At 43.7% G+C, this 72,089-nt stretch overlaps 3 non-coding genes across 3 annotated transcripts; 1 reads left to right on the top strand and 2 right to left on the bottom strand.

Annotated features, from left to right (window-relative positions):
• Positions 1 to 33,447: 33,447 nt before the first annotated feature.
• Positions 33,448 to 33,521, bottom strand: Trnas-cga (transfer RNA serine (anticodon CGA)). Its single transcript has one exon. It is a non-coding gene; the product is annotated as a tRNA-Ser (tRNA).
• A 77-nt stretch (positions 33,522 to 33,598) lies between these two features.
• On the top strand, positions 33,599 to 33,672 carry Trnat-cgu (transfer RNA threonine (anticodon CGU)). Its single transcript has one exon. It is a non-coding gene; the product is annotated as a tRNA-Thr (tRNA).
• A 110-nt stretch (positions 33,673 to 33,782) lies between these two features.
• On the bottom strand, positions 33,783 to 33,866 carry Trnas-gga (transfer RNA serine (anticodon GGA)). The gene is given in 2 exon segments: positions 33,783 to 33,817; positions 33,827 to 33,866. It is a non-coding gene; the product is annotated as a tRNA-Ser (tRNA).
• Between the last annotated feature and the right edge of the window lie 38,223 nt (positions 33,867 to 72,089).

Here is a 72,089-nt window from a genome sequence, read left to right as displayed (position 1 = left end):
AGCCACCTGACGGTGTGTGGCGGAGGGTACCTTGAGTACCTCTATCGGTTCTCCCTTCTATTCCAGTCTCGAATTGTTCGTGGAAAAAAGGATTGTCGGTATGCTTCTGTGTGGGCTCTAATCTCTCTGATTTTATCCTCATGGTCTCTTCGCGAGATATACGTAGGAGGGAGCAATATACTGCTTGACTCTTCGGTGAAGGTATGTTCTCGAAACTTTGACAAAATCCCGTACCGAGCTACTGAGCGTCTCTCCTGCAGAGTCTTCCACTGGAGTTTATCTATCATCTCCGTAACGCTTTCGCGATTACTGAATGATCCTGTAACGAAGCGCGCTGCTCTCCGTTGGATCTTCTCTATATCTTCTATCAACCCTATCTGGTACGGATCCCACACTGCTGAGCAGTATTCAAGCAGTGGGCGAACGAGCGTACTGTAACCTACTTCCTTTGTTTTCGGATTGCATTTCCTTAGGATTCTTCCAATGAATCTCAGTCTGGCATCTGCTTTACCGACGATCAACATTATATGATCATTCCATTTTAAATCACTCCTAATGCGTACTCCCAGATAATTTATGGTATTAACTGCTTCCAGTTGCTGACCTGCTATTTTGTAGCTAAATGATAAAGGATCTATCTTTCTGTGTACTCGCAGCACATTACACTTGTCTACATTGAGATTCAATTGCCATTCCCTGCACCATGCGTCAATTCGCTGCAGCTCCTCCTGCATTTCAGTACAATATTTCATTGTTACAACCTCTCGATACAGCACAGCATCATCTGCAAAAAGCCTCAGTGAACTTCCGATGTCATCCACCAGGTCATTTATGTATATTGTGAATAGCAACGGTCCTATGTCACTCCCCTGCGGCACACCTGAAATCACTCTTACTTCGGAGGACTTCTCTCCATTGAGAATGACATGCTGCGTCCTGTTATCTAGGAACTCCTCAATCCAATATCAACGGAAGAAACCATTACTGCAGTCAAAGATGAATTCTGAGAAGAACTGTGTCTGCAAGACTTGTACAGTTATTTCTGGACCAAAAAATTCACATACCTTTGCTGAGGCATGACGAGCTAATAATACAGCAATGTTCAAGTGTTGAATCAACCAGTTTTGTCGTAAACCCAAGATGTTTCCGCCGGGAAATCGCCACATTTCTATCCATGAAATAAATTTCTATCGGAGAAACATGGGAGGATACCAGTACGTCACAAATTTGCGGTTAATCATCAAAGTGAAAGTGCTGGGCAGAAAAATACGAACCCGAAACTCTTTGATCAGATGTCATAAGAGAAGAGCTTATCCACTAAGTACAATAATAAATCATCCAAAAGGTGTAAATGTAAACAAATAAAGAAAAATACAGAAAATGACTACGTAAATGAATTGGGAGCAAATGATTCTTAACACTAACTTAGTGGTCTAACTGTGCACGTTTTATTGTATGTAGGGTTTCACATGGCAGATGTGATGACCCCTAAGGACTTCTTGGATTTCAATGTTTCGAGTTCCGCCGTGTTTGAATGAGCTATATTACGACCTCGAGCAGGTCCGATATAGATTGGGTAAAATTTGTCGCATAGATACTTCCGCTTACTCTATATTCAGAAGCTTTTGAAGAGGTGTTGCCGAGCTCTCCTGTCCCATGCGTCCTTTCTCTTCGCACCTGCCACCCGCAGACGTTCGAGAGCCAGTTCTACATTATATTTACGTTGTTTCCGGGTTCGAGGTGGAAAGTCAGTTACCTCGCGAATCGGGTCATTGGGCTGCCTATATCTTCGCACTGCCAATGGTGCCGCTGTAGTGACTTCATGTGGCAGCTCATTCACGATGTGCTGTAAATCATATAAAAAGATAACCCAGGTGGCGTTCCCTTTCGCGCAATAGATTCGGCAGAGATTCCAGAGGCATTTCGTTGCTCTACCCGCCGGCGACGATTGGGGATGCCTTATGGATGCTTAGATCGGTCTTACCCTGTGCCGTTTCAACGTGGCCTTCCATTTGTTTGAGCTAAACTGGGGTCCATTATCGAAGATGATTCTGTCCACATGTCCTGCTTGTGACAGAAAGTTTTGCAAAAATCTTTGCTCACACTTTGCGCGGTGGCTTTCTTCAGTGCCGTCAGTGTGACGCATTTAGACGTTAGCTCCACAACTACTATATAGCAGTACTCCCTACTCGTCTGTGGGAGAGGTCCCATGAGATCCGTTGTGGCCATATGCGAATTGCCTAATCTTTGTTTCTGCCCGGTCTTTGACTCACCCCATCAAGACTGACAGAGGTGAGTCTTTCTCCTGTTCTCTCCCGATATCTTTCAAGCTCGCGGTCGCATAAATTTGCAATGCTACATTTTTATGTGGCATAGACTGAAGTGTTCCTCCTGCAGTGGAGTCCCACTATTTCTCTCCAATCCTATAGGTGATCACGACAGCGCCACAGCGATGATATTGTCTTCCCCAGATATGTGAGTGATTGTAAAATCAAATTCTTGTAGTGCGAAAACCCATCTTGTCAGTCTTTTATTGCAGAGTTTTGCTGTGAGAAGAAACTCTAACGTCTCGTGGTTGATGTAACTCTCGTTTTTCGACCATACAGGAAGAATCTGAATTTCTCGAAGCCACAGACGATCGCCAGTGCTTCCAACTCAGTGACTGAGTAAGTTTTTTCGCATTTTCTCAGGGCTCGGCTTTCGAAAGCTATGGTGTTGTGTACCGCATTACCACCTTCTTTGTACCTCTGGAAGACCATAACCCACAGACCAAAATAGGAGCTTTCCGTGATCATACAAAATTCCTCTTCTAGATTGGAATGAGACAGTATTGGCGCATTGACGAGTGCGTTTTTGAATTTTTCATCCTCACCCGCGTCGTCCCACGCCCATGTAGAATTCTTTCTAATGAGTTGGCAAAGCCGTGGTGTTGTCAACTGTTTTATGTATATAACCCTCTTGCAGAAATTCACAATACCATAAAACCCACGGAGTTGTTTTCTGTTGCTGGAATTGGAAATTTAGTTGTTGCTTCTATTTTTTCTGGACCCGACGAGATTCCCTCTGCCGTAATGATGTGGTCTAGGAATCTGACTTTGGATGTCCGGATACATGATTTGGTAATATTTGCAGTAACACCACACTGTCTGAAAGTACGGAAGATTTCCCCTGACGTCGTGTTGTGTTGCCTCCACGTCGGCTCTGCAATCAGTACATCGTCCACATAGGCCATTATAATAAATTTCAATATGTTCCTGTACTTAGTGCGATAAAAGAGGAATTTCTCAAGCGATTTGGGGATATATCACACTTATCCCAAGCTTTTGAATCGTTCTCGAGACAATTTGCTGTTTCTGTAGATGATATTCATCCCAGTTTGCAAATGAAATTAATAGATCTGCACTGTAGATTCTACAGCATAATTCTCGTCTGAGAGACAAGTTCCTTTTGGCAAGACGTGTAATAGATTTTTATCACGACTTTCCACGGCAATAGTTTCCTCGTCTCCATCGTGAAGTCGTGAAGATAATGTCAATGTCTGGCTCGACATACGTTTGTGAGAGACTTTTTCTGTTATGAAAACTAATAAGTCTCGGTTAAGAGCAAACATCAGTAATGAATATTTACGTAACTGTTTATGTTTGTCTGTATGTAGAAATTTTGTTCCAGACATTAAATGTATTGTAAACTCCACCTGTGATAATTAAATAAAACGTATCGTAGGTAATAGGTACTCTTTCAAACCACGATTTCTTTCAAGCACTCCTACTAACCTTATTCCTTCATTCAATAAAACAGGCCAGGAAACAAAACGCATTACAGAGGAAGAAGCGGAGAGACGGTATGGTGGGGAGTGGAGAGAAGCGGGTGGCCAGCTTGCCCCTGTGTGCACGCACAACACCTGTTAACTGCACACGTGCAAGTGCATCGCACACGTGCTGGATACCTGCCCGCCCCTGAGTCATAGCTGGTGATCCTTGGCTTAATAGTAGCACCAAGAATTCTGTCTAGTCCCCTAATGAAAGCAGCAGAAGAGACACTCAGATCAAATGGTAACCGTTTGAATTGGTAGCATTTACCGAACGCAAGAAATGCCGTGTATTTCCGGCAGCCAGGCCGGAGGGTTATTTGCCATAAATTTAATCTTAAATCGATCGTGGAGAAAACAGTGACTCCACGGATACTTTGTAGCAGCTCTTCTAGTCCTTCTGGTTGATCCGTTTTCGGTTCAATTGTCGTGCTCATTTGGCGCGAATCTACCACCAAGCGAATCTTTCTGTCTTCTTTCTCAACCACAGTGATTGGAATACTGTACGTGGAGGTCGCTGGTTCGATAATATCATGATCCAGAATTTTCTTAATCACCAAGTTGACTTTCTCCCTGTATACCAGTGGTGTCATGTACGGAGGTACAAAAAATTTGATGTGGTCCCGTACCTGAAACGAATATTCGAAATTTCTAATTGCACCTGTCTTTGGCAAGAATACATCTGCGTTCTCTCTTAAAAGCCTCTCCAAATGCTCCTTGTCGCGCATTAGGATATTGTCCAGGTTGCTCAACATGCAATCTGTTGCATTGTGCAATTCTTTCTTAGTTTGTGTTACCTCCTGCGCTGTCGGTCTACTTTCGTATCGACATGATGGTCCTACTGCTCCTTCCACATTGGTAGTGCAGCTCAGGTTTAAACACTCCACGGGGATCCGTGCTCGTATTGCACGATCCGCAAATGATAATCTGGCCACGTCCTCTTTCTGAAGGATTAGTTCGCCTTTTCCTACATCCAGAACGGCCTCCTGTTTCTTTGATAAGTCCATCCTAAACACTATCTCGACAGACAGAGCAAGGACGACCAGGAAGTTTGTCTCCAGCGTATGTCTTTGGCAGTTAACCACCAATCGAGTCTGAAACTGCCCCTTCGTGTGCTTTCCCGTCAAGGCACCTTTTATTCTTGTTTTAGTGATTTTGAGCGCAGGCGGTGGGTGTTTTTCAATGCATCTATTTTGTGCACTCTCTGATATGGCTGTAATATGGCTCCCACTGCCGATAGTTCAAAAATGGTGCAAATGGCTCTGAGCACTATGGGACTTAACATCTATGGTCATCAGTCCCCTAGAACTTAGAACTACTTAAACCTAACTAACCTAAGGACAGCACACAACACCCAGCCATCACGAGGCAGAGAAAATCCCTGACCCCGCCGGGAATCGAGCCCGGGAACCCGGGCGTGGGAAGCGAGAACGCTACCGCACGACCACGAGATGCGGGCAATGACTATTGTATCATTAAATTTTCCAATGAGCAGTTACTGGTACCTCAATGGTGGTTTCGTCTAGCAGTGACCCATTATACCCTTATCATTATCACTACATGGTTGGTCCAGGTAACGGTTTCTGTTCACAGGTGTCTCGAAAAAATGTACCAGACTGCGGCACTCCGATGCTTCGTAATCCTTCCCTAATGTAATCTCCTGTTTAATGCGTTCTTGGGTGTCCTGTGACCAGTAGGTATTTAGGAAAGCCTCTCTGAATTCTCTGAAACTGCGGCAATTTGCTGCAACGCAGAGCATGTGCTCTGCTCTTGAAACGTCCAGGGGTCCACAGATAAATTCCAATTTCTATACTAGTGGCCATGACTCGGGTAGTACCCTATCATACTGCGATATACATGACTTGGGATGAAATGAATTGTGGTTCTCTTTGTAAACGTGAAAAATTTGAACTGAGAGAGAGTGTTTTAAGTCAAAATATTCGTAATTTTGTACCCCTGGACTTTCTCTAAGTTCTGGCGCGCGTGCGTCCGAGATTTCATGGCCGACCAATCCCTGAATGCTGTTGTACCCTCGTTTCGTGTCATCAGAATCATCTAGCAATGTTTCCGCACGCCTGAGACGCGTGCAATTGTGGTCCGGCTCAGTACTTTTTGTGCTAAGCGCCACTGACTGCACGCGCTCGGCCGAGCGTCATACTCCGTTAAGTGGGCGCTCCTGCCGTTTATCGTCCTGAGCCGTGGATGTGGCTCCAGGCTGGGCTGCAAGACTTTGTGTTTGACATTCTGGTGACTAGCGAACTCACGGAGATGTGCTGTTGCTTCTGGCTGAATTTCTACGCTAGCGACCCGTTCGCGCATTTGTCTCATCTCATCCGTCAGCTCATTCTGCTATGTAGTGAGACGTGTATTTGCTCGTCTTTGATTTCTAACATTTCCTCCTGTGTATTTTCAACTATTTTCTGTCCCTGTTTTTAAGATCAGAAATAGCCTCACTTCGACCTTCGATAGCGCTGCCTCATCTCACGCAATTTGGATAGTTTTCCGCGCATCTCGTGCTACTTATCAGGCTGTCCTAGCCTCACGTCTGGAATCTACCGCTACTTCTCGCTCTCGTCTGACGTTTTCCTAACGTCTTCAACATCTGCTTTTACACTCTTATCCGGCCGTTGTGGCTGAGCGGTTCTAGGCGCTTCAGTCCGGAACTGCGCTGCTGTTACGGTCGCAGGTTCGAATCCTGCTTCCGGCATGGATGTGCGTGATGTCCTTAGGTTAGTTAGGTTTAAGTAGTTCTAGGTCTAGGGGACTGATGACCTCAGATGTTAATTCCCATAGTGCTTAGAGCCATTTGAACCATTTTTACACTCTTAACTTCATTCCTGACCTGACCAATAACAGAGGAAAGTCCACTGGACCTGACGGGATACCAATTCGATTCTACACAGAGTACGCGAAAGAACTTGCCCCCCTTCTAACAGCCGTGTACCGCAAGTCTCTAGAGGAACAGAAGGTTCCAAATGATTGGAAAAGAGCACAGGTAGTCCCAGTCTTCAAGAAGGGTCGTCGAGTAGATGCGCAAAACTATAGACCTATCTCTCTGACGTCGATCTGTTGTAGAATTTTAGAACATGTCTTTTGCTCGAGTATCATGTCGTTTTTGGAAACTCAGAATCTACTATGTAGGAATCAACATGGATTCCGGAAACAGCGATCGTGTGAGACCCAACTCGCTCTATTTGTTCATGAGACCCAGAAAATATTAGATACAGGCTCCCAGGTAGATGCTATTTTTCTTGACTTCCGGAAGGCGTTCGATACAGTTCCGCACTGTCGCCTGATAAACAAAGTAAGAGCCTACGGAATATCAGACCAGCTGTGTGGCTGGATTGAAGAGTTTTTAGCAAACAGAACACAGCATGTTGTTCTCAATGGAGAGACATCTACAGACGTTAAAGTAACCTCTGGCGTGCCGCAGGGGAGTGTTGTGGGACCATTGCTTTTCACAATATATATAAATGACCTAGTAGATAGTGTCGGAAGTTCCATGCGGCTTTTCGCGGATGATGCTGTAGTATACAGAGAAGTTGCAGCATTAGAAAATTGTAGCGAAATGCAGGAAGATCTGCAGCGGATAGGCACTTGGTGCAGGGAGTGGCAACTGACCCTTAACATAGACAAATGTAATGTATTGCGAATACATAGAAAGAAGGATCCTTTATTGTATGATTATATGATAGCGGAACAAACACTGGTAGCAGTTACTTCTGTAAAATATCTGGGAGTATGCGTGCGGAACGATTTGAAGTGGAATGATCATATAAAATTAATTGTTGGTAAGGCGGGTACCAGGTTGAGATTCATTGGGAGAGTCCTTAGAAAATGTAGTCCATCAACAAAGGAGGTGGCTTACAAAACACTCGTTCGACCTATACTTGAGTATTGCTCATCAGTGTGGGATCCGTACCAGATCGGGTTGACGGAGGAGATAGAGAAGATCCAGAGAAGAGCGGCGCGTTTCGTCACAGGGTTATTTGGTAACCGTGATAGCGTTACGGAGATGTTTAACAAACTCAAGTGGCAGACTCTGCAAGAGAGGCGCTCTGCATCGCGGTGTAGCTTGCTCGCCAGGTTTCGAGAGGGTGTGTTTCTGGATGAGGTATCGAATATATTGCTTCCCCCTACTTATACCTCCCGAGGAGATCACGAATGTAAAATTAGAGAGATTAGAGCGCGCACAGAGGCTTTCAGACAGTCGTTCTTCCCGCGAACCATACGCGATTGGAACAGGAAAGGGAGATAATGACAGTGGCACGTAAAGTGCCCTCCGCCACACACCGTTGGGTGGCTTGCGGAGTATAAATGTAGATGTAGATGTAGATCTACGTTTCCGTCAAACTCATCAGCCCTCCTTGGAATTTCTCTAATTTGTTTCATTACTTCGTCCTGTCGCTTTTCCACCTTGACTTGTCTCTCCTGAATGTCCCTAGTCTCATTAATGAAGGTCTTCTGTCTTTGGTCTTCTTCCTCCCGTCTCTTTTCTTCCTTTTCCTTCCTCAGTTTTTCCTTCTCTTGCCATCTCTTCTCTACCTCTTGCATAAATTTAATGATCGATTCTAAGTGTGCACTTCCAGTAACGTATCCAGTACTAGATGCTCGCGACTCAACTGCTCTATGGCGCATTGCACGTGAAATCGGGCTGTTACTTTCCCTGACTGTACTTCTTTCCGTATTTACAGAAACTACGAGACCTGCTACCTCGGAATCGTTTTCACATTCACTTCCTGAGTGAACTGAAACGTCATCATCGGAGTATTCAGCATCTGACATTTGTGCTCCGTTTGCAGAGTGATTTAAATGATCTTGTTCCGCCGTCCTATCTTTTTCTGCATCAGTGACTGGCTCGTGCTCCATTTTGGACGACATTAGGGCGCTGCCTTTCTCACCTATACACACGAGGTTTGCTTCTTGTAAGCATTCAAATTAATGTTATTTCCGTAAGTTTCTGACACTAATGCGTCACGCGCCACAACGCTTCTCTGACGTTCTTTCAAATAATGCACACATTTATGCCTAAGCCCACGAAACAAAACTTACTCTGAAATCTACTACACGCCCCATAAAAAAATAACTCCACAAAAGCTTACTGAACGCTGTTAACAACGGCGCAGCATCAGACAAGAAATGATGTATAAAACACTGACAAGACATAATGAGAAACAAAAATAGATGACACAGACAATACATATACTGAAATAAAATGACTACAACATACCACAGATAACTGAGACATAACGCATTGCACCAAAACTGGGTCTAAGTGTTCTCAGTGGACCATAGTCTCCCTTTGAAAAAAAGAAAAGAGGAACACGCAAGATAACGCACTAACTACCTCACGAAAGTGACATGAATCGGGATCCGGCCGAGGGTCGCCAGTTTGCAAGCGGACGCTTGTTTTAATCATAAATATATGTCCAATTCATGCTAAATGTTAGTATCTTTACGTAAAAAAAGTATTATCTTCTCAGCAATTATCAAATCGAGAGCTACACCCTTAATTTTTATGTATGAGATTAATGAATTTACTAATTGGAATTTTGTTGCCTATGTCTGCGGTCACTTTCAGAACTCTAATTAATCATCCGATTAACTAATTTAATACAATTTAATTTTGAAATGCTGGTGTATCCATGTGTCACCACAATAAAATTATAACAGTGAATGGTTGGAGGAGTATCAATGAGACCAATGGCGTATTTAAATCTATAAAAATAATGACAAGTTTTTATGCTTATCCATTACGGATATTTTAGAACCGTGACTGTATATTAATGTAAATAAGTTATACACAACTGCAACCAGTCACTTTTTTCAATAATAGTGCTTTATTACATTAACCGGTTTTCGAACCCTTTCAGCTTCATCTTCAGATGATTTCGGGAGGATCCGGGAAGTTACATCATTACTGGTAGTAGCATAATGCTGGGTGCTGGTTTGCGACAGTATAGGCGGCTTTTTTCGTATCTGTGTGCCTCCATTTTGATGTCCAGAACACTTTCACACGAACTATATTAGTTCACACTTTAACAGTGACACTTTACCAGCATCCAGCATGCGCTTTACAACTGTTGCTTATAACAAAGATCTTGACAGAGAGATATGGCATGAGCCTACATTGTACAGAGATGTAATTTGTTGTTCTTTACATGTATTAAAGTCGATATAAGGGCAAGTTTTGTTATCTGAATGGCGATAACATGAGAGCACTGCCTGTAACATACGAGTAGAAATAACATTTCAGATCACCTGAAATTTGTTCTTGTATTAATTTGTTATTATTTTATCTAGTGCTCTCATGTTATCGCCATTCTGATAACAAAACTTGCCCTTATATCGACTTTAATACATGTAAAGAACAACAAATTACATCTCTGTACAAAGTAGGCTCATGCCATATCTCTCTGTCAAGATCTTTGTTATAAGCAACAGTTGTAAAGCGCATGCTGGATGCTGGTAAAGTGTCACTGTTAAAGTGTGAACTAATATAGTTCGTGTGAAAGTGTTCTGGACATCAAAATGGAGGCACACAGATACGAAAAAAGCCGCCTATACTGTCGCAAACCAGCACCCAGCATTATGCTACTACCAGTAATGATGTAATTTCCCGGATCCTCCCGAAATCATCTGAAGATGAACCTGAAAGGGTTCGAAAACCGGTTAATGTAATAATGCATTATTATTGAAAAAAGTGACTGATTGCAGTTGTGTATAACTTATTTACATGACAAGTTTTTGTACGTACTTTTATAACCACATTCGAGCTGATAAATCTTACAAAATATGACAAAAATAAATCAGAAAAAGGGATGGTGTTTGTTTGGCAAAGCAGTCATAGGGGTCGAAACTATACACATTATCCTCTGAATTAATCTCTCTTACAACGGAATCTGACTTTGTTTAAATGAATCCACTGCGAAGCCCTATTTTATTATAATGGAATCAATTACGACCAATTGCACCACAAACTATGGTTCACGGAGAACAGGAACCTGTGAATATCACTTAACAAACCTACGCTGGTGAAGCAATACCTTGATTCAGGCGGCAGCAGAAAACGGCACACTGTGATCGATGAGCGGCGCGCTGCTGCAGCTGTATTGTTCTGACGCGTCCACGAAAACTACGCGGACAGGCATTCTGGTTATTAAAGAGCGGGAAACTTCCCTATCTGAGGCCAGAAATCCCAGCAGATTTCAATGTGAGGTGCACCTGTTCGCTCGTCTCGCCACCCAATTTGACTCACAGGCACGACTGCGCGTGCTGGAATTGTCAAACGCCAGACGGCCGACTAAGGACGAATAAGTTCACTCTCGTGACACACTATATGTCCGAGATGATACGCAGTTCCGCTGTCGGCAGAGCTGGAAACTGCCGCTGACTCTTAGTCCACCCCAAGTCGCAGGCCACAAGTCTTACCCACAAGTGAAACATCTGAAGTTCTCCACCAGGGTAGGACCAGAAAACGAAAAATGCAAAGAATCACAGTCACTTTCCACCAAGCCCCGGTAAGGGAGCCGAATTATATGCAGAAAAATCCTCCGCGTTATGCAAATCAATCGAACTATCCTCTACTCATTGACGCTCCCTTCTTGACTGTTCCACTGGCCTGGTAGCCAATCCAGACACAGCACCTGGCTTCCCAAACGGGAGGAGCAAGCCTTTCCTTTGCATATCCTGAGAGAAGCCAATCAGCGACTCAGAATATCTCTTATCTGAAAAATTATATTTTAGACTAGGGATCGTCGTTCTCACGGTAATTATGGCCATTGTTCGGCAAAAAGCGTCTACCTAGACGGGACCACAGTCCCTCATTTATGAAGAGATGGAATCTTTCCAGGCCAACCATTTCCAGCTTCTGAAAGAAGGCTGTTAAACTCCCAAACAACGTGCCCATGGTTCAAATGATTCAAATGGCTCTGGGCACTATGGGACCTAACATCTGAGGTCATCAGTCCCCTAGAACTTAGAACTACCTAAACCTAACTAACCTAAGGACATCACACATATCCATGCCAAGGGCAGGATTCGAACCTGCGACCGTAGCGGTCGCGCGGTTCCACAGTGTAGCGCCTAGAAGCGCTTGGCAGCCGGCACGTGCCCATGAAATATATGTTGCCATTCGCTAAAAGAGCCTGGCGACTTCCTGGCGTGAGGGGAGTTACAGTCTTGCATCCACTAAACATGTGCACCAGCCACTCTGTTCGTGTCGTCCCAGCCTCTCACATGAGAATGCTTGTAATTTTATTACTGTCACGCCGTTTGCGCCAAAGCTCAGATTACAGCAGTCTATTTTTAATGGTTTCCTTCGGCCAGTTTCCGCCAACTGCCCGCCTTTGCTAAGGTCTGTGACCTGGCCCAGGTAAAAGGTTTGCGAACCGGCGCCCTCCTGCTCCTACCCTAAGAGGGAACGGTGGAGTGCGACGGCCTGAAGTCCCTCTGCACTTACAATTCACAGAGCGCTGCCTCCCCGAATCCCTCGCATAGCCTGGTCGCTGGTCAAAGCATTTATGGTCCACATCCATCTTTGTCCCTGTTCCCTACTACCTCCACTACGGCTCCTCGGGTACAAATTCTTTACAGGCTACACATGCAGCTATATGAACATTCTGCCCACAATTTCCTTAAGTAAAAAAGTTCATAAGCCACCCATACCAAATGTAGTATTGGAGAACACAGAGATCTGGACCTAAAATATGGATATTACTGTGATCGACAGTGTAATTAAAGAGGAAGAGTGGCGTGCCACCTCTCAACTGCATTGCCTTACATATATGTTTTCCTTCGCTATACGCAATATGCTTTGTTGTTTTTAGCTCCTCTACCTTCCTTTCTTCAGTGTAGACACTGCAATTCCTAATGCAGCCGAAGTGACTCCCAGAGGAGTTACCACTCTTCGGAGAAGATGATTAAGTGACTCCTTCGAGGGCGGCGTTAACACAGTTGCCGCAAGTGGCTTCTCCCTTAAAAGCTAGAGTATTGTTTCCAAAGCAACGGCATTTAAAATAATACATTGGGGTGCGTACGTAAACTTGCCTTGATATGCTCTGGAAGCAATGAGCTACTGAACGTAAGAATAAAGGCATTGATTTCACCGGTTCACTATCTAACCTTTCCATCATACTCGTATTTTGCACATCAGTCGCTCCCTCTTGGTTATTCTTTATGATATCTATAATACCTCTACGTGGCACAACACCTTTCGTATAGCTTAAGATATTGTGTACCTCTGATTCGTTGGAATATTCCTAGAGGTATTTAGCTGCTTGAAGTTTTATTGCTTGTTGTGACCAAGATGTTTCAACCAACAGTCTCCTATTGTTAATCGCTTTATACATTTCAACGTGCCGGCACCCTCCGGTCTACACCCATTTGAATATAGAAAGGTAAGACTATCTCAAAACGCCCATATTTTTGTAAGTATTAAAAATAGATTCAAGCTAGCAGAATGTGTCCTTTTGCTGTAAACTGAAGTAATTTGAACAGTTACTGTTTCAGGAGGACTGATTACACGAGCCCTCTTGTAGGGAAGCGTGTTGATATCCACCAGCAGCACATCCAATGAGGTGCGAGTTGATTATGAAAAGTTCGAGATTCTGTTTCAGTCCTAAGAGCAGCTGGGGAAATAAGGTTCCACCCAGAGCGCTGCTAATCTGGGTAAGCCTTATGCAACTGATATGCGGCAGGTTCTTCAGAGGTTGTCTGCTCACGACTATTCTACCACAAGAGCACAAGAGATATGCACCATCCTCGTCATACCAGGTGATCAAGCCAACATTACTGTTTCCTGTGAAACACAACACTATACTGCTGCGCTGCATTATGGTTGCTGAAGCATGTACACACCTTACAGTTACAGAGGATTGGCGGTGCTCATTAGTTTCCATCTTACGAAACCTGTGTTTCCCAACCCCGTACCCAGAAACTAAATCTGAGCTCCCTGAGGTGCTCCCCGTTTAGGACAACGCTGGCGATTACGTGTGGCTTCATCGAAAACACCAGGGATACGGCGAGCATTGCCCACTGGTAGTATGTCTTCCCCTTCGGAATGTATGCTTCTTCTTCTCAGGTATGGGCAAAGCTCTATTGTCTACTGAGCCAGCAAAAATCAACAACTGTTTCAGGTCTCTTCCTTCATGTTGGTATTCGTACTGATGTGTCAGTTATTGCTGAACAACTCACGACACCTACTTTGTACCACTGTCAGCTTCTTGTACTTACGCAGATCTCTTCGTTCAAAAAAATGTTCAAATGTGTGTGAAATCACACGGGACTTAACTGCTAAGGTCATCAGTCTCTACGTTTACACACAACTTAACCTAAATTATCCTAAGGACAAACACACACACCCATGCCCGAGGGAGGACTCGAACCGCCGCCGGGACCAGCCTCACAGTCCATGACCGCAGCGCCTAGACCGCTCGGCTAATCCCGCGCGGCAGATCTCTTCGTATCACACTGTTCTACACAGTAGTAACGAAGCCCTGCTCATTTCAGACTAGACTACTGCTCCCATGTTTATGACACAACAGTATCTTTCGCTTTGAAATTATTTGACAAATTATATCATCATGTAGTAAGACTAGCCACTAGCACCATCTGGACTACTCCCTCAGACAGACTCATTGCTGAAGTAGAGAGCTTACCTCGTCAATTGCGACAGTACCAACTGTCACTCACTAACGCAATCACCGTAATATTTCCTAGTTATCCAACTTATCGAATTCTTTTCTCATACAATGGGTGTCAACCCTCTGAAATTCATATCCAGTGGGTTTTCCAGTTGGAAGGTACCTTGAGACTCTCTGCTAAGACAGCCTACCTCTCTTAGACTGCCGGCCGGAGTGGCCGAGGGGTTCTAGGCGCTACAGTCTGGAACCGCGCGACCGCTACTGTCGCAGGTTCGAACCCTGCCTGGAGTATGGATGTGTGTGATGTCCTTTTAGGTTTAAGTAGTTCTCAGTTCTAGGGGACTGATGACCTTAGAAGTTAAGTCCCATAGTGCTCAGAGCCATTTGAATCTCTTAGACTGTGTTCCCGTGTACTCCACTGCACTTTTCCTTTGTTAGTACCGAGACCACTAATTAGGATCGATATATTTCAAAGAACTTAGGTTACAGGCACCTCCACGTCCTTTCGCCTACTGTTCCTCTAAATTCAGAGTATCAGGATACTATCGTGATTTGCAATGACAGCTCTAAAACCATGGATAGAATGGGATATACTTTTACATCATCCAACAGTCAGGATCGCCAACGGCCTTACCGCAGTGGTAACACCGGTTCCCATCAGATCACCGAAGTTCTCGCTGTCGGGCTAGGCTAGCACTTAGACGGGTGACCATCAGGTCTGCCGAACGCTGTTGGCAAGCGGGGCTCACTCAGCCTTTATGAGGCAAACTGAGAAGCTACTTGATTGAGAAATAGTGGCTCCGGTCTCTTAAACTGACATATGGCCGGGAGAGCGGTGAGCTGACCACATGCCCCTACATATCCACATCCGGTGACGCCTGTGGGTGAGGGTGACACGGCGGCCGGTCGGTACGGTTGGGCCTTGCAAGGCCTGTTCGGGCGGAGAGAGAGAAAGAGAGAACAGTTAGGACCAAAATTAGTTGTTGCGGACATGTAGTGTTTTTGCGGAGGAGCTGATAGCCATTAACAGAGTCCTAAGTTTTATTAAACAGACCTCTCTCGACCGCGTTTTAACGTTTAGTGACTCAAAGAGCAGTCTCCAGGTTGATCAACGATGTTACCCTTGTAACCCTGTGATATTAGACGTCCATGGTATGCTCTCTAACCTTACTCGTACTACCTGTTCAGTTGTCTTTCTCTATGTCCCAGGTCATGTGGGTATACCAGGAACGAAACAGCAGACAGTTTGGCTAGAGAAGTGATTACTCACTCAACATTCACTTCGATGGTTCCAGGTACGCATTTACTGATTTATATAAGGCATCTACTAACTTGAAGATGGAACAACATGTGATGGTCTTATACCTCCTTCAATAAATTGCGCGCTAGAAGGAAACCGTACCCGTACCCGTAGTCTAGGGCCGTACCCATGGTCTAGGGGTAGCGTCTTTGATTCATAATCAAAACGTCTTCGCTCCCGGGTTCGATCCCCGCCACTGCCCAAATTTTGATAAATAATCAGCATTGGCGGCCAAAGACTTCCGGTATAAGAAGTCAGCCTCATTCTGCCAACGGCCTTGTCAAAGAGGGCGGAGGAGCGGATAGAGGTTCAGGGCACTCTCTTGTCCTAGGGGTGGGATATTGCCCCTAAAGGCGGAAGAATCAGCAATGATCAACGACATGAGGATGCAGAAGGCAATGGAAACCACTGCATTAAAGTCAGGTAACGTGTATCCACAGGAGATGTGGCCTGTATTTGAAGAAGAATACGTCAAGCAAATAATTGAGGACGTAGGTTGCAAGGGCTACTCTGAGATGAAGAGGTTAGCACAGGAAAGGAATTCGTGGCGGGCCGCATCAAACCAGTCAGTAGACTGATGACCCAAAAAAAAAAAAAAAAAAAAGAAAAAGGAAACAATGGCTACTTGGCGGTCCTGCTTTCGATCCTCCCGGAAGGAATCCACCGTCTCATCGACCATATCCGATAACCCATTGTTTTACCTTACGTAATGAGTTACCTTACAGACAGCTGCTCACATCCTGGTGAAATGCCCCCCCACCTCCTCCCCCCTTCTGGCACTCAAAGCCAGGCATGGTCTTCCAGATTATTTGCGCCTAATTTTGGCGGGAGACATCCGGACAGTGAAATTGTTTCTTCATGTACACTGAGAAAGTGGTTTTCATGGCCAGATCTAGTCTTTAACCTGTTTCCAGGCAGGGTCAAGGTGATTCCCACTGCGTGGTTGGCCCGTGGAGCACTTGAAAGTCTGTCAGCTGCCCTCGTCATCCATCTTTTACTCTGTTTATAATTACCTTTAGATATGGTTAGCATTTTTTTGACATGCACACTATTCCACATTATATAGCTGCCCTTCATGTAGGACTGTGATGGAGGTAAGTCTTTTAAGGATATCTTATTCTTCATAGCTGCAGATGACGAAAGAACAGTAGAACATAGAAAATTGAAAAAGGCTATCTAAATTCAAGGAAAATAAATAAAAACTTAGGTTTGCTGATAACGTTGTGCTTTTGTTAGTTTGGTGAAGAACTTGAAAGGTAACTTGAATGGAATGAATTGTGCCTTAAGAAGGATTTAAAAAGATACACAGCAATAAAACTGAATCAACAATGACGGACTGCAGTCGAATCAAGTCAAATAATACTGGAAGAATCACACTGGCAATGATACGATAACATTAGTTTACGACCTTTTACTAATTTCATCGATGTGGCCGTGCGGTTCTAGGCCCTTCAGTCTGGAACCGCGTGACCGCTACGGTCGCAGGTTCGAATCCTGCCTCGGGCATGGATGTGTGTGATGTCCTTAGGTTAGTTAGGTTTAAGTAGTTCTAAGTTCTAGGGGACTGATGACCTTAGAAGTTAAGTCCCATAGTGCTCAGAGCCATTTGAACCAACTAATTTCATAGGAAATTGACTGACGATGGTAGAAGTAAAGAGCACAATAAATGGAACAAAATTCCTCTGTAATATGAAATATTTCACGTGACATATGAATTTAAGTGTTAGGAGGTAGTTTGAAAATACATTTGACTAGAGTGTGGTAGTTTATGGAAGTAAAATGAGGGTAATCATTAACACAGAGGAGAACAGCAGTTTCAAAATGGCTCAAATGGCTCTGAGCACTATGGGACTTATCTGTGGTCATCAGTCCCCTAGAACTTTAGAACTACTTAAACCTAACTAACCTAAGGACATCACACACATCCATGCCCGAGGCAGGATTCGAACCTGCGACCGCAGCGGTCACACGGTTCCAGACTGAAGCGCCTAGAACCGCACGGCCACACCGGCCGGCTACAGCAGTGTAATAATACAGAATAATGCTGAAGACTGAACGGGTAGATCGGGTAACGATGAAGAGATACTGAATCGAATCTGGGAGAAAAGATCTCAGCGGTGTTACTTGATAAAAAGAATGGATAGTTTGAATTTACACATCTTCAGGTGTCAAAGAATAGTTAATTTGGCAGAGGAGGGTATAAAGTCTAGCTGAATAAATAAGCTAATGTCTGTTAGGTGAGTAACCGGTGATAGCAGTTACACTGCGATCACACGCAAGCCTCGTATTTGCTAGGTTGAGTAAGTAACAGGAATAATTTGCGAAACAGAGCAAAACCGTAATTAGATGCAATATCGTCGGCAGCTAGTATAACACAATCTTAATAGCAATCCACACGAAGTCCAGGTAACTGCTGGACCATGGGGTTATTAGCAGTAATAACGCGTGGCAAAACAGCACTGTGTAATACGAAGAGACGAGTGTCATTGTATTACCGCTCGGCCGGCTATATGACCGCGCTTCGACCGTTAGCTGCACGTACGGATATGATGATAGAGCTGCTCGTATTGCGGTTGGACGCCAGATCGGTGGGCCAGCGGTTTGACAATATCTCTGCCACCCTCGGTCGTATCTGTGTTGGAGTACGGCGTAGATAGTAATGAGGGAAGTATAAGAGTAAAAACTATAGTGTCAGACCTTGGCTTGGGTACAGTAAATAAGTTCAAATGCACGTACGTTTTAGTAGTTATGTACAGATGAGGATGCTTGCAAAGGATAGATTAGCATGGAGAGCTACATCAAACAAGTCTTTTGACTAAGGACTATGAACCTTACGTACTTTTTCCCTTATCAAATGCACAGTAACTTAATCCTGCCTCTTTTTAACTGTTACGCTTCGAATAGCCAGGTGTGTCCGTCTGCGTGACCTCGACGCGCGACCTTGACTTTTGCGAGCGTTTCGTAAGTTCTATGCGCAAAACAAGCTGTAGTATTTAGTTTCACTGTTCTTAATAGCTCTTTGGGATTAGAACTCTTTATGAAACTGGAAAGTCACTTTAGTGATAGCAAATTTGACAATTTATGACTGTGTTTTTACCTCTACAGAAACGATTATTCAAGGCTATCGTTTAAATTGTCGAAATGGTTGGGTGGACATGGGGTTCGGTTCTTCCCACAGAAAATGCATTTACAACACACTTCACTGTACCGTCTAGCATTCACCAAACAAACTATGCTTGTATGAAGCGACAAGATAAGATCAGCAGCAAACTCACGTTAGTATTTCCATCTAAAATAAATTCTAAGTATAAAATATATCAGTCACTAGTCCTGGTGGAACAGATTCCGTTTATAACTTTCGTAATGTACTGAAACATTTAAATGAAATCATTTATTTTTTTATTTCAAAGTCAATTGTAGAACAAGTTGGATGCAAGCAAGATTTTTACCAGGTAGGTTTCTAGTTGTCACGTTTCAAAAAACTAACATGAAATAATAATTAAAATTGATTAAGCATGAACTTGAAATACAACAAAACGAATTTAACCATTGTAAGTTGAAAGGAAACCATCCAAAATATAATTCCTCATTTTTGGTTGTTAGTACAACTATGCACATTGTTTAGTAGATGACAAATTAAAAGTCCTTTCAGATAACGTTAGTTACCAAAATCACTGTTTCTCAGCAAATCATTTCTTTTTAAGATGGCACATGAAATATGAAACGTAAATGGTTCTGGGTAACATTAAAACAGAGAACTCCTGAAAATCGATAAACTATATTGTCTGAAAATTCAGTGGTCAGATACGTTCACTAGCATGACTGACACCCCTATGCGAGTACATGAAATTCTTGCCTTGTAGAAGTGAGCAGTTGTTACTTGAGGTGATAAACAATTCACCACCTACAATTCAGTCTCATGCCACTCACAGTTCCGTTCTGTACTCGGCCACTGAGAGCGTCAAGATCATCCAGAAAACACGCCAATGGAAAAAGACTCTGTTTCCCTGGCTTACGTGGATGATGATTACAAACACAAATTCGTCATAATATATTTGCCCCTGGAGTAGAACAATCATTTACACTTTAAATTACACTGCACTGCAAATAATAATTCTTATTTATAAATATAGCATTCACAGTCAGTACAACAGTGCACTATCTTCCTTAACAAGTTAGTATCGATCATAATAATATCGACTCTCAATTGAAAAATAATTTATCATTTTAAAACATTTATATTGTAGTTACGTTTCATCTTGGCGTTATGTTAAAATTATCACAACAAAACCGATGATACCTAATTCACAATGGACAACTTGAAATTTTAACTCCAATCCTTCACAAATATTACGCACATTTTCTAGTATAACATAGATTTATAATCTACAGTAGATTCTAGATTCTTTCTCAGAATATTATTTTTGGTAACACATGTATAAATCTCGTTCCATGCTCCATTTATTTCTCTTCTTTTTATCATTAGCAAAACATTTGTGTATTACTTAGCGGCACCACCGTATATTTCTTGATGTTTTCGTGTTTTAACTACGTTTTTAGTTTTGGAGCATCAATTAACATTGTTGTCAGTATTGTATTGTTTTGATTCATTACGGCTTTGCTTCGGTTTGAAGCCTTTGTTGATGTGAGGAGACGCACTTACACTTTGAGCTATTAGTAGATTTCCTGTGTGTGTATGTGTGTGTATGTGTGTGTGTGTGTGTGTGTGTGTGTGTGGATAGGTACACGAACGTCCACAGACAGGGCATACAATGAAAGTGATTATGATGGCGTTTAGAGAAAATGGCTTTGGCAAGCCCAACCTAGTAAAGAAATCCTCACTGAATTAGAGAAAAACACTTTCAGCCTCAAAAACAGGCAGCATTGTGGACATAAGAAAACGTGAGAAGAAACGTGTGCTGCCGTCGCTCAACCAAGTGAGTACTCTGCAATGAAATCCAATCATAAAAGAGTGGTAGGACTTTAGGTACTGCACTCAACTACACATGAGCAAATTTAAAAAAAAAGGTTTTAAATTTAAAGAATTTAGAATATTCATAACAACTGAATTACTTGACAACGAGATGGAACAGTGAATCGCAGACTGCTGTGTTTTGCTGGTACAATTTCCAAATACTGTGTCTTACTCAAGAGTCTTATGTTTGGATGAATGAGTGATATAGCACTTCTCAAAGGCGGAATGTGGTTTTGTGGTCTGAGGAAAATCCTTATTGTGAGTAGAATTGGAAAGGAAACTGTCTCATGTTGCATGTACCGGGAAGTAGTAGACCCCCCTCTCCATCGTTGCCAAATGTATTAAAGATGGCGGATCCAAGATGGCGGCGATAGATATGGCAACGCCAGAATTTGGAGGAAGTTCAAATTTTGGAGGGGCAAAGGGGTCAAATGGGCTGCCTCCACTAATGTAAGTCAGCTGACCACCACCTCTTCCTAGGAATTGGCGAGAAAAGAACTCAGTCTCTGCTGGATAGGATGGACATAAGTATTTATTTAAACAGTCTTTATTCGAACAATTTGAAGCAGTACTACATCCATTGTGTTCACCATGGGGTCCAGAGTGCAAGTGACCTAGTACACAGTACTGCCACCAGACAGCACTGCCATCCCTGCCATGACATAATCCAAGATGGCCGTCTGGGTTGAGGAAAATGGCGGAAACCAATATGAACCCTTAATCCAGTCAGGTGTTAGACTTTAGCCAGCAGGTTGGCGGTATCTGGTAATGCTATTGGAGGGTGCATAGGGCAGGCTCAGTAGCTCTGGTACCTCAGTCTTGCTCAGTCAGCCAGCAGCAGCAGAAGAAGAAGAACCATGAAGTGTTAACAGCAGTCGCAATCAAACAGCCCTGCAAAACAGGAAGAAACAGAAAAGTAAGTATCCCATATCACATCTTTCTCTGTGGTTAGCATTATTATTATTATTGTTATTATTATTGGTTCTTTTAGCGTCTGGGCCCATATTTAATGCTTGCTCGTCTTTGTTCAGCAGTAGCCCTTGATGTGTCCAACCCCCCAGGGTCGAGAGCCAACATGCCGATCTCTGCCGCGTCCGGACCTGTAGCAACATCAGCTGCCATCTTGTTGAGGCCTGTACCGACCTCTAGATCTGTGGCAGCAACAACCTCCAGCATGTCTGGACCTGTAGCGACCACGTGGGATCCTGTAGCGCTCATAGCCGACTCGCTGGAGCAGGACAAGGAGCTGTTGTTGTCTGTCCTACTCATCGATTTGTGTCATGAGGACACACGATTTGTTCCCAAAGCATCGGACGCTGCTGGTGGTCCTAAACAACAGCAAGATGACGGACAATACTGGAAACCAACATACTACCCATACCAGCAGAACATCCCTTTTCTATTGCAGCCATAGAGTGCAGATGTTGTAGATAAGAAGGCATCGAGTGTACCCATGCTTTTCAGTTCCACATACAATTTAACTCCCAGTGGAACGAAACGTGCAAACGCTGGGGTATAGAAGCACATCTTGTGTGGGGCTTGCATGCAAGAATAGAAATTGAAAATGCATCGAAGGGTGTTAAAGTGCCAATTTCCGAGTTCGACTGGGACGAAATATGTCGTGCAGAGCACTACATCAATCAGCAGATGACTACAGAGTATTATCCAACTCGTTCTGCCCAAGACATTCGCCTTACTGGTGTGACACTATCTATTACAACAGTGTATGATGACTGTGCATTATGTGTGAAATTGGGTGACAACTACGTTTATCTAAGGCATACCGCAGTTATGACGTTATACGATGTGGATACTGCGCTACGTCCTTCTTTGGAGAGATTGAACCATTGGTCACCGAGGCTCTGCATTCAATGATATTATAAACTTTCTGCGTGTGCATAGTGTACATGATGATGATTTGAAGCACTACCTTTGTTTGCACATGAACGCTGAATCGAAAGAGAAACATATTAAATGTGCGTGTGAATAATGTGAGTATTATGAGGCATCCGTTTGCTTCAGGGGGATACGCGAGGAATTTATTGCATGTCAGAAAGCTTTGTTTGGGAAATACTGTACAGGTGTGAAGAAGAAGATAAAGGAGGAGCCTGATGATTTTCTTGACATACTGCACCCTATATATGATATTTAAATAAATAATGTATGTATATATAATCTCAAACGGTGTTTGTGTTTTATTTCATACATCTCTCATTATTGTCAAAGTATTACGCTTATTAATATCCTTATTTTTTCAATGCTCAACCAGTTACGGGTATGTGTCTAGGTAGCTGGTACTTCAAACTGCTCGTGTTGTGAGCAGCACCACGGAACTTCTCCGCAAGATAAAAGTGGCCCCTACGATGAATTTCCGCTTTTCTGTCTAACAGCAGCCTACAAATATGACGATCAACCGCGTTATTATACAAATCTTCATCCCCCTTCGATTTGGTCATGGGCACGATGTTCCTGTAAAGCTTATCAGCTTCCTGCGAAAATTTTTCGATCTCAGTGAGCAACCAAACCGCAGGACTATCTCCGACGTAAGATTTGTAGCGGTTAAGAATGGAATCATATGACGATACAATTTGATACGCTGCCGCGTATGGTACGTGTTTTCCTGTAGAGGTGGTGTGTGAGGCTGTAGGGTTACCTTCACAGCGGGTCATAGTAGTGAAGAGGGATTCAAAGTAAGCATACACCACAAACGTGCTTCACTCCTGGTGGTGAGCATTGTTGAACTTTACGAATTTGTTTTCCTCAGTATGCATAATAACATGTACCGGGTCCTCGAAAGCACAGTCCACTAGATGCACCGCTAATCACTCATCTGAGGAGAAATAGTTGACGCACCTTAAGCACAGATGTTTTACACGATGATCAGATGATAGTTGGTAGGAAAGGAATCGGGACATGTCTTTGATCCAAACATAGTGATAATTATCGCCTTCAGAGAAGAGCAGCATGTCTACATGCAGCTCACGCTCACCAGCAAATTTTGAGAAGACGACAATATGCTTGTTTTACTCATCTGACTTGCTTTTCCTCTCCAGGCCATAAACATGAACCAATATTCCACTATTCTGCTCTTCACATTTATGTATGTCCTGGATATTGACGGGGAAATCGATACCATCAAAGTTTTAACACCCACGAATATTATCGTCTACATGGTATGTACTTAGATGCTCAGGATGATCCCTTCGGTCGCACTTTCTGTCGCAAGCCAGGACTGACCACGCAAAACAAGCCTGATCGTTTCTCTTTTCTACATTAATGCATGCCTTCATGTTAGCTATATCTTTAGTGGGCTTGATATAGCTTGACCCTCCATTTACCGGATCGTAGCCATGTGTATGGATGTCCTGGTGTATTATTCGAATGAGTGCTTTAGCTGACCCTCTGACCTCCATCTCGGAAAACCGGGCCAGTATAGCACTCAAGGTGGATTTACGAAACCACTCGGCGATAGATGTGCTCTTCGTTATCACACCATTTTCCCCCAGAAGCTAATGAAGAGTTGTCTCTTCAACACCAGACTCAACTTTGGTGGTTGTGGGGGGGGGGGGGAGAGGTGCGATAATTCGATGCAAACCATCAGACTGCTTTTAATGGTGGGATACTGCAGATCATTGACTACCTTGAGGAGCTCCGTTTCCACCACAAGAAAGCACATCTTTAGAAAACCAACAGGGTCGCTGTACAGTACTGCCAGGTTCTCAATCCTCGTGAATGAGATTTGCTCCTCAAAAGAGTCTGCAAGCACCGGGTATTCTAACTGTGGTATGGTATCATTCCTGATGTCCTCCACTAAAAGGATGGAGGAGAGAACTGCCACTAGCCACAGGATCATCTATGTTATTATTAGTACTATTCTGAGTCCATCCCATTGATAATGGTGTTGGAGAGAGGCAAGATGGTGTATGGTGAGGCACACATACCTTACCTTTATGCCGATTCCGACACGGCTCATAGGATGATGATGATGATGATGACGGACGCCAGAGTAGGGTTGCCGGGGCGGCGGCAGTGGCGGCATAGCTTCCCGCGTAGTGAGTAGCCGCGCCCTTACAAGCGAGGAGAGCCTTACCGGGCACTGCTTTGGTGTGGAAGATGGTTTAGCCATCACCGGCATGCGCGCCACATCGTGTTGAGGTTGCTGAGATGCGACTGCTGTAGAAGAAGAGATAAATTAAATAATAGTTAAGTTTACAGCTTACCGCTGATGGCACAGTGAAAAACAAATTCTGATGAACACATGGTTATAAGCAGAGTGAGTAAATACCTTTCTCGCTCTGGCTGCAGGGCATTTACACTTGATCTGGCGACTCAAAAAAGTCATCATCATCGTCATCTAATAGGGCCACATCAGAGCGCCTTTGTCTCTCCTCGTCAGAATCTGGTAATTGGCCCGTCTCGCCTACAACAACAAACAAGATATATAAACTGATTTGTTGAAGAAAAAACTTCCTATACTACTACCACTACTACTAGAGGCATGTACAAACGTAATTTTTTTTTTTACTTAGGTCTAGTACCTCACGCCGCGGAAGTCGAACACGCGCCAGAACAAATGGATGTGGTCAGCCCATAGAGGACTCTTCAGCGCAGCGGCTCTCGCACGGCAAGGGCGCCACCGCTACGCCACGTGCAGACAGCGGCCAATAGCCGCTCCCTCCGGTTTCGTATATAGGGACCCGCTCTGCCCTATTCCACAAGGTGGCTTCCATCAACTCCCCCTCCCGGATGATGCCCTCTCCCCCTCCATTTATCCCTCCTATCAACTCTGATCCTCACTCCCCCTCCTTTCCTCTGTCCTTTCCCTGGGCTCCCTCTTCCCCCCTTCCGTCCTGTTTTCTCCCCACTAAACCACACCCTACCTCCCTTCTCACCCCCCCCCCCGTCCTTTTGTATTCCCCTCCTCTGCCTACCCCACTCCCTGTCGCGTCTGCCCAGCGCCCCCCACCCCTCTTATGGGTCCTCATCCTCCATCAGCTCCCTTCCCGGCTCCCCCCCTTTTTTATTTCATTATCTGTCCAGTTTCCCCCCACCTGCTCTGGGCTGTGGTATGTCATATTTGCCAACTTTTTAGTGCAGTGTTCCAGTGACTGTTCAGTGTTGTTCGTCTTTCTCGTGTTCCCTGTCGCCGTGTTTTTTTTAATTGTCTGTCTATTGTTTTACCTGTCTGATTTGCATGTATTTTCTTAGCGTCATCATCCCTCTGTTCTTTGTTTTAAGTTCCACGATTTCTTTCCGCCATGTTACTCTTTAAGTCTCCGATTTTATCGCCTGTTTTTATTATTTATTCTCTTCATCTTTCTAACAAAGTCTGTAGGCTGAAGAGCGGCATACTAAGCTGCTTCCAGCCCGCCCCCTTCGGGGGGAATTGAAATTCAATAAAGGAAAAAAAACCCTAGTCCAGTCAGTCTGGTACTCGCTCTGGATTGAGTTTCTACCTCGGCGGTACTGCGTTCTTGTCGTTGCTCGTTGTTGACTTTTGCCTGTCTCTGGTTCCGAGTGGATTTACTGTTGGTATTTGGTGTTGTGGTTTCTACCAGCCTCCGTTGTTTATCTCTTCCTTGTTGTGTCGGTCATAGTCGACCGTGGTCGGTCGTCGTTGGTCTGTCGTCTGACTAGTCCTTGTGTTTACCCGGTGGTACGTGATCCACCGCCGGCGTCTTCCCCGTCAAGGCTCCGATCCGCAGCCCAAGGCGTTCCCGCAGTTGGTTGTGGTTACTACATTAGGAGTATGCTGTTCGGGCATCTCATTGTTTGCTGGAGGCTGTTCCTGCATCTACTGATGAACAGCCTCCAGCTACCTGCCAAACAAATCGAACTCGTCTTGAGGTGTTTCTGTAACAGAACGAGATATAATTTTATTTATTTTGAATGTTGAGTTACACAGAAACATCACACATGGATATTTTCTTGTATACTTACGTGAGTGTTGTTCTTATCCACAGCTGGAGGCTGTTCAAGTAGATAGTTGTTTTCTGCCGCCGGCCGGAGTGGCCGAGCGGTTCTAGGCTCTTCTTCGGTCGCAGGTTCGAATCCTGCCTTGGGCATGGATGTTTGTGATATCGTTGGGTTAGTTAGGCTTAAGTAGTTATAAGTCCCATAGAGCCATTTGAACCATTTTTTGTTTTCAGCCCCAAGCTCTGTCTCCAGCTCAGTTTGCACTTGCTTCAAGTCAGCTAGATGAACACATGCAAAAAGAAGTATGAAATAATAAAATTTTGAATCGCTAGTATACAAGTACAAATTCCAATGAAAATTATACTCACAAGGCAATTCTGGTTGTGAACCCAACACAGGAGGCGGGACTTCAAGAGCCTGCCACGGTCCAGCCCTCTCCTGTTTCTCCTCACACTCCAAGACAAAATCCTGGAGTTGTACTATAACAAGAAGACGGAATTAATAAGCCGAATTTAACACACACACAAGAAAATTTACACTCAAAATAGAAATTATTTACTCAGTTGGTAATCCTGTCTCTAGAACTCTACGCCTCTTGCTGCTACATTCCGAAGCGCTGCTGCAGCAACCTCTCTTCATCTTGTGGAGAGAAAAGAACAAGTACACACACAGAGACAATGGAACGCACAACAAGGCGGACAGCAGCGGACTGAGGACAATGGAGGTTGGTTGTGGGTTTATATATAGACAGAAGCGACAAATGAGAGAGCTTCATTTCAGTGTTCAGCCAATGAGAAGCTTTTATGGAACGTTACTTTTTCAGGAAGGGCTTGATGCGTTCATCGTCTCTCTCTCTCTCCAAGTAACAAGAATTCTTTTATGATTAACTGTGATTTTGCAAGCGTGCACATACATGATGAAGGCTTTTAGCGGTGAGAAGTTTACCGTTTCTGAGACGTATGTTGAAAGCAGGATATTACGATTTCCAGAAAGGGTAACATGTGACGCCTCGTTAGGACCAACAGGAAGAATGCAGTCAATGTCATTCTGGGCTATTTTCGTTAACAGAACCTGTTAGGGCAAGAATTTCTATTCAGACAAGCTGAGACGTCACGAAAGCTACAGCAAAAGCGACAGTTAACTATTTCTGTGGCACTTCACCAATTCCGAGAAGGGACTGATAAGAAATGGACAGGGAGTCCCGTTAGGATTGCGAGGGAGAAAGCGTTCGATGTTGTTCTGGGATGCACTGGAACAGATTTCTATAGCGCGACCTGTGACGTCAGTATCCACAGGTAAGAGGTTTCGCGTCAGCAATGGTAAACACGCGTGCGCGGCCCAGAGGGTGACTTGGCGCTTATTTACATAGACATGTGATGTCAGTATAACACTCGAAGAACTGTAGACACGACTTTCACCCTCCGTCGGCAGCGGCGTGTCAGCGATGGCTCGCGCTCCAGCGCTGGCTTGTGTCCGGCTGGCCCTGCAAACCACCTGCAAAAGTTGGAACAGTTTGCTGATACGTTGCGCTATTTACGTGCACTGAGTGTTTGTGCACTGCATTATTTTCGGCTATTAGGCGTTGAGCGCGTGTCCGCAGAGCGTTTTATTTGCATTATATTGACAATTTACTCCTTCCTCTCTCCAGCATTCCAGAACAGGGTGAGTCCTTTTCCCCCCATTTTTCCCCTCCAGGCCGCCATCTTGGATTATGTCACAAGAGGGACAACGGCGCCCTGTAGTGGCATTACTATATACTATGTCAGTTGGAGTCCGGACCTCATGGCAAACACACAGGATGGAGGTACTGCCTCTAATTGTTTAAATAAAGACTGTTTAAATGAAGTATTATATTCAGCCTATCCAGCACAAGCTGAGTCCTTTTCGCAACAATTTCTAGGAAGAGGTGGCGGTCGGATGACTTAGGTTAGTGGAGGTAGCCCAGTTGACCCTTTTTGCAAATCAAAATTTGAACTCCCCACCATTTTCTGGGGGGTGGGGAGGGAAGGTGTGAGGGGAGGGCGGTTAGATTAGTGGAGGTAGCCCAATTTAACTATTTTCCCATCAAATTTTGAACTTCCCTCCATGACGTCATTGCAACGTTGCCATATCTATCGCCGCCATCTTCGATCCACCATATTCAATAAATTAGGCAACAATCTCCATGTGTGGGGCCACAAATAGTTTGTTCTACTACTCCGGGATGCCACCGCAATAACTTTTTGGATCATATTTTTTTACGATTACGTTACCGACAATTCTAAATAGCACATGTGAGAAACTTATCAGTACATCAGCTCGAGGACAGGTTATCGTGGATCATATGTTGGTTGCATTATGACGTAGGCAGAAAAAAAGTGTGAAATGCTTAAGGTTGATTTTATTATTAACTGTCGCTTACACAGTTAGTTCAATATGAGCACCACAGTCGTCGACGAGATGCTGCATCCGTAAAACAACCTAATCGAGAGGTACTCGCTACAGTTCCGATAGAATCTGAGGAATGTGTTCCCGTATCTTGACCTTCAGATTAGGTAGAGACCTAACGTGCCCTGGTAAACGCGTTCCAAGGTCACATGGATTCAGGTCAAGTGATCTTGCAGGCGATGATCTGGAAACTCTCTGGAGATAACACATTCGTGGAAGGTTGCATTATGCAGACCTGTCGCAGGACATGAGGTGTTGCCCCATCTTGCATGAAAACAGTGGTTTCCACACAGTTGCGCTCTTTCAATGCAGGAGTCACATACTGTACAAGGAGGTCTCCATAGCGTGCAGACATCACGGTACATCTTACAGGTAATCTGGGTGAATTATCTTCAAAGAAGAACGGGCCGAGAATAAAGGGGTTTGTGAATCCACAGTATATAATCACATACAACGAATGCAAGGGCTCTTCGTTCACAAAATGCGGTTTAACGTACCCCAAATTCGTCAGCTCTGTACATTCACTGCTCCCTCCAGGTTAAAATATGCCTCGTCTATCCACAGAATGTTGCCGGCTGCATGCCATCATATTCGATCCGTGCCAGAAAACGAAGCGCAAATTCAGAAAGTTGCTGCGGATCGTGAGGTTTCACTTGCTGCACCATCTGGATCTTGCACGGGTACCAGTGTAAAATAGACCGCAAGGCTTTCCGTGCTGTGCACTATGGGATGGTCTATCCCGGTGACACTGCACGAGCAATAGCTCTACCCGGGCACGTGCTGCATGGTTATTTACTGCAAGAGCAACATCGTCAATAACATCCGGGGGGAAGGACACCTTTATCATCCGCGTCTCCCACCAAGCTCACCTGTGCTTCAGAATTTCATTAACATCTTCTTTACATCTACATCTAAGTGATTACTCTGCTATTCACAATAAAGTGCCTGGCAGAGGGTTCAATGAACCATCTTCAAGCTGTTTCTCTATCGTTTCACTCTCGAACGGCACTCTGGAAAAACGAGCACTTAAATTTTTCCGTGCGAGCCCTGATTTCTCTTATTTTATCGTGATGCTCATTTCTCCCTATGTAGGTCGGTGCCAACAGAATGTTTTCGCAATCGGAGGAGAAAACATGATTGAAATTTCATGAGAAGATCCCGTCGCAACGAAAAACGCCTTTGTTTCAATGATTGCCACTCCAATTCAATATCATGTCTGTGACACTATCTCCCCTATTTCGCGATAATACAAAACGAGCTGCCCTTCTTTGTACTTTTTCGATGTCATCCGTCAGTCCCATCTGATGTGGATCCCACACCGCACAGCAATACTCCAGAATAGGGCGGACAAGCGTAATGTAAGCAGTCTCTTTAGTAGACCTGTTGCACCTTCTAAGTGTTCGGTCAATGAATCGCAATCTTTGGTTTGCTCTACCCACAATACTATCTATGTGATCGTTCTAATTTAGGTTATTTGTAATTGTAATCCCTAAGTATTTAGTTGAATTTACAGCCTTCAGATTTGTGTGACTTATCGCGTAATCGAAAGGTAGCTGATTTCTTTTAGTACTCACGTGAATAACTGCAAACATTTCCTTATTCAGGGTCAACTGCCACTTTTCGCACCATACAGATATCTTATCTAAATCAATTTTCTAGTCGTTTTGATCATCTGATGACTTTACAAGACGGTAAATGACAGCATTATCTGCAAACAATCTAAGACGGCTGCTCAGATTGTCTCCTATGTCGTTAATATGGATCAGGAACAACAGAGGGCGTATAACACTTCCTTGAGGAACGCCGGATGTTACTTCTGTTTTACTCGATGACTTTCCCTTTTACTACAAACTGTGACCTTTCTGACAGGAAATCACGAATCCAGTCGCACAACTGAGGAAATACTCCGTAGGGACGCAGTCTGGTTAGAAGACTCTTGTGAGGAACGGTGTCGAAAGCCTTCTGGAAATCTAAAAATCTGGAATCAATTTGACATCCCCTGTCGATAGCACTTATTACTTCGTGAGTATAAAGAGCTAGTTGTGTTTCACAAGAACGATATTTTCTGAAACCGTTCAAATGGCTCAAATGGCTCTGAGCACTATGGGACTCAACTGCTGTGGTCATAAGTCCCCTAGAACTTAGAACTACTTAAACCTAACTAACCTAAGAACAGCACACAACACCCAGCCATCACGAGGCAGAGAAAATCCCCGACCCCGCCGGGAATCGAACCCGGGAACCCGGGCGTGGGAAGCGAGAACGCTACCGCATGACCACGAGATGCGGGCTTCTGAAACCGTGCTATGTGTCAATAAATCGTTTTCTTCGAGGTACTTCATAATGTTCGAATACAGTCTATGTTCCAAAATCCTACTGCAAATCGATGTTAGTGATATAGTATGCAGAACAACCACTTCTGGCCGTAATAATGGCCTTGATACGCCTGGACATTGAGTCAAACAGAGCTTGGATGGCGTGTACAAGTACAGCTGCCCATGCAGCTTCAACACAATAACACAGTTCATCAAGAGTAGTGACTAGCGTATTGTGACGAGCCAGTTGCTCGGCCACCATTGACCAGACGTTTTCAATAGGTGAGAGATCTAGAGAATGTGCTGGCCAGGGCAGCAGTCGAACATTTCTAGTATCCAGAAACGCCCGTACAGGACCTGCAACATGCGGTCGTGCATTATCCTGCTGAAATGTAGGGTTTCGCAGGGATCGAATGAAGGATAGACCCATGGGTCGTAACACATCTGAAATGTAACGTCCACTGTTCAAAGTGCCCTCAATGCGAACAAGAGGTGACCGAGACGTGTAACCAATGGCATCCCATACCATCACTCTGGGTGAGACGCTAGTATGGCGACGACGAATACACGCTTCCAATGTGCGTTCACCGCGATGTCGCCAAGCACTAGGATGCGACTATCATGATGCTGTAAACAGAACCTGAATTGATCCGAAAAAATGACGTTTTGCCATTCGTGCACCCAGGTTCGTCGTTGAGTACACCATCGCAGGTTCTCCTGTCTGTGATGCAGAGTCAAGGGTAACCGCAGCCATGGTCTCCGATCTGATAGTCCATGCTGCTGCGAACGTCGTCGAACTGTTCGTGCAGATGGTTGTTGTCTTGCAAACGTCCCCATCTATTGACTCAGGGATCGAGACGTGGCTGCACGATCCGTTACAGCCATGCGGATAAGATGCCTGTCATCTCGACTGCTAACGATACGAGGCCGTTGGGATCCAGCACGGCATTCCGTATTACCCTCCTGAACCCAACGATTCCATATTCTGCTAACAATCATTGGATCTCGACCAACGCGAGCAGCAGTATCACGATACGATAAACAGCAATCGCGATAAGTTACAATCCGACCTTTATCAAAGTCGGAAACGTGATGGTACGCATTTTTCCTCCCTACACGAGGCATCGCAACAACGTTTCACCCGGCAACGCCGGTCGCCTGCTGTTTGTGTATGAGAAATCGGTTAGAAACTTTCCTCATGTCAGCACGTTGTAGGCGTCGCCACCGGCGCAAACCTTGTGGGAATGCTCTGAAAAGCTAATCATTTGCATATCACAGCATCTTCTTCGTGTCGGTTAAATTTCGCGTCTGTAGCGCGTCATCTTCGTTGTGTAGCAATTTTAATGGCCAGTAGTGTAGTATAGGAGGAAATTAACGAAGGAGGGTCCTCATTCCTTTATACAACTTCTACCAGCGTGGCGGTTAACTTAGCAGTAGTTTCAGGTGAAAATGAGTTAAAAATGAGCGCGTCCTTATTAAGGTACCATTTCAGCCCTGGCGCGGCAGCGTGCAGGTCATTTAGTAGAAAGACGGCGGGTGGGAAATTAGAAACAAGGCGGAGCTGGCGAGTGCTTAATTAACTGCCAAGCGAATGCCTTCGCCTTCCCTCACAGCCGTCCTGAAGCATTACCGACGCTTTTGTTGATTAACATGCGCGTTATTAAGCAGGCGCGAATTTCTTCTGGCAAGAATGTGAAAACTACAAATTAAGTTTCAGTCTCAACAAGAAAACTTTTCAAGCCGTCCGAAATTTACTGCGAGCTAACAGATAGCGTCATTTATGACCAGAGGCGTTCCGATATTACTGACATAAGTATCCTTACTTTTGTTTCCATAACTACAGTACCGATCTACACCAAGAATTCGATTATTTCGCCCTGACACAAAATTTGCAGGGTCGAGGACAGCTTCAGTAATCCCCAAATCCGGAATCCATAACTTGCCCTGCAGACAAATGAGCGCGTATGCATATTCGAGCAAACGAGTCCTCTGTCCAGAATGAGATTTTCACTCTGCAGCGGAGTGTGCGCTGATACGAAACTTCCTGGCAGATTAAAACTGTGTGCACCGACCGAGACTCGAACTCGGGACCTTTGCCTTTCGCGGGCAAGTGCTCTACCATCTGAGCTACCGAAGCACGACTCACGCCCGGTCCTCACAGCTTCACTGGCAGATACTGGCAGAAGGAAGCTGTGAGGACCGGGCGTGAGTCGCGCTTCGGTAGCTCAGATGGTAGAGCACTTGCCTGCGTAAGGCAAAGGTCCCGAGTTCGAGTCTCGGTCGGTGCAAATGGTTCAAATGGCTCTGAGCGCTTTGGGACTCAACTGCTGTGGTCATAAGTCCCCTAGAACTTAGAACTACTTAAACCTAACTAACCTGAGGACATCACACACATCCATGCCCGAGGCAGGATTCGAACCTGCGACCGTAGCGGTCGTGCGGTTCCAGACTGTAGCGCCTTTAACCGCTCGGCCACTCAGGCTGGCTCGGTCGGTGCACACAGTTTTAATATGCCAGGAAGTTTAGAGTCCTCTGTCCTTTGAACAACAACGAATGCGTGCCAAAGTTTATATTTTCATTTTAATTCTGTTATTGAACCGGTTCACTCTATAATTTACATTTTTATGAGTAACTTGAATAGAGTACAAACAAGATACTGCATTAGACTGAATAGTTTCGAATTCATATATCAATTACATAAACAAGCAAGATTGCGCACTATCTTGGAAAAACTATTCGCGTATTGATCTTATAGTCCACTTGCGTCCCCAGGCGACTTTACTGGCGTATCGTATTTTGTTTGCAGGCCACAGCGTAGAATTATGAATAAAATTCAGAGAACAGTGTTAAGTAACTGAAAATCAACCCTTTCATATAACTTACACGATGCAAGCAGTGCACGGTAGAAAAGTTGAGTGAAGGCTTGAATGTTACGTGTTCCATACTGAATTGGCGTTGCGAGTGACATCACACGGTAATGATGGGAGCATATCACGTCATAAGTTGTTGTTTATAACCAACATAAATACTGTACACGGATCATGGGTGTATGTGTGTGTGAGTGGTTCAGTATGTATAGGATGTCGGCTGACGTGGCGCAAATAACAAAAAAAAATTTGAAAAAACACACATGATCTACATGTTCCGCTCGTGTTACAGCACATCTCTTATGAAGCATAGTAGTCACTGTCAAGGACGTAGCCAGAAATTTGACAAAGGTGATGGGGGTCCACTTTGAAAATTTTTTTCATTTATTCTGAAATAAAAACTTTATTTGTTTTTAATTTTATGTACATAATTTGCTTTTGGTAGGCCTTCCATACAAATAATATATCTTCTAAGAAACTGAGCAAGAAAATCTTTCCCTAACAAAGTATAACATATCTGTTCACGGCATTGACCTGGTATTTATTTATTCCGATTTCTAATGTCTACCTTCTTCTCTCCCCTCTAATTGCATATTCTCCTCCACCTCTCTTCGTTAGCTTACCCCTCTCTCTGTCCATCTCCTGCTGCCTCTCCCCCCCCCCCCACCTCACTGTCCATCTCCTCCTCTTCCCTTCCTCTGTCTGACTCCTGCTCCTCTTCTCTCTCTTCATTTCCTCCTCTCCCCATCTCTGTGTCTGTCTCTTCATGGCCCTGTCACTGTCCATCTGCTCCTCTATCCTTTCTCTGTCCACCTCCTCCTTTCCACTGTCACTGTCCATTTCCCCTTCCCCCATCTTTATCCATCTCATCCTCCTATCTGTGTTTGTCTCCTTCCCTCTTGCTGTCTGTCCATCTCCTCATCCTTACGTCTCTAGATTTACACTACTGGATGTACCTGCAAAATTTTATCATTGTACAGCACATAGTTGGGGAGATACTACGCCATAAACGTTGAGCTGCCTGAAAATAAAACTGCAGGGCGAAATGCGCTAGACATACAGTTGAAATTTGTGTACAAATATGCGTTAAATATGCGTTAAATATGTGTAAAATATATCTGATATGTGCATATGCGAGCAGAGCCAAGGGTAAAAACCCCATCCTAAACCCCTGGACCGATTCCAATCAGATTTGGTACAGAAATTATTTTCAATGCGGAAAGAAATACTTTAGGGTTTGAACCACCAACCTCCTATTGTTGTGAGTACGATAACGTGGAGAGAAGAAGGAGGTCGAGGAGATGGACAGACAGCGAGGGGGAAGGAGGAGATAGGCATAGACAGAAAGAGGAGGAAACGGACAGAGATAGGTGGGAATAGACAGAGAGAGGGGTGAGAAGGAGATGACAGGAAAAGGAAAGAGGAGGCGATGGACAGAGACAGGGGAGACTTGGAGATGGGCACAGAAAGGAAAGGAGAGGAGATGCAAAGGAAAAGGGTTGAGGAGGAGATGGAAGGGGAAGAGGAGATGGACAGTGGGAGAAGGAGCACGTGGGCAGAAGTGTAGAGCAGGCTGACAGAGAGAGAGAGAGGAGGATATGGACAGAATGGGGCATGGACGACGTGGACATTGAGCGCCAGTAATACGGATGGACAGAGAGAGGGGGAAAGAGGGAGATGGACTAGCACAAGACTGGCGTAAATACATACCTGTGCAACGCAGGGAACTCGAGCTGGTTTATTTATAAAACAAAACGGAATACACAGATTCTATGAGCTATAGTTTTGGTATCTTAACATTGATTCACGCATTGATTTCTACTAGACTTCTAACGTGTGCGACTTCCTAAATGAGTTTGTATTTGTCCATGATGATACGGTTATACAGTTGTTGATGCTAATGAACCCTTCTCTGATGTACGGCATACGTTGTCGTTTACATAACATTTATTTACGAGTACGTTACAGTTATAATAGTTAGGCTGACAGTTCCAAAGATATTACGAATAACACATTTCAAAGTAGAATATTTCTCTCTTACTAAAACTTGTAGATTGCATGACAACAAAAGATGGAATTCTTTTTGGTCGTCTCATGTTTTGTCATCTGATAGTGCAAGATTGCATGCCCGTTTTAATTCCTGGCTTCAGTTATTAATATATGAGAAGAGAGTAAATAGGTTTTGGTCGTAACAGGATAGGGAGATGTAGGCTCCAGTTGGTTCGGACAAATTCAAGCAGCCCGCTGGAAAAATCGTTTAGAAACGAACGGACTATAGAATGTGCTGTAATCACATAGGCCGACCCCTTCAGCTGTCCATAAACCTATCCCCGTAGTTCTGAATCGGAACTGGTTTTCAGATGGTTCAAATGGCTATGAGCACTATGGGACTTAATTTCTGAGGTCATCAGTCCCCTAGAACTTAGAACTACTTAAACCTAACTAACCTAAGGACATCACAGACATCCATGCCCGAGGCAGGATTCGAACCTGCGACCGTAACGGTCGCGCGGCTCCAGACTGTAGCGCCTAGAACCGCTCGGCCACTCCGGCCGGCAACTGGTTTTCTAAATTGAGTACTGCCGTGTGACAAGATAGGGTGATATTTTCCCATTTGGACTACTAATGATAGAATTTTGAGCAAAATTTTTGAAAAACTGCAACCATCATAGTTTTTGCTGCATTTTTGTAGATCAATGCGATTTATGGGCGACACAGACAAATCCAAGTGCATTTAATGTTATTTGTAATGATGTTTACCGCTCGACTGCCTTGTGAAATACTGAAGTATTCCAATCGCAGAGTTCTACCAGTCTCCAAATAACGACTCCAGTGCAAACATTAGACTGCTATAGATAGATAATTAAACGGTTACGGTAGTGTGTACATATTTTTAACATACCATAACGCTAGACGACGAATCAGAATGAGTTTTTCTCTTCTTTCTTGTTACAAACTTATCCATAACTAGAAACTATCACAATCGCACACAGCACAAAAACAATAAACGACAGCACTTACATTAAATTTAACTGCAAGCAACAAAACAAGAACTGAGCGCAAGTAAGGCCAACAATGTACAGTAGTTGGCCTCGGCTAAAGCAGGCGTAGGCGACAGCTAATAGTGCTATTTGTATATCGATGGTTTAAATTTGACGATAGTTATGTTCACTATCGACAGGGCGTATCCCATTTTCGTCGTATAATTAAAAATCAAAATACCTTTGAATTGTACTAGAAGGCAACTAAGTCATGTGTAATTATTTTACTTAGGTGATAGGGATTATGCGGCCTCTCGGACCGCCTCTTTGGTTACTTCCTTGTCACTGTGACGCATTGTTGACACTCATTGTCGCAATGTCTTGTCGTAGACTCTGTATTGCAAAGAATCGTGTCCCCATCTAGGTTTGATTCAGGGAAGGCAGAATGCCGAAAGTTGAGTCATCTGTTGCACTGCTGAAAAAACGTACTGTATGTACACCAACCAAAGGTGCTGAAGTAGTTTTCCGGAAAATTTTTAACTTGAATCATAAAAAATAAAGCACCACATATTCTGTATTCGCTTTGATTTTTCGCTATGCAACTGTTCTCAGACTGTTACAAGGGAGTATTGGTCAATGTATTTGACTATTTCAGATTATAATCTCGCATCACAGCCTGATGAAGAGGTGCTTATCATTCGTTATTGGTCATATTTGTCGGAACACTTTAAAGCTGAGTAACTCACTGCCCGTTGTTCGAAGAATTTGCAGTGATTTAAGACTCCGAATTGTGATTACTAATGTCAGGGAAGCAGAAATTGGCGTTCTTAAATAGTCACCATATTGTGAAATACGAGCCTCAACCATCTGTAGAAGCATTTCGAAATTTTGTATGTTCATCAGCAAGAAATTTCTGAATCCCATTAAAAAAGATTGTACCTTTGTCTTTACAATCTGCAAAAGGCCTAAATCTCTTTCTTGCAAGTGGAGATTCATTTACCAGTGTTATGCATAATTTAAAAGTATCCAAACAAAAATCTCCCCACCATGCAGAGAATTGTGTTCACATGTATGTTTGACTCAAGGAAAGAAGAAAGCGGGATATTCAGCCATATGCTGCGCTGCTGTAAAACTTCTTTTATATCAACGAAGGAAAGCTGCATCCCATGCTGCGTTTTATTTCATGCGTAAGGAATGGAAGCTCACAGTTTTCGGATTCGCATATTTTTTCGCTACACAATTGGTCTGACACGGTTGCACTGAACTGGATGTCACTTAGGCTACATACAAGTCCCCAACCAGTTATACAACCTGGAAAATGAGAACTACAGTCTAACGTGGAATCCGAGTCACCATTCGTTTCAGCCGCATCTCCAGATAATTGAGAGAGGAATGCTAGCTTAAAAGGCAGAGTGAGGAGAAAAGTGACCCCACTGGCATTCGTTTTTATAACCTTTCGAGTTTCTGAAAATGCAATACAGCTAGACAAGCACAGCAATTGTGAGCTAGATTACGCTTTCTGCTCTCACACACGCCACTGCTCTCTGGAGCTACCGCAGCTGTTCAGTAGGTGGTAATGGCGTCGTTTTCACAACTTAACTTTATCATAATTAAGACAACTTGTACGAAATACTTATAAATTTACAAAAATGTGAATCAGTGTATATATTAGTCAAAACCGGATCAAATACGCTACAGTAGTTGCTGAGATTAGCCTGGGCGTACAGACGGACGCGAAGACGCGACTTCAATTAATATACGTACATAGAGATCTGGTATCAGGGTAGCAATGTGAGATTCGCACAAGATAATGATGTTACCGGAAAGTCACTTTTGGTGATAAGGTTTCTGGGAACTCTGTCCGTGCACCAGAGGCAACTGGCCTTCATCTTCAAGATCACCTAGGGGAACGCCTCCATGCGCACGAATGTCGGTCAATTATATATCGTACATTAAAGGTCACGATGTAACCTGGTACTCTATCCATTCATCTTGAGCATTTCTGTGTGATAAAATTGGAGGGATAATAAAGGTCATCCTACTCCTCTATTCTCCCAATTCCCTTTCTCTCAAAGCCAAAGCGAACACATTAGAAAGGAAGGAACTTCTTCCCTCTCCTCACGCTCTCTCTAGTTCAGTAACACGAGCCTCGTTATTCGTGGACCGTTCGCCGTAGTGAGAGGATAATCAGCAACAGAATTCTCCTACTAAGAAATTGGCATCTAGTGTTACCATAATTTATCAGGTAAGGAACTTCGACATTAAAGTTGGCGCTGAATTACTATACTTTAATGACGCCATGGCATATTCTGAAAAATGGCGATATATATTTATGTAATTTAAGCGATAAGGCACTCTGACAGTACACTGTGTGGTTAGTGTGTAGCTGAATTACTAAAACTTAATTATGTCATGGCATATTCAAAAAGACTGTGGTGAATAATATAATTTATGACTCACAACATTTTCATGTTACGTTATGCGGCAGGCACGTTTCTGAATTAAATTAAATTAATGATATAGTGACTGTTTTCTGTCCATCCCGTAGTAATTTGCTGTAGTTTTACAGTTATTCTACAAATACCCACGTTTCCACTCAAAAGTATATGTAAATACATGCTAAGACAATGAGCATTGTGTGATACTTAAACGAATAAAGCTCTATCCCCCGTTAAACAAATATTAGTGTGACATGTCAACAAATTCACAGAAAGCACGCGTTAAACAATTAGCATACCGCAACAACTAAGTACAAAGTCTGCTAGAAATTCGCCCCTCTATTATTAGCATGTGATATCACTACTGAGTGAACCTTGAAGATCTGGGCACTATAAAATTAAAGAAGACAAATAAATAATAATGACGAAAAAAGTCAACACACACAGAACATCGATAAACTGCCCTCTAAGCAATTTCCCTCCCATAGGACAGAAACGTAATTTATTTAAAAACAAACAAATTTTAAAAAATGTAGGCGCCCATGGGCAGTCTAACAGATAGCTGCGTTTGGGTCAACTGATGCCACCGCTCATGTTATACAAGTCACCTCCCGGCTACGCTACAGTCTCCGGACATGATAGTAGGTAGCAGGTCGCAAAAATTTCGGGGCACAAATTGTAATTTCTGTTCTCAGTTTTTCGAACATCGGCCAGGCAGTAGAGACTGGCTCTGGCGATGTGCTAATTAAATAAGCCAGTGGGAACTGTTGTTAACATTGTGTCAAAACAATGCATACAGACTGGGCTTGCGACATCGGCCACAGCCAAGGCGCAGAAATCGCTACTGTTGCAACACAATGTGACAAAGAATGATATAACATTTTGTAGCTCTAAGCACTTGCGTGCTTCCTAGAAAAGCAAAATCACATGCTGCAAATTTAACCGAAACTAGCGACTGGTGCTCGGCCCAGGGCGAGTTAGAAAAAACTGACAGAACAAGTATATGGCAAAACTATTCGACACGCTCTCCTGGCAGGACTACAAAAAAAAAAATGACATGATCGTGTGGCGTTTGACGGCCGGGAAGCCCCATCTGGGGAAGTTCGGCCGCCGTATTGGAAGTCTTATTTCAAATGACACCACACTAGGCGACTTCCGTGTTGGCTATGAAGATGGAATGAAGAGGCCAACACAAAAACCAGGTCACTAGCGACGAGAATCTCCAACCCAGCCAGGAATCGAGCCCAGGCCAGCTGAATGGTAGGCAAACACGTTACCACTCAGCTCAGCAGACAGACGGCAGGACTACAGAAGCGTAGCTATAAGGGTATTAATAATCCAGCTTAGGAGCTCAAATTGTTCGGTCATGTCCCCATTCTGTCTGTGTCTTGAACCGGAGAGAATGATGCCCTTTGAGTCTCACAGAAACCGCAGCTAACATAGGAGATGAAGATTGATTGGTTATCTGTCCGCTGATAAACTCATCGAGTTCCGCCTATAGAGGCGCCATATTTGCGGCGTGGGGGCCGCGGCTCTTGAGGAATCTTCACCAATGAGGGGAGTTGGTGTACGGCCAGGAGTCCTATTCTATATCCTTCATATCGATCGGTGTAGTTGGTTCGTTTCGGTAGTGACGTCATTTTCGGTTCTTTATGGAAATATCCTATTCAGTAAGCTTCTGAGACCTCTTACTGAAAGGTCCTCCCACCGATTTTACGACAATTGTACCGAGAGGTTTTGGATTTCGGTGTGGCCCTGTCAATCAGTGAGCTGCGGTTTATGTACACCTATAATTTGTTATTTTAAACATATTTAGCGGTTTTAGCTTTTTATTTAGTGATTGTGTTACTAAAGAATCACCAGAGGACGCATCCGGTTGGAAAGTGAGTTCATAATAGACTATTTTCATTTGTTAGAAATATGATTAGGTTAGGTTGTTACTGTGAATGAATACATCCAAAAAAAAGTTTTCGGTCAATATTCTCTCAAAATACGTGTTAAAAATAACACGTATTTTGAGAGAATATTTTGCAAATAAGAGTTTAAAGATCATTAAATATCGAGACATCGGCTCTGCTTACGTATATTACATGTATGTGACTTTGTGTAATTTTTCCCACAAATGGTTTAGTTAGTATTTATCGAAACGTGTTTACAACTTTCAAGTAACAATGGAAAGCAATTATGTGAAGCCTGATATAAGAAACCTTCCAAACTATAACGCATTTCGGACTTACGCAGCATCGTTTGGCAACGAAGATAGCCTACGTGGGTGCCTATTCTTTATCTTTCCGCCATTGTGCCGATCGTTTCGGTACTCAAGAGCACCGAACGGTCTAGTACTCGAATTAAACTCCCATCTTTATTCAGTATGCATTTCGGTAGTGATACCGTTCAGGTCTAGAGAACCGAAGCACTGTTGTCGGTTCGCTTCGCGCAAGCCAATCAAAAGCAAGCGGCCGCACATCCGCGCATGCGCACTGCAGCACGGACAGCGCCACGTACACAAGGCGGCTAGCACAGGCGCGCTATCCTTCGTAGTACCGAAAATTGCGTTTACGTTGCCGTAACGCATGACGCCGCATTCCATCTGTAGGGAAGCAGCCTACTCACGCCGTATAAAATTCACATCAGTCTTTCCATTGTGTGCCAGCCTAGTCCGCTGTAACTAGCTCTGACGTCATAAATGTTGCGCAATACTTTAAAAATCAAGTATATAACCTGAAACGTTTCTAGCATGTCAGGAGTAATACTAAATCAATATGTGTTGAATATCAGTTCAATAACTTAACCATTTTCGAAATTTGGATGTTTTTCTGTAAAAATTATTGGCGCAGCAGAAAAGAGCTACAAACTTAAAAATTTATATTTAGATTCCTTTTTCATAATAATTTAGTAGAAACAGTAGTCTGGATCTCGCAAATTAAAATTTTTGTTGAAATTCATGATTTTCTGGTTTTTGTCTTAGAAATTAAGGAAGCAAGATAGATTAAGTAGGTGAATAAATAAGGCTAGGATGTTTAAATTTAAGAAGGGAGATCCGCTATAATCATAAAGATGTGAGAAGTTTCAATTGAATAACTATAAAACTATAGCGATAGCGTATCTCCAAAGGGCAAGTTCAGAGCTCGTCTACTGCATGTAGTGTAATTAATTCTCTCGCCCAAAATATTTGACTTAGCCACGTCAGACTTTTATTATGATTACTTACCTGTGTGCTGATTGCACATTTAAATTGTGAGCTTCATCGGCCGTCAGCAAAGGAAGCAATGATTTATTCGATAACTTAAAGTGGTGCATTACTAGCCCAGCGGCTAGTCGGGAGAGCAATTTTGATCAGGCGTTCCCTTTGCCGTCCGCACCGCGGCTTTATATATAAGAACGCTGCGGGAGAGCAGAAGGCCCCAGTTCTCTCCAGACGCTGAATAGCACACCACCTATGCCGGGAGTCGCGTCGCGTCGGTATCATTGCTATAAACAGCCTCGGATGCCGTAATAAGTTACTCGGGATACGAGTAACCATGAAATCGTTTTCGAGTGAAGTGTTAATTCTGGGATGACTTTAATGATCTATCTTCAGTTTGCGTATGTCGTATTTTCACGTGCTGCCGCGGGATAGACATTCTACCATTATTTAGCGTGGCGTTTGAAGAACATTATTATCAAATTATGGTGAGCATTCACTTAAACATTTGGTTTGAACAGTTATAGTTGCATCAGCGCATTAGACTCTGAACTGCTCTGGTAGTTGGCTTGTGTGGATTCTTTTTGGTCTGTGACTTTCAGAATATAGTGAACATTTTAGAGAGAATCGTTTTTTTTTTTTATGAATCCCAGACAATCTCCTAATTCCTCAGAGCTATAAGCTGTAGCTATAAATGTATTTCTCAGATGAAGTGGGCACTAGGAATTCTAATTACAGGCTTCACGTTTTGTTAATCACTTTCTGGCTGCCAATATTGTAGTTAGAGAGCCAGTGTTGAGAACAGCAAAAGACTGCATAAATAATAGGAACATTTAACGACAATTAATTCCACCCGCCGCCTCACATATGGTTAATCGGCCGGGAAATGCATCTTTTCTACATTACATTGCACATTTATAAACCAACAATAATTTCCATCCGCCGCCCCACACATCGAGCTGACGTGCCCACTTCTCCTTAACGGTATCAGGCGCGGTATATTCATTTCCATAATGAGATTTTCACTCTGCAGCGGAGTGTGCGCTGTTATGAAACTTCCAGACAGATGAAAACTGTGTGCCGGACCGAGACTCGAACTCGGGACCTTTGCCTTTAGCGAGCAAGTGCTCTACCAACTTTTTTTTTTTTAATCTAATGAACCGCTGCAGGAGCAGGACGACGGGTAGGGCAGGGGTCGACACCCGAAGCCTGGCCATCCCGCCACCACGCCCAAGCAACGTGTTCGAGTTCGAGGATCGAAGGATCAGGAAGAGGATGTAGGGGGTTTGTCGATGTTGTTTTATTTATTTATTTATTTATTTATTTATTTAATTTTTATAACATTTTTATATAGATTTATTTTTGTTTCATTACAAAGAAAGATCCTACAACTCCCGTAGTCGTGCGTCCGAGTCGTCTTCTCGTCTGTTGGGAGGGGTTCGCCCCTATTCCGTCCGTAGAGGATCAATATGCTCCAGCATTCTTCTTCATTTTCAGCGTCTCATACCCGGAACGCCCCAGTGAGCAGGAGGATCCGCAAATAATGAACCTAAATAATTTGCGAAACGAGTTCTGTACTTCGGGTGGCGGCTGAAAGCTGCATGTGTCGTCATCAATAGGGACCAAAAGTCGAGTGCGCCTTTGGGAGCATCGCAATAAACTTTTCACTCGAAGGAAGACTTGACCCAAGGACCTTTCGTTCCGCAGCTGCTCACGCTAACCACGACCAACTGAGCTACCCAAGCACGACTCACGCCCCGTCGTCACAGCTTTACTTCTGCCAGTACCTCGTCTCCTACCTTCCAAACTTTACAGAAGCTCTCCTGCGAAACCTAGCAGAACTAGCACTCCTGAAAGAAAGGATATTGCGGAGACATGGCTTAGCCACAGCCTTGGGGATTTTCCAGAAAGCTGCAGAGTGAAAATCTCATTCTGGAAACATCCCCCAGGCTGTGGCTAAGCCATGTCTCCGCAATATCCTTTCTTTCAGGAGTACTAGTTCTGCTAGGTTCGCAGGAAAGCTTCTGTAAAGTTTGGAAGGTAGGAGACGAGGTACTAGCAGAAGTAAAGCTGTGAGGACCGGACGTGAGTCGTGCTTGGGTAGCTCAATTGGTAGAGCACGTGCCCGCGAAAGGCAAAGGTCCTGAGTTTGAGTCTCGTTCCGGCACACAGTTTTAATCTGCCAGGAAGTTTCATCTATTTCCATGATTCTCAGTTAGAATGCGTAGAAATTTTTAGTTTTCCTGACCACATGTTTCCATGCATGCATAGTAACGATATCGTTTTTGACTGTATTCTGCAGATTGTCGTAAAATCCGCATTATGTCATCTTATTCTCATTCACACTGACATCGTGTTTTGGATTTTAGGTTTCGGAAAATGAGTTAGGAATAGTGTGTAGTACCACATTGCACTGATACATCTGTAAAAACACCCGAAAAACTGATTGAGAGTTTCAAAGAAAAAGAAGATAAACAGAATGTGGTTATAGCTCGCTCCGAGAGATCCAAATGATTAAGTAGCCCATTTCCCTATATGATACGTCAACGATTTCGGACTTAGAAACAAAACTCAAAAAACACGTTTTCGAGAGCTCCTGCAGTTCTTCGAAGTTTGTAACATGCATCTCATGGATGAAAATGTTTCGTATATGGTGCTACAGTCTATAAATATTACGGCAGAGATCTTTCATCTCTGTCTACTGTTGTTGAGGATTCGATCGCAGATAAAGACTTGTGACAAGCAAGATTATAAAGATGACTGCTACTAGTTACATTCCCAGTAATTGAAGTTGTGCTCTTAGATTCCTGTCTAACCGCATACTCGGAAATCGCTACATATTCGGAAAAAATGGTGAATTATTTCTGACAAGAAAACATATAAAGGTCACTGTCGGTTGTTTCACTCACAGCAATTTCATCTCCAACAATTTCATATTTCGTATTTTAAACACACAGAAATCACGAAATCATTACTGAGGAAGTGCGCTCTTACATGTAAGTAATATTGCAGAAAAATCTTAACTTACACGAATAACAATGTTTCAGAACGTGCTGTATATATGAAGCGGAAAAAAAAATTACTCCCATCCGTGTGCGAACCCGTGTCTTTATGTATAACATCCACGCGCGATAACCACTTTTTTTCCGACCGAGACTCGAACTCGGGACCTTTGCCTTTCGAGGGCAAGTGCTCTACCATCTTTTTGTCCTTTTTTTTTTTTAAATAAGAGTTTGACACATAAACTGAAAATAAAAGATCAGAGTTTTAACACGAGGGAAGACTTGAACCAAGGACCTCTCTTTTTTTTATATATATATGAAGGAAGGTAGGAGGAACAGAAAACTTTATTATTCACAAAATAAACATAGTACGTCCTGACACATGATAACTGTCCGGGAAGGAACCTTGCTGCCGTCCTACCATGCAGCATGAAATAACAACAAAATCAAAGTGGGGCCACCTCCGGCACCCTAAAGAAAAGTATTTATGGATATGAACACAAAATTTGAAGTACATCCATTTGCTAACTGTTCAAGCCTGTGTTTTTCGTAGGTCGCATACTCGCATAGTGTTCTTAGTCGATCACATTACTTGGTCGGTTTCACAACGAAAGCACCGCCGCTCATCCTTGCGCACCCGGCACACCCCAAGTATATGGCGGGTCCGCAAAAACCGTTACTAGGAAATTGGCATACCAATCCTTGTACTTTTGTAGCCGTAATAGTTTCGTGTGTCCATCTTGCAAGTAGTGCCAATAATCCAGGACGTTCAGTAAGTTCGTACGTGTGTCTCTATAGATGTAATGGACCGTCATACCTGTGATCCACGCCACTGCGTTCGTCTTATGACGCGGAAAGTACGTTTCCTCTGGAAAAAAGACTATTTCAGAACAGACTGCTGTATAGATAGTGCGCCGCATGAACGCTATGATCTTTCTTGCGAGAGTCCAGACAGCCAATGCCTCGCCGCAGACCAGCCGATGGTCGTCCGTATCCAGCACGCCGCATTGGTGACACAAGGGCGAATCCGCCAAATGTATTGCGTACTTTTTATCATTTGTCGGTTGACGACAATGTACCATGTTGATCTGACTGATGTAGGTAGGTGGGAGTGGTGGACCGTGCGCCACACCACGTGCCAATTAGCAGCTGGATGTTTGCGTTCCATCCTATTCCGGGCGATCTGTCGAAGAAGCAGATGGTACACGTCCTTCGATGTCGACTGTCGGGTCGTCGGTAAACGCTCTCGAACGTAACTGTGTTCCACGATGAACGTGCGCACATACGTTAAAGGGGGCGATATATGGCCGACACTGACTGGAGGAAGATGCGATGTTGGTACGAGTTCTTCGATGATCGTCCCCGTAAGCGAGTGATTCCTGTTGCGTCACCGTTTGAGCATAGTATTAATATACATGGCACGCGCCTTCTCGTGCACGTTCACTAAACCAACGCCCCCCTCTCGCGCTGGGAGGGTAAGCGTGTTGTACTGTACCTTAAAGAGTTGTCCCAGGCACACATAGTACCCAAAAGCCGCCTGAATCCTCATAGCCATCGTGCGCGTCATGGGGAGAAGGTGTGTCAGGTGGCACATCATGGGCGCGAGATAAAGGTTGACGAGTAACACTCGCTGCAGCATATCCATCGACCGTAGAGCGTTTAGTCGTACTGCCGTGCGGACTCTGAGTAACAGTCTTCGGTAGTTGTCCGCAGCCGTTCTCGCTGTCTCTTTATGAAAGGTGATACCCAAACAGCGGAGGGTTTCCACCGCAGGTAAGGGTCCTTCCGTTCCTGGTTCTAGTCCACGCCCCACATGCATGAATTGTGATTTTCGGTAGTTGACAACACTGCCAGCTGCCATCCCATACGTCTGTAGCCAATCCAGTGCTATTTGAGTCTCCCTCCCATTCCGTACGAGGAACACAATATCATCCGCGTATGCTCTGCATTTGAATGACAAATGCCGTAGGGAGATCCCGGTAAGACGGCGGCGAAGGCCTGCGAGGCACGGTTCTAAGGCGATCGCATAAAGGAGGATCGACGAGGGGCAACCCTGTCTCATTGATCTTAAGATCTTAAAATACTCAGTTCTCCCTCCGTTGACCACCATCGCTGATCTGGCGCCGTGCAACAGTCGCATCACAGTATTGGTCAATAATGGCGAGACACCCATCCTGTTCATCACCGCCGCAAGGTACACATGATCCACGCGATCAAAAGCATGATCGAAATCTACTGCAACCATCGGCCCCCGGAGGCGGCATGCATCCGCGAGGGCCACGACGTCACGATAGTCTCCCAAGGCGGTGTGGATATTACTGATGCCGCCAAGGCAAGTCTGATCGGCATGTATTCGATTCTCCAGCGACGTTTTGATACGACTTCCCAGGACGCGCATGAAGATCTTGTAGTCACTATTAAGGAGGGTCAAAGGGCGATAATCACAAGGCCGTTTGCAACCACGGGGCTTCGGTATTGGTATCATGAGCCCTTCCGTGAATTGAATGTGAACCGGTACTTCTTGCCGCAGAAGCTCATTAAACATACATAGCCACATCGGTGTCATAATGGTCACAAAGGCACGGTAAAATTCCAACGGGAATCCGTCTGGACCTAGGGACATGTTGCAAGCACCTCGTGTAATCGCTTCCTCCAGCTCTTCACACGTAATTTCAGATAACCCGTCCCCTTCCACGTTCACACTCGTCGCGTCTGGGATCTCTTCCTGGACGTTCCCCAGCTCCCTCTGACCCTCCCTGCTGCTCGCATAGAATCTGCTAAAATGATCCGTGAACGCCTGTGCTATGCCCCTTTGTATTGTAAAACGACGGCCATCGCCGAGATCGATCTCATGTATTAAATTCCTGCGTCTTCTTCGTCTTTCCTTTATCACATAATGCATCGAGGGAACCTCGTTGGGCAGGAAATCCTGCGACCTCACGCGTATCATCGTACCTGCCATCCTCTGCGTCGCAAGTTGTACCAGCTTCGCCTTAACTCGGTGGACGGCCGTCTGGCGTTCTGGTGTAGGTGGTTGAGCTAACAGTTCCCGGAGAGCCGTAAAGTAAAACTCAGTGGTCGTGCGCTGCCATTGAGAAACCTCCTTCCCATAACCTATTAACGTCCTCCGTAAAGCTGGCTTCTCGCACTCGATCCACCACTGCAGGACAGAACCGAAAGAATTTCGTCGACGGAGGCAGCCATGCCACGCGTCCTCCACCATGCGTCGGCATTCTGCATCTCGCAGGTGGGAGACGTTCATCTTCCAATTACCCCTCCGTCTCCACACCTGCTGTCTATCAAGGTTAACGGTACAAATATATGCCTCGTGGTCTGTAAACGCTGTCGGCCATATTTCTGCGTCCACCGTCGACATTGCTAACGCCCTAGAAACGTAGATTCGGTCCAAACGGCCCGCGGAGTGGCTAGTAAAAAATGTATATCCTGGTTGGTTGTGATACTTCAGGTCCCATGTATCGACTAATTCCATCCCGTTGATCAGCTCTCTAAGTTCTTGGCTAGTTGTATAGTTAGGTTGTTGGTCCTTTCTGTCGAGCACACAATTAAAATCTCCGCCGAGTATGCAACCATCGTATTGTCCCTGGAACAACGGTGTAACCTCATGGGCGTAAAAATCTGCTCTGTCCCTTCTCTTATCCGAGCCTGACGGTGCGTGTATGTTGATCAAACGTATTCCACCTATGGTCACGGCCGTACCACGGGCAGAAGGCAAATACTCTACTTCGTCTGCACGTATCCCTTCCTTTAATAGTATAGCTGTGCCAACGCCTCTCTCGTCACACGGGGAACAGTAAATGTCGGAACCGTAAAAGTCCGAGGGGGGAAGTACCCGAACTTCTTGTAATAGTGCTATGTCTAAATCCGCAGCCTTTATCATGTCACTGAGCATCTTGAGTTTTACCGGCGTCCAAAGCTATTGATGTTAACAGACCCTATCCGATAAGCTTGTTGCATGGCGGTCAACGTAGATAGGGTACCGTACGGTCGCTAATTTTGCCGCACATAGGCTGCTGTCAGACTAACGTCCCCCGCCGTCCCCTCATATGGTCTGTCATTAGTCCGTGCACACTGCCGGTTTTACACCGGGAGAGTGCGTGGGACCAGTTCCTCCGGCATCATCTGCTCCCCACGGGGGTGGGTCTTCTGACCAGTCCCCTAGTGTCCCATCGTTGTCGTGCAGTGCAGGCGCCGTAGCCTCCTCAGTAGCCTGTTGCCGTCGATCGAGCTCCGTCGCTGTGTCTGGAGCATCGTCAGCGGTAGGTCGTGTCGCCGTCCCGCTGGCCACCGTTGCATCCACGCTAGGCAGTTCTTCTGTATCGTCTGATCTGTACCCGTAAACTTCTCAGAATTGTCTGCTTGATCAGATTGGTCGTTCTCCACTGTGAGGCGGCGCTTCTTCCGGCGTTTTGGTGATCGCTGTTTACGTTGCCGGGCCTCGGAATCAGAGGTCAGCATGGTCTCCAGTTGTTCGTGGGGGGCGTCGGAATCGTGCGCCGTCGTATTATCGACGTCTCCAAGCGCCTTATCTGAAGGGGCCGCAAGCAGAACCGAAGAGAGGGCGTCCTGTGACTGCTGCAGGCGGTCCAGCGTAACGTCGTCTTTCTGTGGCTCGCCACGATCCGCCGCCGTCTGTGTGTTCTGGTACGCGTCGGTCTCGCGGCCCACGTCATCGCGTAATGCGGCGACGTAAGTCATGGGGAGCACAGTCGGATGCGGCGTGAGGGGTGGATCATCCCGTGGCAGCTGTAATAACCTGCGTTGAGCACACTCAGAACGTATGTGGCCCTCCTTCCCACATCCATAGCACGTCCTTGGTTGCCCGTCGTAAATGACAATCGCCCTACAACCGGCGATATACAAATATGACGGGACTTGTTTTCGGAGTTCGATCCGTATTTGTCTGACGCCATTGAGGACAGGATACGTCTTGAAACTCGCCCATTTTTCAGCCACGTGGGATAGGACCGTTCCGTAAGGACGCAGGGCGTCTGTCACCAATTCTTCTGGCACTTCGAATGGAAGCTCAAAGACGCGGATCGTTCGGAGGCCCATGCCGGCGTGTTCAACTGTTACCGCTCCAACATTCCCGTCCGAATGACAGAAACAAAGTCCTTGTCGGTGTCGAAGTAGTAGTTCGTCACATGCCGCTTCATTGATGAGCTTGACATAGACCACGCTGCTGACTATAGATAAGTGTATTCCAACTAGAACGTCAGGTTCGATTTTCACCTCGTCCCGTAAATAACGTTCGATCTTGTAAGCCTTCGGTCGAGCATATTCGTTAACAAAACTAAATATCAGTGTCGATTTGCGGAACGACAAGGCCATGATTCGTTCTATGTATACCGTGACACACCGCTACACACTTAACGTAAACACCTCTCGGGCAGACGTGCGGCGGGGACGTAAACACCGTCCGAACCGCTGCGCCGCCGAAGGCTGACTGTTGTTGTTTTTTTTTTTTTAATGGTTCAAATGGCTCTGAGCACTATGGGACTTAACATCTGAGGTCATCAGTCCCCTAGAACTTACAACTACTTAAACCTAACTAACCTAAGGACATCACACGCATCCATGCCCGAGGCAGGAGTCGAACCTACGACCGTAGTAGTCGCGCGGTTCCGGACTGAGCGCCTGAACCCTTAGACCACCGCAGCCGGCATTGTGTACGCTAAACAACAGCTACGCGTGGCTGAATTCTTATACTATTGCGGAGGAACGTAGGCTGTCTTCGTTGCCAAACGATGCTGCGTAAGTCAGAAATGCGTTATAGTTTGGAAGGTTTCTTATATCAGGCTTCACATAATTGCTTTCCATTGTTACTTGAAAGTTGTAAACACGTTTCGATAGTTACTAACTAAACCATTTGTGGGAAAAAGTACACAAAGTCACTAGTAACGTCAGTTCACACTCATGTAGTATACGTAAGAAGAGTCGATATTTAATGATCTTTAAACTCTTATTTGCATTAAAATAACACGTATTTTGAGAGAATATTGACCGAAAACGTTTCCTTTTTGGATGTAATCATTCACAGTAACCACCTAACTTAACCATATTTCTAACAAAGGAAAATTGTCTATTATGAACTCACTTCCCAACCTGATGCGTCCTCTGGTGATTCTTTAGTAACACAATCACTAAATCAAAAGCTAAAACCGCTAAATATGTTTAAAATGACAAATTATAGATGTACATAAACCACAGCTCACCGATCGACAGGGCCACACCGAAATCCAAAACCTCTCGGTACGATTGTCGTAAAATCGGTGGGAGGACCGTTCGGTAACAGGTGTCAGAAGCTTACTGAATAGGATATTTCGATAAAGAACCGATATTGACGTCACTACCGAAACGAAGCAACTACACCGATCGATATGAACGATACAGAATAGGGCCCCAGGCCTCTGCCCTCTGAGGGACTTCGGCCCATAGTCAGCAAGCTGTCTATGGCCTGGCTAGGTGAAGCTCGTCCTCACGGACTCCTAGCCACCTAGACGTCACCGTCATGCTCTATGGTGTGGGATGACAGGGGCACTGCTACTGGGTATCAGAACTTACAGCGCCCGCTATTGCACCCAAGCGAATGACACGGGGTCAACGAGTACGCACGGCGGTGCGTAGCTGTTGAAACTCTGGAGAGCCTCGATGTGCCGCGCTCGTTTTTCTCTAACTGGCGACCACACGGCGCCACGGCATCAGCCGCTCGCGATGAAGAAATACGGACGTCACCGGAGCGACTGGGATGCCAATCCATTCCGCAGTCAGCTGCGTCTGCACGCTCACAGTGGGCCTTGTAGCTGGCTGGAGTGCTGTATAGGGCTGCTTCATTAAACATCTGCCATTACTAACACTGCTTAACTGCACTCCTCGATGCGAATCTGCCCGCTGCCTAACCATTTCTGTCGTCCATCGTGATATGTAGTGGCCTGGAATAAGACAAGTCCTTACACAAACAACGGTCGGCGGCTAGTAACAGTCATAGTATTGTGACTTCTGAAATTTTCCTGGCGTATTTATTCTTCCAGTTATTTTCGGGTTTGCAGCCCGATCCCATCAACATGGCCACGATATTTCGGCCCATAGACGTCCGACCATCCTCAGGTGACTAGACTAAGTATTGAAAAGACCTAACGTAGTCATGGTGTTTACAGCGAATTCCGCGCATGCGAATCGTACTGGCGGTTTACGGAGCATGCGTTAAGAGGTCACTGCGCGAGGCAGCCAAGTTGTGTGTGCTGCCCTCAGTTGTGAAGTAATAACGAACTAATCACTGACTATCGACTGAGCATGTCGATTCAGTTGTGACCGTTGGAATCCAATTTTTTTCCAGCTGAAAGCCGTTATCTCGATTCATTAAATTTTCAGAAAGACGTATTTCCACAGATTCCTTAATTACAGAGTACCATAAGCTGGAAACCGCTGCTAAAAGTTTGGTATTATTGTATTCCATTGAATGTCCCATGGAAATGCAATGTTCTGCTACTGCTAATTTGAAAGGTTGCCGCAGATGGGTGTGTCTTTCGTGTTCTACACAGCGTTCTGGACCGTTCGATTCGTCTGTCCTATATATGCAAAGCCACACTCACAGGGAATTTTATAAACACCCGCCTTCCTCAATTGTAAACCGTCTATAACAGATCCGACCAAGGTCCCGCTCTTTGCTGGTGGACGGAAGGTGACATTAATATTATTCTTCCTAAGCATTCTGCCTACTTTAGAAGACACGTTCCCGGCATATGGAAGGAACGCAGTTGATTTATAGTCGTCATCAGTCTCCCCAGAGCTTTGCTTCTTTTTGTAATTGTGCATGGCTTTCCGTATTTGACGCGAAGTATAGCCATTCTCTTTAAAATCTTTCTCCATATGCACTAATTCTTCAAGTTTACTATGGAGATTGAGAAAGATGGGACTTTACCCTTTCTAGACGTGTAAGTACGCCGTACGAATGATGGGTCTTTCGGACATTCGGTGTACAGAAAACCCACACATACAGATCTGTATCTTCAGGCGTCCAGCTGTCATCACCCCGCACAAACCACCGGTGTTCTTAGTACTTTAATTCATCGGGCGCATGTAATATCGGATGCTGTTACCTTTCACGAAGAAGATAGATAAGTCTAAAATTATCACATCACGCCTTCTCTGATCCCTAGTTTACCTTCATTATTTTCTGAAAATCTCATTCCACAACTACGAAACTGGCAGATTCCTATGATATTGCAAGTAGGCTGTTTCGGTTTTCTTATTGGTAACGCCACGTAGCGCTCAGTATGAATATCACTGGCTGTGCTGTGTGCAGTCTGTGGCTAGTTTGCATTGTTGTCTGCCATTGCAGTGTTGGGCAGTTGGATGTTAACAGCGCGTAGCGCTCTGCAGTTGGAGGTGAGCCGACAGCAGTGGTGGATGTGGGGAGAGAAATGGCGGAGATTTGAAATTTGTAAGACTGGGTGGCATGAACTGCTATATATATTATGATTATTAAGGTAAATACATTGTTTGTTCTCTATTAAAATCTTTAATTTGCTAACTATGCCTATCAGTAGTTAGTGCCTTCAGTAGTTTGAATCTTTTATTTAGCTGGCAGTAGTGGCGCTCGCTGTATTGCAGTAGTTCGAGTAACGAAGATTTTTGTGAGGTAAGTGATTTGTGAAAGGTATAGGTTAATGTTAGTCAGGGCCACTCTTTTGTAGGGATTATTGAAAGTCAGATTGCGTTGCACTAAAAATATTGTGTGGCAGTTTAAGCACAGTCATGTATAATTTTTCTAAGGGTACGTTTCATATGTCGACCCTTAGCCGAGGATACCTCACTGGAATCTTCTGATTTTTTTCTTGTAGTTTGTGTAATTAGTGTAGATTTTTTTATTGCTAGCGTGTAATTGTAGAGAGAATCTTCTTTGTAGTTGCAGTCTTTCATTGTTGTACAGTAAAACAGGTGTGGCACGCATGTAAATTTGCACCAAGTATTTCGCAGCTGCGCTTCCAATTAACTACATATTATTTTCAGTGCTATTTTAATGTGTTCTCTTACTTTTGCTCTTCAAATTGTGCTTTTCTGTGTTATCGTGGGAAATTTTGTGACAATAATGGCGTGTGAAAAACGTAACACTAGGCTCCAAAGTAAACTGAGAAATAATAGTGACGACGAGCGTAGCTTATCAGCACCAATGTGTAATGAATTAACAGACATTCGAAGTAGTAATTTGGTAATTGTGCATAGGGAAATGGAGCGGGCGGCAAACAATGGTGTAGACAGTGAAACAGTTAGTGAACATGGAAGCTTTATCGATCGATCGGTTGGCAACAGCTCGCCTCAGGAATCGGGAATGACAGAACACAATATTGCAAATACTGTAGACTCAGGTTTTGGGTTCTCACCGTTTTCTCAAATGAGTCAAGACACATTTTCCGCTTGTCAAAATGTGAATGTTGCCGGTGCAAATTCACTGCCGAATAGCACTGAGGAACATGTTTCAGACACCAGTGCACTTTTATTACAGTTAATGCAACAAATGGGACAAAGGCTTCAAAAGTTAGACACAATGGAACAATATCTTCAAAAGTTAGACACAATGGAACAAAATCTTAAAAAGTTATACACAGTGGAACAAAATCTTAAAAAGTTAGACACAATGGAACAAAATCTTCAAAAGTTAGACACCACGCTTGAACAAACACGTGAAATTTAACTACTGAGTTACATAACATCGAATCGAAATGTCAAAAGGTCTGTAATGACGTAAAAACACAAATTTGTGAGCATTTCCAACCTATTTTTTCGCGTCATGAAAATGCATTACAGAATCACGAAGCAGCCATAAAAGAACTGCAAACTATTGTTCATGAAAATCACGACACCTTGCAAGCTAAAATTGACTCAGTTGCATCTACCGATTCGGTTACGCAACTTGCAAAAACTCAAGAAAACTTAAAGGACACAGTAGATACGATTTCAACACAAATGGACACTCTGAAACTTGGTTCAGAAAAACACACTGAGGAAGTAAGTACACTATTGGAGAAAGTAGCCGAACTTTCGGATCAGTTCACTAACTTATCTGCAAAGGTAGATGATGACCTGAATGACACAAGACCTGTAGCCATCACTGACACAGAAGAGTATGAACAAATTAAGAAATTCAAACAAAATCAGAATCAAATTAATACGCAATACAAAAGAGAAATCCGGGAACTACAAGATCAGTTGGCACAAGTAATACAAAAATTTTATATTTCAGACGACACTCGCGCTCCAACACGGGAAGAGGAACTTAGAAATACGGAAAAGCCACAAAATAATAACACAGGGCATTTCGGAAATTATGAAAGATATTGGCAAGGTGCACCGAATTTTGAGATGGAACCGCCGACACAACGTAACAATGACCGATATGCTACTCGCCGACACGATGATTTTGACTATAAGCTGTTCATTACTACACGTAAATTCAAAACGATTAAGAATTCTGCCAACGACATTCATCCACAAGCGTGGGTCCATCAATTCTCTCATTGTTTTCCTCCCAACTGGTCACTGGAGCACAGATTAGAATTTATGTGTGGCTACTTAGAGAATGAACCAGCTGTAAGAATGCGATCGGTCATTCACAATTGCCACAGTGAAGGAGAATTTTACCATGCCTTCCTCTCAGCATATTGGTCTCAAGCCACACAAGACCGAGTAAAACATGGCATCATAATGATGAAACATTTCGAACAATCTGAATTTTCCAGTCTTGTGAAATATTTTGAAGACATGTTGCACAAGAATCAGTACCTGTCAAACCTATACAGCCCCTCAGAACTCATCCGCATTTGCTTAATCAAATTACCTGAACATTTACGGCATATTATTTTGGCAGGACGTTGCCAAGATGACATTGAAGCTTTTCAGGGACTGTTACAAGAACTGGAAATTGACACTGACAATCGCGGAAATCGCGGAATGCGAAAACAGGAACACAACAATTACAGGTCACATCCGTCACAATTCCGCGACGAAAGAAATAATAACTGGACACGACAAGGCTATTCTCACAACACAAATCGTGACCAAAACAGACTCCATCCGTATGACAACCGTTGGCAGAATAATAGTTACAGAGAAAGATCGCTTTTCCATAGTAATGAATGCGACAGAGACAACCATAGAAACAGACAATATGGGAACCAAAATAATTATTACCAAGGGAGACAGAAGAACTTCAGACGCAACGGTCCACCACGCAGTTACGATTCCGGGAGAAATTCTCCACCACATGACCAACAAACAAGAAACTATGTCAACTACCGACATAACGACAGACCTGAATTTCATCAGAACTGGCGGAATTTAAACAGGGCTGGGCCCTCTGGGCAAGGTGAATTTGTAGAAGTTAGGTCTCCTAATCCCAGTAGGGAAAAATAACATAGACGCTAACCTTGAGAAAAATTCCAGTATCCTTTACCAACGTACACCACATGATAATTGCGTTAAAGTTGAAACTCTGCGTACTAGGAAGAGCAAAGGGTTACACCACATTTCACATGTAAAACCGTTTATTGAGACATAATCTGCTTTTTTACTTTGACTTTGCCATATAACTTTTCACTTTACATTGCTAGTATGCTTTGTCAGACTTAGAATCTGTTAATATGCAACAATGTTTGAAGTTAAATATCCAGTCAAGAACCAAGAGAACTCATTTCAACAGAAATTACGAATGCATTGTTATAGTGAACAGATGACACAATGTTGTTATTTGTACATTCTTGCTTGTTAGTTGAACGATTACGTAACGACTATAAGGCTCACATACTTAGAACATTTACCAGTACTGCTAATGAGATTTTAATGCAACGTTTTGGTTTACTTGAAAATACATTCTGGATTTAAAGTACTTTCTATGAGATACCAGATGAGACAGTGGTTAGTTTATGTGACAGCTACACGATTTTATCACGACGCTACTAATGAGTGACAATTTACAATGTTGCTTTTGCAGTGTTTTTGTTTTATACCTGTACAGTTTTTCTGTATTATTCTGGAAAGTAAAACATGTTTTAGTAGTAACTTTTATGGTATAGCTACAATGAGACTGCCTTTTCAGTAGCACAACAATACGTTACAGCACAGTACTTTCTTCATCACGGCAATAAGCGTAATAACTAAGATATCTATACGCAAAGCATTTCACTTTTGTTTATCATGAGGTAAGTACATTGGCTTCTGCAAAACTTAGCTTTCGGAGGACCATAACTACGACTCTTCCACAGAGATTATCTTACAGCAAGACGCACATTTAGCGCTACAGGACACGTATTTGAGTGATTAATTTTGCACTTAAATAATTTATTTTGAAAAAAAATATTTGAAGTACAATGATACAAAGGTTTTCTGTGGTACATTTCATTCCATTCCTGTAATCTGTAACACCTGAGGGTATAATTACATTAATCCTCAAGGGGGTACACGCCTACTTTGTGTACCATGTGTTTAGCAAGCACAAGGAGCCCTAGCTAATATGATATTTGCTTATATAACTTTACACATATTCCTCTAACACATAAATTACACAGCTATCTGATCATTTAACTGAGAGATAAACTTTTTTTACTACATCAGTGACACATGTTTACACAATTACACAGTTGGATAACTTCACACTTATGAAACTGTATTTTGTCTGTACTTTGTGAACTGTTCATATTTTTTCAGAACCATTGTGATACTATGGGAGCTTTGAATGATGTATTTGGTATGAGATCATGATTTTTAAAGTACGTTTGAGGTAGATGACACTTTTGAAATGAGCAGAGAATTTTTTTTTAGGTTTTGACGTTATTGCAGAAAGCTACGACGTTTTTGAGATTTGACTGAGGTGTTATGATGTTATTTTTACGACGACGATGCGTATTATGCTGCTGAGGTATGTTTATGATTAACAGGCTGATGCTATATGAGTTATTTGATTATGCTACGTATCTGTTATGATGAAATATTGAAGAAGTGTCGACGAATATGAATATGTGTAATAAGGTAAGGAATAATGAGTAGTGGTTAGGGATGCTGATTTGTGAAAAAGGTTGTTGGAAACCAAGAATCGTACTTTGAGTTATGAAATGTATGTAAATGCGTGAATGTATCACAATGCCGACGAAATCAATAGGATTTTGTTTCTACAGATTTGTAACGCAAATTCTTGACCTGTGAAATATTTTTTATGAGACTGTCACTGTAGCGGAAACTGCTGTCGTAAATATTTCTGTAAGAAAGTTAAGTGACCACCTGCATGTAATGCGTCGTGGGCACCCAGCTGTGTCAGCCTTCTGGAGAAAATGCCATTAGCGTGTGCCTTTCAGAGGCACAGGTGGAGAAAAAAAGAGACCATTAACCTTGCTATTGACATTCCTTTGTAGAAAGCATCGCAAATATGACACGCTCATTACTTGAAAACATATGATTACTCATACTTTGTGCTACTTACTGAAATGCTTATGAATTTATGGGAAATATTCGTACATCTGCACACCTGATTATGACAAGTGTCTTTCTACGAGAATTGAGAGAATTTCTACTAACTTATGAAATGTCTCATGACTACTGAATGATTATTTTATGCTTTACCTTGTACATTGTTGCTTATTTTATTTGATATGTTTTCCAGGTGCCTTGCATTATTGCTTTTATAAAATAAAATTAAATGCATTTGCTAATGTGAACACTTTCTGCCAACAGATCTGCACTTGGAATGGAAAGAATAACAATAAGGAATTAATAACAGTAACTGCATACATAATTTTCTTTTCAACTACTTGGAAATTTTTTTTGGTGGAGTAAGTTTTTGTGATGCATCACTCTAGTGTTAAGATGTGACATAGGTATTAAATATGGCCATTTTTACTGTAATATTTTTTCTGCTTGAGCTTTGTCATGTTTAGATATAAGTTATTGCATTTTCTGCTGCTGTTTGCCAGGTATAATGTTACTGAATTTGACTTTGTGTTACGCTGTTAAGCCAGTTTTACTACGGATTTATTTTTCTTGTTTGCTGCACAGTGCCTTATATTAGTTGTAATATTGCAATTGCTTTGCCAATTTGAATTTTTTGTCATTGATGTTTGCGTTAATTTGTTTTGTGCTGCTGCATTACGTCGTCCTTAGTTCAGCATCTGAGCTCAGTAGATTTAAGTTAGCTTAAGATGGGGTAGGCTATATAACTGAACGAGTTGTGATGAATGGAATGAAATGCATTGAGAAGCTATAAGAAAATAGTTTGGCCAAAAAAGTATTTAAAAGAGGATATGAACAAAAAAGTAGGTTTTAGGGACATCAGGTTTAGGTAGGATTTTCATGGAAATAAATGATGAGGTAAGATAATGGAAAATAAATAATGAGGTAAGAAATGTGTGAACATATAAATACAGAAAGCATGCTTAGATATAATTTTTTTGGTGGAATTAAATGATGAAAGATATATGGAATGAAGTTTTGGGGTAGACTGCAGTACCAAATGTTACACTGAAAACAAACCCTGCCCTTTCCTCTTGTGTTATCCCACTATGTGTTTGTGTACCCTTGGGTATTTGTGTTCTTCCTGTCTTTATGTGTTTATCTGATGAGAGTTACGTTGTAGAATTTTTCTGATAATATGTTATTTACTTTGTAAAGATGTTTAGACATTATTTATTCTGTTTTGTTGCTCATATGTGAAGGTGATGTTTCAAAAGTTATTCTGATCTTTATGTATGTACTTATGTCATAATTCCTATAACACTGATGTATATGTTAGTTCTTTTGTAAAGCCCGCATTACCACAAATGTTATCTGTATTGTTATGTTCGTTAATGACATATTTTGTACCTTTGTTATTGTATTCTCATGTTATAATATTGTAATTGACACCAGTTCAGCAAATTAAGTAACTTGTAAGCATTCATTGCACTGCACACATTTCTGTTGGTCACAGTATATGCACAATATGTAAGAAAAAAAAAAAAGAGAAGAGGACTGTTAGTGCTCCCACGTGTGTTGATAAGTCAGCAAGGGACTGGTTAACAGCATTGCTGGTTCTAAGGACAATTCCAAAAACTTAGTGAGTACACAAGTGTTGGTTTATGGACTTACTATATTCTCTGCAAGACTCTTCGATGGTGATTGTGCACCTGCACATTCGCAACAGTTGGCTGCTGCCCGTCTCTACAAGGACTACAGTGGGTCTGCATCATTGATGACTCACCAATACCATTATTTCTACAAGGACTGCACTGGGTCTGCACCTTTGATGACTCACCAATACCATACTCTCTACCAGAACTACAGTGGGTCTGCTCTTTGATGACCTACCTACGAATATTCTTCAAAACTTCGACTGACTCTGCTGTGGGTTTGCTCTGTTGTGGCCCATTACCTATCTGCATGTCAAGAGTCAGCACTGTCTTTCCGTTTGAAGGACAACACTACTTCTTCAAGACTGCATGGAAATCCACTACTTCCGTGTGCATTGTCTTTTACTGCTCAGACTTCGAGAAAAGAAACGGCAGTTTTACTGTGATGAATGATCAGGGCTGTCTTTATGGACTGTGAGAAAATTTTAGCTTTTGACCAACGTTGTATTAATAAGTGTGTGCATTTGATATCTTTCTTACTGTAATTATGAAAATTTTTTTCAAATCTTTATTGGCCAGTGCCCAAAACAATTTGTAAAATTTTTTGTGGGGAGCATGGGGGCTATGTAAGTAGGCTGTTTAGGTTTTCTTAATGGTAACGCCACGTAGCTCTCTGTATGAATATCACTGGCTGTGCTGTGTGCAGTCTGTGGCTAGTTTCCATTGTTGTCTGCCATTGCAGTGTTGGGCAGTTGGATGTTAACAGCGCGTAGCGCTCTGCAGTTGGAGGTGAGCCGCCAGCAGTGGTGGATGTGGGGAGAGAGATGGCGGAGATCTGAAATTTGTAAGACTGGGTGGCATGAACTGCTATATATATTATGATTATTAAGGTAAATACAATGTTTGTTCTCCATTAAAATCTTTCATTTGCTAACTATGCCTATCAGTAGTTAGTGCCTTCAGTAGTTTGAATCTTTTATTTAGCTGGCAGTAGTGGCGCTCGCTGTATTGCAGTAGTTCGAGTAACGAAGATTTTTGTAAGGTAAGTGATTTGTGAAAGGTATAGGTTAATGTTAGTCAGGGCCACTCTTTTGTAGGGATTATTGAAAGTCAGATTGCGTTGCGCTAAAAATATTGTGTGTCAGTTTAAGCACAGTCATGTATAATTGTTCTAAGGGGACGTTTCATAATATCTGCATGGAGGCGACACTGAATGTAGCATATTATGAATACATAAGGTAAGAAAAAGTCCAGTGCTATTGTTGTACACTATAGGCGGAAACGTTAACTGCCGTAAAATACCTAGGAGTAAGCATCTAGAGTGAGTTAAAGCACATGTCGGGTTAGGATCCATTTGCAGGATTCATCCTCGAATTAAGTGCGGTACAAAACATCTTTTTCGGCCTGAGAACCTTACCACGTTTGATTAGTAAAAGATCTGTGCTTTTTTGTCATAGGACCACGAGAATATTACAAGATGGTCAACAACAACAAAATAACATTAAATACAATGATAGAGGCATTGTGCATCATGGAGAGGAAATTTGTTATGCGTATGGGTGTGGCAATCATACCGCAGTGCTTACGGTACAGATGACTTGTCAGTTTTATTTTGTGATGACGCGACGCTGTTGGCGTTAGATAATTTATAGTTACGTATGTAACGCGTCTGTGAACTGACGGATTTGCCCATACCGTCTTCCAGTTTAAGTTTTCTGCTTGCTGGAGTTTTTTTCTGAACGTTTTCGATTATTGTCTTTGTTATTTTTCATTGGGATTATTCGCTAATACAGTAACTACATTGCGGTTTGTAATGATCGAGATATAGCTTGTGACATCTGTCCAACCCACGTTCCTGTCGCGATACCCTCATGCAGTCTTTACTAAATCCGGCCGACCTGCAAGTAGTCTCAGCTCATTTACTAGATTTTTCACGACAAGGGATAAAAATCTTTTCTCTCAATTCGTTTAACATAGGTCACCTTCTCTGATCCCTAGCTATACAACTACCATTTCTCTGGGACTGATGATAGTTAGCTCGTGTATGTTATTCCCTAATTTCACACTCACTTCCATTTCAACACAGTTACTAAAGGGATGTGCACTTTGATTGAGCCACAAGTGCCGTGTTTTATCATCGCTTATAGTTGTCCCCCAGTGCTTCCTCTTATAGATGTTCATTAAGTCCGACAGTTTTACGATGTCTTGGGATTTCTTAAGTACACTCCAATACAAAAAAACGACGCACCACTAAGGCGTTATGCCAACTGGTTACACATTCATATGCATACAGGCATAGACGGAAAATGTAAAACTGTAAACTTTGGCGGCCGATGGATAAATGTATGATACAGCAGCGCAATTCCTTCGGCGCAGCTGGCAACGACCGTAAGCTGGATCATGTCGATACCAGGGCATGAAGTCTTTGCAAATTTCATTCCGTGTACTCATCTTGACATTAACTACGCCTCGTAGACAGGCGTGTGAACAATATGCGCAAATGTCAGTCGCTGAGAGAGGACATGTAACTGGGCTCAAAGAAGTCGGTTGAAGAAATCGGCGAATCTCACGATATTTGAATAGGAGCAATGACATAACTGCACGATGTTGACATGGATGGGTGAACTTTGGCCGACCACAGCTTCAAGAAGGAAGCGACTGACCTACAGGGACGACTGAACTCGATCACCAAGCAATCACCGGCTTCTAGATGCTTTTGTCTGGAACCGCGCGACCGCTACGGTCGCAGGTTCGAATCGTGCCTCGGGCATGGATGTGTGTGATGTCCTTAGGTTAGTTAGGTTTAAATAGTTCTAAGTTCTAGGGGACTGATGACCTCAGATGTTAAGTCCCATAGTGCTCAGAGCCATTTAAACTATTTGAACCAAGCAATTTTCAGAGAGGCACTCAGAGCCCCCGGATTCAACATTATCATCGATCCGACATGCAAGTGGTGATTCAGTCAGCACAAGAAACAGTAATAGGCGGCTCATGGGAAGGGGGCTGAGCTCAAGGCGCTCCTTGCGCCGACTACCATTGACTGTTGTTCACCAACTAGCTCGTTTGTTGTGGTGTCGGTCACATTCAGCCTGTAATACCATCGATTGGAGTATAATTGTCCCCCTCCCAACTCAGTCCATATGACTAACGGTGACGTGTCTGGATACGCCCCAGACAGCGGTGGATACCAACCTGTCTGTCGCCAGCCATACGGCCCGACAACCGGGAGTGATGGCCTGGGTTGCCATTTCGTTCCATAGTAGGACTTCTTTGGTTGATTCCACATCACCCTTACAGCATAATAGTGGATCTACGATATTATGCGCCCCTTTCTTTTGCCTTTCATAGCAAGCCATTCTGGGCTTACATTTCAGCAAGATAATGCCCATTTGCAGACGGCGAGAGGTTCTACTGCTTTTCTTTGTGCTTGACAAACACTACCTTGTCCAGTAATGTTTTCCAATCTCTCCTCAATGAAGAATGCTTGAAGCATTATGGGTAGGGCCCACCAACCAGCTTGGGGTTTTGATGATCTTATGTGCTAGATGGACATAATTCGTCACAGATCCCCTCAGGAGGACATCCAACGGCACTATCAATCAATGCCAAGCCGAATAATTGCTTTCATAGGGCCCAGAGGTGGAATAATGCATTCTTGACTTGCTCATTGTGCAAAACTCTTTCTCCTGAATAAATCATCCAATTTTTCGGAAATTGTCATCATTTGTGTGCGTGTACATGTATATCACATGCTATTTTCGTCTCATCCCAATAAATCATTCGTTGTGCAGCGCGTTTTTCTCTTTTTTTTTTCTTCTCTTATAGTGTGTTGTAGCAACAGGCATTGACAGTGAATAGTCTTGGTATGTAAGTGCTTACTATATGAATTAATGGTTCTAAAGCGATACCAAATGTTCAAATGTGTGTGAAATCTTATGGGACTTAACTGCTAAGGTCATCAGTCCTTAAGCTTACACACTACTTAACCTAAAGTATCCTAAGGACAAACACACACACCCATACCCGATGGAGGACTCGAACCTCCGCCGGGAACAGCTGCACAGTCCATGACTGCAGCGCCTTAGACTGCAAAGTGATACCAAACTGCATTATTCATAAAGGTTAATCCTATATGAAAGAACATTGTACTAAGAAATGCACCTGTAAGACGTCTGATAATTTGCACGTTGGAAACTATTGGCAGCAGTAAATCTATTGTTGCTTGTGGAAATCTGAAATGCCATAAAACACCCCTTAGGTAGTGATGGCCAACATTATCGAAAACTCTGTCCACATCAGTGTTCAGGAGAGAGAATGTTCATTCCTGATACTGCAAAAAGGAAAAGGCCATGTGTCCTAAGAAGCAAATTATACCTATGATGGTTTGTCTGGGTATTCAGTAAGTCTGTTTTGACCTGTATATGTCTACAACAGTGATGCATCAGGGGGCGGCAGTAGTAGTAGCACAAAGTTCGTACCACCCCACATTGCATTGTTGCCAAATTTATTCAAGATGGTGGATCCAAGATGGCGGCAGTAGATATGGCAACGTTGCAGTGACGTCATGGCGGGAAGTTCAGACTTTACCAGGAAGATAAGACGATTCAGCTACCTCCACTAACCTAACCCCCTCCCCTCCCCTCCCCCCCATTCACCACAAAATGGCAGGAAGTTGAAATTCCAGCAACACACTACAGCTCTCTCCACCAACCTAAGAAAATGGCAGGAAAAAATGTCACTTGGGCTACCTCCAGTGACCTAAATCATCTGACCGCCACCTCTTCCTAGGAATTGGCAAGGAAAGGACTCAGTCTATGCTGAGATGCTGGATAGGATGGATATAAGTCTTTATTTTACATGCAGTGTTTATTTAAACAATTTGAGGCAGTAGCTCCAACCAGTGTGGTCACCATGAGGTCTGGAGTCCAACTGTCCTAGTACGCAGTGCTGTCACCAGAGGTCCCTGTCGTCCCATCTGTGTCATAATCCAAGATGGCGATCTGGGGGAGGAAAAATGGCGGGAAAAAGACTCAGCCTGCGCTGGGCTGCTGGAGAGTGGAAGGAGTGTACTTGTTTATTATGGAACCGCCCTGGCGTGCTTGAGGTCGCAGTAAATAGTCTACAGACCTGCAAACTACTCGTAAATTCTCGAAATAATGCAGTACACTGATGTGCAGAGACGCAAACAACTCGTAAATTGCCAAAATAATGCATGTGAAAGGTTCTGCAAACATGCGTACTATTCGTCAAGTGTCGAAATCGTGCATTACACAGCCTGCACACCTGTTCACAAGATAATGCAACAGACACGAAAACAACTCGTAAACTGTCAAAAGGAAATGCATGTGTAATGCTATGCAATCATGCTCACAGTGCTTAAACATACGAAAATAGTGCAGTGCACAAACACTCATTGCACATAAGAAACGCTTTCGAACTATCATTAGCTGTGACCCATCAGCGAACTGCCATCCAAAGAACTCCAATGTGTACACACCAGGCAGCACGTTCACGCTATCACATACACGAGACACCTCTGGGCCACACGTGTGTGGTTATTGTTGCTGCCACGATACCTCTCTACCTGTGGATACTGACATCACAGGTAATGCTGTAGATAAGTGTTCCAATGCTTCTCACAACAGCACAGGGTGTATTGTTACTAGCGATTATAATAGGACATATGACCTACGTATAGGTGTGCACGCATTTACTACCCCACCATGGCTGATGAATCACCGTGAAATGTTCACGTGGCGACTCACCATCTAGAAGCTTCTCAGTGTTATACTGATGTCTCATGGCTATGTAAAGAAGTGCCAAGTCGACCTGTCGGAAATTAATAAAGTGCTGCAGAAATCGTTAATGGTCGCTTTTGTAGGAGCTTTCGTGATTTCTCCGCTTGTCCGCAAGGAAATTCTTGTTCTAACAGAACCTGTTCACGAAAATAGTCCAGAATAACGCCTAATGCATTCCTCCTTATGGTCCTAACATGGCACCCCGTCCATCACGTGTTACCTTCCCTGGAAATCGCGACATCCTGCTCTCAACATACGTCTCAGAAACGCAAACGCTCTTACCGCTAGTAGAGGCTCCTACGTCAAAGGACAAAGGATCTCTACTGAATGAATGGAGCATTCTGATCGGCTCTCACTGAATTTACCACACCAAATTACTGATGCTGCCAGTGTGGAAGCACTGTCGACCTTTTTCTTTCTTTCCGCAGGAGACACTTTCAGAGGCAAAACTATTTTTTACAGATCGCCATATTGCACTTACAGCTGAACCCTGCAAAAGTGACCTATAGATCGTCTAATATGGGAAGACACTTGATCAATTACGCTGCTCTGCCACTGAGAATGGAAGCTTGATGCTTGATTATTAGAAGGTGAAACCGATCTACACCCAGCAATATATCACCGCATACTGTGTCGATGAAGTAAACATACAATTCGTAACCTGTGGCATACAAAATTGCCCCTTTTGAATCATGCATATAGCTATCGACCGCCAGCCACTCGTACGTATACTGCGAAGACAGCATAAGCACATGCACCGTAGTTACACTCCACGCTGCACTAGATATTTCCCGTGAGTTTGCGCAGTCATCCACTCCTGATGTGTGACCAGAGCGCCCACAGTGGGCCGAAGTCACTTTCAAAACTCTCCTATAAAGTCGGGGTCGGCTACCCCCGGCACAAAGGCGTTACTGTTTCTGGCCCCGACCTGCTTGCTTGCTTGCTTGCTTTTTACACCCATCTCCAGACTCTGGGAGTACAAGTACATACGTAATTTCACATGGTTTACCAGAATATCATGCCATTTTCGCGAGACACTCGTACATATACCGCGAAGACTGTTGTACAAAGCCTGTGTCGGTTCCCCTCGGCACAAAGGCGTCACCATTTCTGGTCCCGACCTGATTGCATGCTTGCTTGCTCTCTAAACCAATCTCCAGACTCTGGGATTACATGAAGACATGTAGTTTCACACAGTTTGCCAGAATATTATATCATTTACGCGATACTTCTCGACATCAAGCTCGTGGCAATATCTCTTGTACAGCAGTATAACTCGCGCAACATAATTTCGAAGATATAGACTGGAAATTAGTTCTCTAGCCCTTTGACTGCTGAAGGCGCGCCACCTGCTTGGCGCGCTGAGGCGGCGTAATCCGTCTACCTCGCTGGGTGCCTGCCTGTCGGAGCCACCGCCGGGACCGGATCGGCCCGCGCTGCTCATCACACACTGTGCTGAATACGACTCGCGCAGAGCCACCGTGAATTTTGGCGAATTTGAGCTGTAATATCTCTGGCAATAGTTTTTGTAAAGAAATAAAATTTGGCCATCTTGTATAACTTTACGCGTTCTCTTAAGAATAATAATGAAAAGAATTTTACGAGCCATATTGAGCCAGAAAATTGTAGGTAAATCGGCCCAAAAATTAGGCTTCCGAAAAAATTTCGAAGTTGGGCTTCTTGCATTTCCTGAACTAATGCTACGGCGAACGTGAAACGTGGCGTGTAGTAACCTAACAACACAAAGTTCTTAAATATGTTTCATTTCCATAGCACTTTTCAGTACTGAATGAATTAAGCACAAAATTGAAGATTTTGTAAAAACGACAAAAATGCGGTATTTTCGTTCCGATGTTGCTAAAAAACTATGCTTCATAAAACATACCAAGCTCTACAACTGGAATGAAAGTTGGGCGCGAAAATCAGGCCCGAAAAGAATGTAATCTTCACGTTAGCATGTCTAGTACTGTGAGCGCATGAAGAAATAAAAAATTTATTCCCCTACTATTTTCCTATAATCTACAAATTAGTCTAAAAGATGTTGATTTTTATGAAAAGATGAAAGCAAGGTGTACTCGATGCTTCTTTCTCAAATACCGTTTTCTATTAATCCTTCAAAGCCCCACAAGCAGTCGTGGTTCTACAAGTGCAGACAAGTACCCATGTTAAAAGCTATACCAGCTTTATAAATCGAGGTATGGCATTACCTACGTATGAAGTAGTTTTTCCAGACAAATACTGCGACGCTGAATATAGACGGTGATCGCTAGAGTGTATATTATCAGGCCAACAGTGCGGTTACACGTCGCCTACGGTCCAACCTCGTAATAAAATTACCGAATTTAGAAAGTGATTCTGTTAAGGAACATGGTATGAAACTAGTATTTGCAATTCCCTCATGCCGCCACTAGATATTTCTCCAGTATTTGTATTGCATTCTGTCTCGATGCCATGTCAGAGGTTCTGCGATATATCCACTGGGTTATAGGAAAATGTTGATTGAGAATGATCGCAAACAGTAGATGGTGTGCTGAATGAGGTCGTAATAAATGTACACGGGCTTTTCAGATCTCTAGTGTTACGCTATCCGCTAGAAATGCTGTCTGGGATTTGGAATGAAGTCTTTCCATTCAACCACATACCTACCTTCGATATTATTGAGGAGCCCTTCCATGATTACAGCCACTAGTGAATCATATTTCTCATACTCTCATATATCGAAACGAGTCACCTTCCTCGAACCTATCCGCTATAGTAAAATTACAACGTCGATTTGGGTAGTCCCGATGCCTCTGGCAACTTTGCACATGTGATCGTTCCAATTTAAGTCGGAACTGAGCAGAAGCCGGAGAAAGCGACATCCACCACCTTATGCAACCCGTGTAGAAACAGAGTGACATTAGTTAGTGCGACAGGACCATGTTTTGACTATTTGGTGGAAATGGAAACAAGTTGTCGTAGCCCTGCTAACCGTTTACGATGTATACTGTCAGCGCCAAACGAAGCCGGCTCGTGCAACACGAAGTAGTATAAAAGACAGTATGGGAATTAGGAGAAGGACAATGATTTTGCTACAGCATTCTAATGCGTCCTCAAACTATGTACACATACTGCAGTACGAACCAGATTCGCATCCCTCGAGACCCATTCACCTCTATCACTCCAACATGCTATCCTCGTTATTCTGTACCATCCAACAGAGAAAAATGACGAACAATGAGATCTCCAGTAACTTTATCTGATCGAGAACTCGATAAAAATTTTGCTGCATCTCTCTCCTCCCATATATCGAAAACAAATACCATCTGTGTGCTATACTTCACTTCACAATCAGAAAAATAGTGCATTTGCGCTAGGTGTTGGCAGCTCTACTACATTTACAAGGAATTTTAGAACACAGAACAAGAGGTGATGTCATGATCGCATGGGTAGAAGTGACATAAAAGAAATCTATAGAATTGCTAAAAATGACGTTAAATACGTAGACTATAAATTGAGGGAAAATACACTGAAATGTGGTGAGTGCCCTCTGATTGGCACAGAACGGTTCTTATACATGGGAGCAAGTGTGCGACTGCAAGGGGAATCCGAGAAAACGTCGACATGGTAGCGAAGGGAACCAGAGAAACAATCACTTTTTTCCGTCGAGGCAGCATTCAACTGTATGCCTATTGAGGTAACAGTGATATGGGGAGTTAACTACTGTATTTGACGCTTTTCAGGAAAACAGAGCACTATCTGTCTGCCAGGGCGAGTGTTTTGTGTCACTGTAATAAATAAACTACGTGAAATCCATCCCTAAATAAATTGTATGCATTATTTCGGCAGTTTATAATTAGTGAGCATGTCTGCAGATCAGTGAACTGCATTCTTTCGGTGATTTACGAGTAGTTTGCAATTCTGTTGGCTGTTCAGTGTATTATTTCGACAGTTTACAATTAGCAAGCGTGTTTGCAGAGCATTATACATGCATTATTTTGACAGTTTACGAGTTGTTTGCGCGTCTGTACTTCGGTGTACTGCATTATTTAAATATTTTTCGAGTAGTTTGCAGATCTGTAGACTGTGTATTGTGACCCCGAGCACGTCAGGAAGAGTGTTCTGTATCAATGTTATAAATGAACTACTTGAATCCATCCCTAAATAAATTGTTCCAAAATAGATAAAGTACACTCTTCCTCTCTCCAGCAACCCAGCGCAGGCTGAGTCCTTTCCCTGCCATTTTTCCTACCCCAGATCGCCATCTTGGATTACGTCACGGAAAAGACGACAGCGCCCTCTGGTGACGGTACTGTGTACTAGGTCAGCTGGACTACAGGCCTCATGGTGAATACACTGGTTGGAGCTACTGCCTCAAGTTGTTTAAATAAACAGTGCATGCCAAATAGACTTATATCCATCCTCTCCAGCAGCCCAGCACAGACAGAGTCCTTTCCCCGCCAATTCCTAGGAAGAGGTGGTGGTTACATGACTTAGTTTAATGGAGGGAGCCCAGGTGACCTATTTTCCCGCCATTTTCTTAGGTTAGTGAAAATAGCAGTAGTGTGTTGCATTGTCATGCTGGAATTTGAACTTCCTGCCATTTTATGGGGAATGGGGGGGGGAGGGGGTTAGGTTAATGGAGAGAGCCTAATTCACCTATCTTCCTGGCAAAGTTTGAACTTCCCGCCATGACCTCATTGCGACGTTACCATATCTTCCAGCGCCACCTTGGATCCACCATCTTCAATAAATTTGGCAACAATGCACTGTGGAGTGGTATGAACTTTGTCCTACTGTTGGCAGTCATGTCACGTGGTGGACATCGACCCACGGATCCCAGCAGCCTCCAGCTCTACATATCGACCTCCAAAGTGCTTTCAATGACACTGAAGATTCACACTCAGGAGTCCCACATACATCTCCATCTGAAGTACTCGTTGTCTTCGCAGAGGTCAGCTATCATTCCCAGTATAGGCGACAGGAGTCAGCAGCATCGGTGTCAGCCTCAGGAACAGGATGTGTAGCAGCAGTGGTACTCCCTCTCGAAGACTTATAATAGAGAGAGTCCAGGTCATGCAAGTGAAGCCTCCAGCAGACGTGCAGGGTGACCTCCGCACCCCATCGGTGACGTCTCAGAAGTTAACAGCAGCAGCGTCCTTGCAATCAGACTTGTGGTTGCACAGACGATCTAAAAGCGCTAGGAGTGCCGAGGTTTGACCTCCATAGCACCCCTCTCACTGGATAGCTGCAAGTGACACAACGGCCAAGACTGAGCACTAGCCGGCCGCTGGTAGACGAGCGGTTCTAGGCGCTTCAGTCTGGAACCGCGAGACCGCTACGGTC

This window comes from Schistocerca cancellata, chromosome 4 (genome assembly GCF_023864275.1).
Source record: "Schistocerca cancellata isolate TAMUIC-IGC-003103 chromosome 4, iqSchCanc2.1, whole genome shotgun sequence".
NCBI classification, from domain to species: domain Eukaryota; kingdom Metazoa; phylum Arthropoda; class Insecta; order Orthoptera; family Acrididae; genus Schistocerca; species Schistocerca cancellata.
The sequence above is the reverse complement of the archived record's forward strand: the minus strand, read 5'-3'. Positions and strand labels throughout refer to the sequence as shown.